At 42.9% G+C, this 72,089-nt stretch overlaps 1 protein-coding gene and 1 non-coding gene across 2 annotated transcripts; one reads left to right on the top strand and one right to left on the bottom strand.

The window, feature by feature from the left end:
• Positions 1–19,854: 19,854 nt before the first annotated feature.
• On the bottom strand, positions 19,855–50,759 carry DDX1 (DEAD-box helicase 1). Its single transcript, XM_040225022.1, has 26 exons — positions 50,647–50,759; positions 47,748–47,799; positions 47,377–47,440; positions 46,387–46,416; positions 45,501–45,597; positions 43,554–43,601; positions 41,848–41,931; positions 41,403–41,486; positions 40,949–41,025; positions 40,329–40,401; positions 39,743–39,819; positions 39,516–39,630; positions 38,444–38,582; positions 33,622–33,682; positions 30,845–30,943; positions 29,959–30,048; positions 29,050–29,238; positions 28,349–28,400; positions 26,392–26,538; positions 23,932–24,023; positions 22,291–22,363; positions 22,066–22,138; positions 21,940–21,982; positions 21,094–21,189; positions 20,711–20,831; positions 19,855–20,194 (listed from the first exon to the last, which is right to left on the bottom strand). Exons 1-26 carry the CDS (start codon positions 50,660–50,662, stop codon positions 20,064–20,066), a joined length of 2,223 nt encoding a protein of 740 aa, XP_040080956.1. The 5' UTR covers positions 50,663–50,759; the 3' UTR covers positions 19,855–20,063.
• A 6,576-nt stretch (positions 50,760–57,335) lies between these two features.
• On the top strand, positions 57,336–57,442 carry LOC120852383. The gene has a single exon (XR_005718557.1). It is a non-coding gene; the product is annotated as a U6 spliceosomal RNA (small nuclear RNA).
• Positions 57,443–72,089: the final 14,647 nt, after the last annotated feature.

A 72,089-nucleotide genomic window follows, 5' to 3' on the forward strand; every position in this document is an offset into this window, starting at 1 on the left:
CCCGGTGTGCAGCCGTGGGTGCTCCCCGGCCAGGCAGGAGACATTTGTCTTCCACCCGATCGTGTGAAGCATGGGGAGCACAGATAGTGAACATTTTCGGGGGGCTAGAGGATGACGTGTGCCAGGGAGAGGGGAGGCTGAACCATCCGGTCGTTGGTGACAAGCTGGGGGGTTTGGAGGTCAAGGGCAATCAGGCAGCACCCCCTCGGGGAGAGGGACCCCCCACGGGAGGGGGACTCCCACAAGAGAGGGACCCCCATGGGAGAGGAACGCGCTCACATTGGGTTAGGGAAGAGCACGGTGCCCGACTGGAGGCCACAGGCCCAGTCATGGAGCCTCTAGGACTGTGCACATGAGAACCTTGTCACTTAAGCCAGCGTCTGGCTGACGGCAGGCGGTCAAGACAGGAAGGGTGAAGATCCGCAGGCCGAGGGGCCGTTACAGTTCACACTGGCCCCCTCACAGCCATCCCCCAGCCCAGCCCCCTTAGCACTGCCTTAATGCTAACCACCTGGCACCTGCCATCGGGGGCCTGACGCTGGCCAGGCCCCCTTGGGCACCTTTCATGTGACACTTCTCCTTCTTTGGCTTTCACAGGACAAAGGGTTACTGCCCATGGCGCTGGGAGACAAGAAGCAGGCCCTGGGGGTGAGGAGGGGTCCACTGGGGACCCTGGCTTCCCTGGGGCAGGGGCCACAGCTCCCGTCCCCACAGGATCCAGATTGGGGGCAGAGAGTGAAGGCCAAGGGGGGGGTTATCTGTTCTGACACCCCTCCACGCCCAACCTGCAGCCACAGCGCATCACCAAAAGGCCCAGAGAAGGTGACAGCCCCCAGGCTTTTCCAAGAGACCCCAACAAGCCCTGAAGGTCATCAGGCCTGGGAGCACTGTCAGATCCCTTCCAAGGACAAGGTTCACTTCAGCAGAATGTGTCTGCAAAATCGCTGGGTCTCCAACCTCAGAACATGGAGAGAATTCAAAGTATCAGGCGCCACAACTGGTGGTGTTACTGTAGGGGAATAAAATTGGTCCACCTGTATAGTAATTTTAGGCATAAATCTTTTCCAGCCAAGGCAACCCAGGAAGCGAGGAGAAGAAGGGATGGGGGTTCGGCAGTGCTGGGTTCAAGCCCTAAGGCTGACACCTCTAGCCACGGGTGTGAGTGTGCTCAGTCGCTCAGTTGTGTCTGACTCTTTGCGATCCCACAGACTGCAGCCTGCCAGACTCCTCTGGCCATGGGATTCTCCAGGCAAGAATACTGGAGTGGGTTGCCATGTCCTCCTCCAGAGGATCTTCCTGATCCAGAATCGAACTAGCATCTCCTGCATCTCTTGCATTATCAGGCAGATTCTTTTTGCCACCGAACCACCCGGGAAGCCCCTCTGGTCAAGAGTGGGCAGTGATGTGCTTAGTCACTCAGTCATGTCCAATTCTTTGCACCCCCGTGGACTGCAGCCCGCCAGGCTCTTCTGTCCATGGGGACTCTCCAGGCAAGAATAATGGAATGGGTGTGCTAGGCCCTCCTCCAGGGATCTTCCCGACCGAGAGATCGAACCCAGGGCTCCTGCATTGCAGGAAGATCCTTTACCATCTGGGCCACCAGGGAAACCCAGACCTTGGCTTAATTATGGAACCTAATTCCTCAAGGGGCAGAGACCACCCTGCCTGTTACCTGAGGGTTGTGACATTTCAGTGAGACAGCGGCTGGGAAAATCTTCCGCAGAGAGCAGGCATGGGGAAGGGCACTGGCTTTTCCTAGGTGCTAACTATCCATCAGGGGGTTCCCAGCTCACCCCCACCACAGGTCAATGACCATCCTCTACTCCCTGTGTTACAAAGGGTGGTTACTTAACTGGTATTGTGTGGTCTCACTGCACACAGCCAGGAAGTGGCCGCAAGTTTTTGAATGTGAGGTTGGTCACTCTACACCGTTTCACAGGCTGTGCATGAGTGTTCATCACTGCAGGCCCAAAGCAGGGGCCACAGAAGATTCTACATAGGGAGAGGAGGCCTGGGAGGTCTTGATGTCTGGGTTCCCAGGCTGTGCGAAGTGCCCCCACCCCAAGGGGCTGCAGGGAGGACCCGAAGGTGGTGTTGGATGTCCGTGGGAATCTCCAGGTTCTCCAGTCACTTGGAACTGCCCCGGTGAGCAGTGATTTACGCGTGGCAGCTCTGAAGTCACCCTGTTTGATCTCTGGCCTGAGCCCTGAGTGGCCATCCCACTTCCGTCCCCTCCTGGAGGGCTCCCATGACCAGCTGGCAGACAAAGAGATGAGGTCTGACTTCGGGGCCAGTGGGCAGGCGGCAGGGCAGAGGTGGGAAGGGAGGGACGTCCTTCAGTGCTATTTCCCGGGAGGCAGAGCAGTGGGGCAGAAAACACACCACAAGCTCTGACTCAGATACCAAAATTCTAAGCCCAGGCCCATTAACAGGAGGTTCTGGGGCAATTTTTCTACCTTCCCTGAACCTCTGTGGGCTTTCCTGGTGGCTCAGACAGTAAAGACTCCACCTGCAATGTGGGAGACCCAGTGTGCAATCCCTGGGTCAGGAAGATCCCCTAGAGAAGGGCATGGCAACCCACTCCAGTATCCTTGCCTGGAGATTTCCATGGACAGAGAAGCCTGGTGGGCTACAGTCCATGGGGTCACTATCTCCTTGTAAAGTGGAGGTGGTCTGGCCTGCTTTGAAGAGACATGGGGTCAATACAAATAGTCCAAGTCTCTGGTTTAGAGAAGGCCCTCACTCTATGCTACCCGGCATTGCTGTTATTATTTAGTCAGGAAGCCTAGCCCTGAGGCAATAGCCTGATTTCCCTAATGATTGGCCCAGCTTCCCAGTTCAGTTCAGTTCAGTTCACACACTCAGTCGTGTCCGACTCTTTGCAACCCCATGGACTGCAGTATGCCGGGCCTCCCTGTCCATCACCAGCTTCTAGTTTGCATTAAATGAGAGGGAGGTGCACAGGGCCTCTTTCCAGTGGCAAATCCCTGAGTCCTTCCTTCACATCGAGGGCCCACGCAGCCCAAGCTGATTCTGGGCAAACTGACCTTGGTTCTGATGGCCTTGGATCTGAGCCTTCTGACTCGACCCTCAAGCTGGAGGGTGGCGAGGACGTGGATGAGGCTCCCCCAGCTCGGGTGCAGAGACTCCGCACATCGGGAGCGTGGGCACCATCCCTTCACCCGAGAGCCGAGAGCCAGTGAGCAGGCAAGGATGCCGCCTGGGGAGGTGGTCGTTTTCTAAAGGGAGAAGGAGCAAAGGCCGAAGACCACCACACCCTCAAATCAGGGCCTCTGGGGTGGGCTGGGAGACTCATGGGGGCATGTTCAGCCCAGAGGGTGAAGGTTGAAAGAAGGGACCCCCCTCGCTGCCACCTCTCGGGTGTGGCACATGTGTCCAGGACACAGCAGCATGCCTGGGCGCACAGTGGTCCCAAGTACCTGGGCACTGTGGCTTCATTCACGGCCCAGTTTGGTGTCGGTACCCAGGTCTGTCCTTAACTCCCTGCCAACTGGAGGTGGTGGGGCCGGACGACCCCCTCCAGCCCTTCCCAGTCGGCTATCCCAGCTTCTCCTGCTCCTTCAGGAGGTGCCACTGTGTCCTTTCTCCATGGCAGGTCCTTGGAGATGAAACAGGGAGAGAGAGAAGCCCAGCCCTCCCCTGGAGCACAGACAGGCAGGGTGCCAGGGCTGAAGGGATGCCTGGTGAGTAGCTGGGAGCAGAGATCCATGGGCTGAGCTGGGAGGGACATAGAGAGAAACGTGTGAGACCCGAATTCACATCCTCCATGGGACATCAGGCTCCAGGGGGCAGGCAGGAAGGTAAGAAGAGGTGCCCCAGGCACCTTGGGCAGCCCTGACCTCCCCTCTTCCTGGCTGGAGGCAACCAGGACAGCTCTGCAGCTCAGCGAGGCCACAGTCCACAGGCAACAAGCTGCGGCCTCTCCCAGGAAAGGTGAGCCCGAGATCTGATGGTCAGAGCAGCTGTCCTTGGGAGTTTCCTGGTGGTCCAGTCGTTAGGACTGTGGGCTTTCACTGTCTTGGCCCAGATTCAATCCCTGGTGAGGGAACTGAGATCCTGCAAGCTGTGCAGCCAAAAAAAAAAAAAAGAACCACTGTCCTTCAACAATCTACAAAGATGAGAGCCACGAGGATCCTGCTATGCCAGGACCAGCAAGATGACCTCTGAAAGGTAAGTTACAGATTTGGGCTCTAGATGCTAATTCCTGTCCAAGAAGAGGATGACCTATGGCTGAAATGGGTGGAGGATGGGGTAGAAAGGCAGCTGAGCTGCTCCTCAGATTTGACAGCTGCCCACACTTTAGGCCACCTGAGGCTACATTAATAAAGGCCCAATGTCCAGTTCTGAGGAGGTGAGGACCCTGCTTCGTGCTGCAGCCGTCAGACCCTACTTAGAGCATTGCCTTGGTCCTGGGTTCCATCTCTCATCATGTGAGCGTATTCAGAGCAAAGTGATCAGGACGAGGAGGACCTTGAAGTCTCACTAAAGGGACAGAACAGAAGGGGTTCTAGCTCTTCGGTCTGGAGAAAAGCCCAGTGGGATGTATTTTTTAAGGACTTCATGGAGTAAAGAAAGACGTATCCGGTTTGGTGGAGGTGTGATGGTATGAAGAGCAGTGGAGGGAATGGAAGGGATCCACATTTCAACAGAGTTAGAATTGGTCCAGCAGTGACACCATGGCCTCACACAGAGTGAGCCTCCCATCCTCAGAAGCATACAACAGAGATGTGCGAAGGTCACGTGGAAGGCTGGAGAGAAAGAGCCTGTGTGATGGAGGGGTGACTCCCTCTTGCGTTTCCTACATCTTTGAGCTGAGAGTCTCTGGTTCTAGGAATTCTCCCAGTGGCGAATCCATGATGCAAGATGCACCTGTTTGCATGCAGAAAAGCATCATCTGCCAGGGTCTCCCTGCAGACCATGTGGACCGTGCAAGTTCACTGAGCGCAAGGAGCTGAGCCTCAGGTCCGCACCAGGGGTGATGTCACTGTGGAAGCACGAGTGCTTGGGCCCACACCTTTCCAGGTCACTGAGCTGTCCCTGCAGCAGGAAGAAGCATTTCCTGGCCCTGGTCTCCCCTCAGGGGTCCCCGGCCGGGCATCCTGTTTCTGGTGGGGCAGGGCATCCTGTGAGGGGTCCCTGGGGCCTCTTGAGCCTCTTGGGGGGCAGGTAAGCCTGACAGAGCCCTCGGTGGTTGCCACAGACATCAGCTGGGGAATTGGGCTTCCCCAAGAGCAACCCCTGCGGGGAAGGAAATGCTATCCTGAGGGGTCTTCCAGGGAAGACCCCTCTACCATCCTGTCACTGCCCTTGCTCCTCCTCAGCTACTTTTTTATTTTTTGGCTTCTTATGGGATCTTGGTTCCCATGTCAGGGATTGAACTCATGCCCTTGGCAGTGAGAGCTCCGAGTCCTATCCATTGGACAGCCAGAGAATTCCCTCAGCAAATTCTTTTAAAAAAAACCTTCCCCAGTGTGTTCAATGCTGCCCCTAAAAGTCTTACCCAGTGCCTGCCATCTGCCAGGCCATGCAGTCACCAGGAACATCACTGCAAGGCAGCCTGGGTCTGTCCCCGAGGGGTGCTCTGGGTGGAGGGGGCTCAGGGCCCGGTGGGGCCAGAGGTGTCTGTCCCCCAGGAGTCTGAGCACAGTAGCACGAAGCCCAGAGGACTGTGCTGAGTGAGCCCTGTACACACTGGGGCCCCTTCTTGGGGCGGGGAGGGGGGTTGGAAGGCAGAGGGGAGGGTGGTCCATCAACTCTGAGCTTAGGGAATTTAGAGAGATCTGAGTATGTGAGTGTGGCTTTTTGGCTACAGGTCTTGAACAGACAGAAATCATAAAAGACAAAAAGCACTCTAGGGAAGTAGCACAGACCATCTAGATGATTTTTTTCCAGTGTGCAGATAGGGAAACTGAGGCACTGGGCAGGCTTCCCTTTTCTTCCTCTAGGTTCTAAAGCCCATTCAGTCACTTCCCTGTGGCTGTAGGTCATTCCTGTCCCAAAGGACATGTGGGCACACGACCCTGAGGTGTCACCCACCTCCCCATGACAGTAAGCTCATCCTTGACTTCCAGTGACAATAAGGTTGTCCTTGACCAGCAAATAATTCAGCTGATTGCAGGCAGGTCAGACCCAACCACGAAGCCATGGGATTGAACAGGGTCAAAGCCATGGGACCAAACCAGGTCCTGTTTTGGGAGCAGCAACCAACAAAGACCCTCGGCTTTGCCATCAGAAAAAACAGGGCTCCAATCACCACTTGCTTCTCACCAGCCACAGATGGGGCATATGTTATCTAACCTTTTTGAACCTCATCACTTTCATCCGTGAATGTTCACCCCAGTACCTTCCGTACCTACCAGTGCCCATCTGTAGTGGATATTTGGTGTTATCATCCAGTCTCCAGAGCTTCCCTGGTGGCTCAGATGGTAAAGAATCTGCCTGTGATGTGGAAGACCTCGGTTTGATCCCTGGGTTGGGAAGATCCCAGGGCATGAAAACTCACTCCAGAATTCTTGCCTGGAAAATCCCATGGACAGAGGAGCCTGGCGGGCTACAGTCTATGGGGTCATCTATGGGGTCACAAAGAATTGGACACGACTGAATGACCAAGCCCAGCATAGCACAGGACCCAGCCTTCACCCCTCTTCCTTCTAACCAGCTTCCCTCGAGGAACCATCTTCCCTCGAGGAACCATCTTCCCTCACTTCTAGTCGAGCTCTGAGCTCTATGGATATAGTGACCATATCACCTGAACCCAGCCAGTCATGCACCAAATACGCCAGCCACAGTGACGGGTCGTGGGTGGGTATAGGATCTATACTGTGCAAATCATCACAGTACATCTGGGTCTTACACAAAAGCAGCTCTCTGCTTTGGCTGGACCCAGAGTTTCTGGGCCTGGGATTGTTGGGGTCACCATGTGCAGCCTGAGAATGAAGCCAACCCAGAAAATAAGAGAGCCAAAGAGCACAGAGAAATCAAGGCTCTTTGCCATCAGATGCTCATCTGGATCAAGTCTGGTCTGCGGCCTCTCTGAGTCTGGACTTCTTGATTATGTGGACTGTTACACTCCCTTTTAGGCTTAAGCCAGTTTGAGTCGCATTTGTTACCACTTGCAACCTGATGCATATGTAAGTTACTCACTTTCTCTTCATGGTGGAGCAGGAATTGCTCAGTGAATATTCCCAAGGACTTTTTGCTGTTGTTGCTGTGGTGCATGCTGGTATAGAGGACTAGTTGGCACACACCTGCTTAAATAAGTCAACCTTCCTACCCTGAAGTCGTAACTCCTAATCATTCTTCAAATTTACCAGTCACCTCTACCTAGAAACCGTCCCTGAACTCTCCAGCTGGGGCCTGGTGCTCTGGGCCCTCTGTGTTCCCATCATACTTGCAGATCCTACTTGTATTCTGTCTATTTGTCTGTCTCCCACACAGGAGGAAGAAAAGATCTGGGTATTAATCATTTATATATAAGCAGGTAGAAGAAAAGTAAATGGCTGATGAATGACAAAATCGACGGGAAAAACTCACATGCCTGGACATCAGAGTCACACAATTTCACTACCAAATATATAAAGTGCGTGCTGCAGAGGGCGTTAGCTGTCTGCTCAACATTAACTTTTCCATTATCCCAAAATGCCCAGAGAAAGGAAGGAAGGAAGGAAGGAAAGAAAGATAAATAAAAAGAAATCTGCATGATCACACACACCATCTCCCTTGCAGAGATGTGACCGCAAGTTCTGGCTGACGAGATGTAAATAGAAGTCATTAGGTCAGGTATCTGGGAAAAGTCTTTAAAATCAAGTAGGGAGCCCCTTTTGCCCCTCCCTTTCTTCCCCCTTTTTGCTGTTCTAAGTGCACATGTGATGGCTGGAGCTCCAGCAACAAGCTCAGATTATGAGGAATCTTTGAGGATGGAAGCTGTGAATGAAGTATGACAGAGCAGAAGGAACTTGGATCTCTGATGATGGAGGACCAACTGTATCAGCTCCAGAGTGCCTGCCTCCACATCTTTTTTATATTTAAAATAAATAATAAATATTTTGCATTTTGTTGTTCAGTCGCTAAGTTGTGTCCGACTCCTTGCAACCCCACGCACTACAGCACACCAGGCTTCCTTGTCCTTCGCCATCTCTCAGAGTTTGCTCAAACTCACGTGCACTGAGTGAACGATGCTACCCAACTATCTCATCCGCTGACACCCCCTTCTCCTCTTGCCCTCAAATTTTGCATTTAGGCCACCATTATTTTGAATATGCTATTGTACATATTTGAGCCTAATCCTAACATAATAGAACAAATTCTTTTATTAATACTCATTGATAATAAGTATTTCTTTTATTCTAATCATAAAATTAAATTTTAAATCTATGTCCAACATTTGGAATAGTGCTTGTGTGCCATGTAGTCTGAAGACACAGATACACAGAAGAGGAGAAGGAGACATTTTATAACTGATTAAAATGCAAGTAACAGTTCATCACTTTCTCTGGAAAAAAAAAAAAAAAAGAACTATTTTACTGATTTTATGGTGTCGCAATAAGAGATTGTTAATTTTAAAGTTAAAGCTTATATTTCCTTATGTTAATTCCAGTTACTCTTCTTCCCCAGTGACAGCAGGTGGGAGGGCTTTGGGTGGTCAGAGTAATTCCTCCCCGACTTCCTGCCACGGAGCCTGAGTGGATCAAAAGGCCAAGAGAATGAAGAGACTTTTCTCCTTCAAAACAGCTCCTCGGCCCCTTGAAATGAATGAGCAGCTCCTTTAACAGACTTTCTCCCTTCCTCCACTCCCCCCGCCAGCTCACATTCCCCATGGTTGGTGAGGCAGAAAATTCACAAGAACAAAGCTCCTATCCTAAGAAGATCCTCTTTACACTCTAGGGTCAGGTCCACACTGGGGGCTTCCAGAGGAGTCATCTTGACATTAAGAAAAGTAAAAAAGTTGCATAGATGTCAGGGAGATCACAGACACCAAGGTGCCCAGCTTCAGCCCTCCCACCCCGCACCACGCACGTGTGCTCCATGGGAACCCATAGATAGAACTCCTCAGGTAAGCTCCCATGACTCAGGGTGTGCAAGGGATCTCCAAACCCGAGAGACCAAGGAATGGATCCTCTCCCTGCCTGGTGTGAGTCCTAGGCAACTTCTAGGGACCTCATCTTACCCTTCTAAAAAAATGGGCAAAGAGCTCGCACCCTGCCTCTCTCACACAGCAGGATGTCTGGCCAAGAGGATGTGCCATTTGTGATAGAGTTCTGCCTTCTCCCTGCCCCCCAAGGACAGGTGGCCTGTCACTCCAGCCTGACTGCGTGGGAGCCTCCTGGCATATTATCTACCCGGCGTCCCCTTCCCCATCCCCAGCCTTTTGGGACACACCAACATGCATTTGGGTTAATTAAAGTCAACATTCTTTACACTTCACCCCTTATAAAATGTCCAAAGGCTAGATTCCACATGAAGCCCGCTCTGACTCAGCTGGGGTGCCAGTGTGGCACCCTCATTCCTCATCAGTCAGTCTGGGGACAAGATTCAGCATCCGGGGCTCCCTGGGATCAGCCGCCCCCCTCGGAGCTGGGCCAGCCCCCACCCGGAGTGGTAACCAGGATGGGCTGAGGGGCGGCCAAGCACACACTCCTACTCTGTGCCCTGGGGCCAGGTCAAGGTGATCGAGTTTCCTTCTCCAGTCAGAAACCCCATCACCTCTGGCTCCAAAGTAATAAACTCAATCTTGGGGCTTGAACTGTTAACACGGTTCATTTCTGGGCCAAATCCCTAAAGCTGAAGGGTTTATTTTTAAGGACAAGCAGTTTGCTGTTTTCAGCGTTTCTCATCAGAAATAGTGCAATTCAGCCCGATCTGCATTGGAAGCATAATTTATCATCTCACACAGATGGTTGACTAAGGGTGGGGAGGAGGCTTACTTTCCATTTTAGTTCAGCAAACGCTTCCTGAGCTCCTGCGTGTGCCAGGCAGAGAGCAAGGCACTGGGGATGCACTGACCATCAGGCAGGCTCCTGGCTTTGAGATGTTCATAGTCTAGGTGGGAGACAGACCTCTAATTCCAGCTTTGGCATCAGAGAGTCTCAGGGTCTATTGGACAATAGCCATTTACTACTGGAGTCTTGTTGAGAAAATTACCTTACCTCCTTCTAGCTTTTGATGTCATTCATTTCTAAGTCATGTTTGACTCTTTTCAACCCCATAAACAACAGCACGCCAGGCTCCCCTGTCCTTCACTATTTCCTGGAGTTTGCTCAGATTCATGTCTGTTGAGTTGGTGATGCTATCTAACCATCTCATCCTCTGCTGCCCCCTTCTTTTGCCTTCAATCTTTCCTTGCATCAGGGTCTTTTCCATGAGTTGCGTCTTCATTTAAGTGTTGTCAACTTTGTTGATCTTTTCAAAAAACCAAACTTATGTTCTGTTAATTTCCCCTGTTGGTTTTCTATTTTCTGTTTCACTAATTTCCACTCTAATCTTCATTATCTCCTTCCTTCTGCTTGCTTTGGGTCTAGTTTACTCTTTTATTTTGTTTCTTCTTCTCAGTGAAGTGGATGATCAGAGTATCTATGTGAAATCTCTCTTCCCTTTGAACATAGTCACTCACAGCTATAAATTTCCCTCCAAGCACTGTTTTACCTATATCCCATACAATTTCCTACAGTATGTTTCTATTTTCATTCATCTCAAAGTATTTTCTAATTTCCTCTTTGATTTCTTCTCTGACTCATTGGTTGTTTAGTATTATGCAGTTTAATTTCCACATATTTGTTATTTATTTTGTTGATTTCTAACTTCCTCCCATTGTGACTGAAGAACACATCTTATATAATTTCAGTCTTTTTAAATGTACCGGGTCTTGTTTTATAGCCTAGTATGTGGTCTATCTTGGAGAATATTCCACATGCACTTGAGAAGAACATGTGTTGTTGTGGTTGGGTGGAGTGTTCTAGCGATATTTGTTATTTCTAGTCAGTTATTTATAGTGTTGTTAAAGTCTTCTATTTCCTTGTTCATCTTCTGTTTGTTTGTCTACCCATTGTTAAAGGTGAGGGTATTTAAGTTTCCAATTATTGTCGCTGAATCGTTACCTCCCCTCTTGGAACCTTGTTTCCTTAGAGGAAAATAACTATTCTTGCCTTGCAGAGATGTAGAGACGTCCATTCTGCTACCCGATGGATGTTACTGATGTATCTCAGAATGATTGACAGAATAGAGGACAGTGGTCGTGAGGATTTCCTTCTAGAATAACTGGGAGGTTCTGGGTTAAGCCAGCACAGCTTCAGTATGAAAACCAAAACCCTTCTTAAAGAGAAAGGTGTCTACTTCCGCGGCCTTATATTCAGGATGTGCACATCTCTTGTACAAAAAAATAAAAACTAAGTAGCTAACATACCCTAACTTCTCATCCTTCATTTGCTAGCTGAGGTCTAAAATTCCTTCGTAGAAATTTCTTGTGATCATCTATTTATCCATCCATACATAAATCTTCCCAACATCCATACATCTCTTCCTTCCTTTCTTCCACCTCTACAAATGTTTACTAAGCCATCTTCTCCGGGTCAGATTCTGGTCCAGGGACCAAGGACACTGAAATAGGACCTGCTATAAAGGATCTGTCCCATCTAGGAACCGACCCTGACGTGGAAGCAGGTAAGTAAAATATATAAATATAAATGTTACACGAAAGGAAGGAAGGAAAGGTTTGGAGGGCCCCGAAGATGAAGTGAGCTGCCCGGTGGGAGAACGAGGAGAGGAGATCGAGATGACTTCCCAGCAAATGTTAACGGAACTGAAGAGAAGTTGTCAACAGAGGCTTGAGTTTCATAACCCTCCCTGCCCCTGCCAATCCTCCCAGGTAAGAGGGGGCCCATGGGAGGAAAAGGGAGGAAAACAAGAGGATGTTACACAAAGTGAGTCATCCAGCCTCAAATAACCGAGAACTGCAAAGGCAGAAAGTTCTTGATTTGGAAGTCTGCCAGCTTCAATGCTATTACAAAAATAACCGTGATGAACTCACATATTTCTCTGCAAGGATAGGTCCACCGTAACACTGAAACCTCAGCCATAGGAAATCGGAGCTTTGGGCCCCATATGTTCAAAATCATGCTCTTATTTTGGTCAAATTTTCTTGAAGAAGTTAAAAGCTGCATTTTCCTATTGAAAGTGGTCTTGCTCTTCCATTCCTGTCGGGGCCATTCCTGCTCAGGGTTCAGAGTTGCTAGATGCCTTTTACTTGCCTCTCAGTCTCCACAGAACTGTTGTTGCCGTCAGGTAAGTGGATAGACTCTCCTCCTTAAAACATGAAAAATAAGCTAATCAATATTTGTCATATGTCCACTACATACGCTGTATAGGAAGAGGAAAAACCCTTCACCAGAACTATTGGATCCACCTGAAGACACAGAAAGAGGGAAAAGTCACGAAACAGTTGCTTTTTTTTTTTTTTTTAATTAAGAGCTATCAAAAAAAAAAAAAAAAAGAGCTATCTATGCATAAGGGCAAGACCAAGAGTCATGTACTGGAAGGCTTCCTAAAGGCAGAGCACAGAACCAAAAATCATAGATTCTGGAGCCTAACTCAGCCTGCTGGACTTGGACTTAAACTTTCTGAACCTCGGATTTCTTATCTGCAAAAAAAAAAAAAAAAGAGAGAGAGGAAAAAACTGGCTCTTACATGAGGCTGAAAATAAAATATCTGGTTTATGGTTAATATTCAAAAGTGTGGTGTCCTCTTGTCTCCACAAAGGAGGTAACAGTGACTCAGATCCCTGAAGCTGGGTGGAATCTGACAGGTGAGTAGAAGGCGGGAAGGCCTCCCAGGAGGCAACAGCAGCCGCACATCCTGGCAGAAAGAACAATAGGGTACCATGGATAAGCACCTGCATCCTAATTCTAGCTCCACTGCTCACTGGTCAGGTGATCTTGAGTAAACCACTCACCTCTTGATGTCTCAGTTTTCTCATCTGTAAAATGGGAACACTAATAGACTCTATCTTCTGAATTATGAGGGTTCATTGAGTTAAGATGAGTAAGCACTTAGAGCAAGACCTGGTACTTAGGGATGGGTCAGTTAATGTTATCTGTTGTTATACATGCAGGGGAGTGAGAAGACCAAGTTCAACGTGAATTGGGGAATAAAAGAACTAATAGGAAGACTAGAACCAAATTTTAGAGGACCTTAATTGTCCGATTTTTCTGGATACTTGATTAAAGCAATAAAGGTCCACTTCAGATTCTCGAGTGGGGGCTGATATGAATTAATTATAAATTGAAATACAGCATGGAAATAAATGGACTCCTGTTGCTCTTTTAATTATACCAAAAAAGGCTATTTCTTGAATAATGACTCAAGGCTCCTTCCTCCGTCGCCTAAGATGGCATTCTTTGGAGAAAAGTAGAAAGCAAAGGACATAGCACATAACTAGGCATTTCTTCACTCGGATCTCTTTTCACCTTCAATCCCATGAAATCGCTGGAGAGTCTGGCACTTGGGGTATCTGCTCATTGTTTTGGCCTTTCCAATGAAGGGGCGCAGCCACTTTCTGAAGTCACTAGGCTCACTGTCTGGGCTGCCTGGCTAAGCCCACCCATCCTCCCCTCTCTCCCACCCACACCCACCCACAGCCAGGCCAAGTCAATCTGGGGATATCCCACAAATCTCCACTGTCCTCTCAAAGAGCAATGCCGTAATTCCTAGGATCACCGGATAAGTGGCAAGAAGGTGAGGGGCGTGAACATGATACCCCATCCCACTGCATTCAGATCTGAGCTTTTAGAGACTGGCAGAGTCAAGGAAATGACTGGGGGAAAGCAGCCTGCCTTCTGGAAATGGTGATGAGAATGGCAATTAGCATAAATGCGATTTTGACACACGTGTGGAAGTTCTTTTGTACAGAGAAATCCCAAATGCTGGCTCTAAGAGAAAGGCCGTGCGGTGGTCCTTTAAGTGCTTTGTGGCAGAAAAAACCACTGTAGCACAAACCATATGGGGCCAACTCATGGGGATAAAAACCCTAATTCACGTTATTTTTGGCCTTCATGATCCAGAAAACAAAAAAGACTATGGACTCTGACAAATGTAATGGGAAAAAAATTCCTTTGAATCTGTGATTTGCTTAGCAGAAAAAAAAAAAAAAAAAGGAAGTCAGGTAATCCTTAAGTGACCCCAAGTGGTAAAAATATCCCAGCAGAAGTGTTTAGGTGTTGGTGGGTATTCTCGGTGTGACACTAGCGCCACCTGGTGCACCTGTCTGGGAACAACAAGCCACAGACCCCCAGGGAGCTGATGTACATAGCCGTGAGCTTTTGTACCTTTTCTCAGGGTGCTGGGTTGTGAGCCAACAGTGGGGAGATGAATTTAAAAATTTATGGACGGAAGCATATGAGGACAGAATGTGTTATTACAACCAACACCAAAATTTCAAGTGAACGGTATTTAATGATGTGGATATAATCCAATATAGCTTTTCAGAGCCAAACAAAATACCGCAAGTTTCCAGCCTGGGTGGCTACCAGTGAGCCAGTTCTCTCCCCAGAATGTCTTCAAAGTCATGGGAGTGCCTGCTCAAGCTGACTGCCCTTAGCCTGACCATCGCCTTCTGACTGAGCTTCCACTGGGACGACTGCCCCAGAGGTTTCCTTGTCCCCTCCCGTCATTACATAACAGTTTCCCACAGGGCAGGGTCCTGACCGGTTCCCTCACCCTCAGCATCTCTCTGTCCAAACACAGAGCCCTTCTTTCCCTGCACAAGTCATATGAACATTGTTGTCGCTCAGTCACATCCGACTCTTTGCGGCCCCAAGGACTGTACCCCGCTAGGCTCCTCTGTCCATGGGATTTCCCAGACAAAAATACTGGAGTGGGTTGCCATGTCCTCCTCCAGGGGAATCTTCCTGACACAGGGATCAAACCTGCATCTCCTGAATTGGCAGGCAGGTTTTTTACCACTGAGCCAACATACTTAATTGCTAACACTTGAGCAACATTGGAGGGTTTCAAGGGAACCGCAATGAAACAAAGGAAAGTTTGTTGGCAGACAGACACACCTTTGCTCCCAGGAGACTCTATTGATGCCATTCCTATTGGCCATATCTCCCCACCTCCGAAATGGCAACCCACTGCAGTATTCTTGCCTGGAGAATTCCATGGACAGAGGAGCCTGGCGGGCTGCAGTCCATGGGGTCACTGAGAGTCAAACACAACTGAGTGACTAACACACACACACACCCCACCTCCAAACTCCATGCTGGTGACTCCTGTTCAGATCAGGATTTTCATGATTCTCTTCCCTGAGACCCTGACCCACCTCCAAAGCAGAAGACCCTTGCCATCCAATCATTACCCTACAAGAGAGACAACCCCTCACTGTCTCTTCAAATCCTACTTGGCAGTAGCAAGTATTTATCCTGTGGGATTTAAGTTAGGCAACGTACAGCCCAGCACCAACTGGAGCCTTCTCTGGTGGACAGGATGTGTTAGCAAGCTGGGGAACAAGATTGAAGGTAAAATAATGAGGTGAGCCAAATACTTCCAGAGGCTCATACTGTGGTTCTGGGTCAAGCAAAGGAAATGTTTTAAATACAAACACAGTAGCAAAAAAAAAAAAAAAAAAGTTAAAAGTCAAATGGGTTTTGAAAAACTGAAGCATTTTCTTAAAAGATTTGTCTGGATCTGCAAAGCAACTATTTCAAAAGGAACCAAATTCATCTGGCTACAAATTTTATTTTTTTAAAAATAACCCTATTAGTTTCTCCAAAATGGTACCACTTTTATCAAAATTTTTTCTCAACAATAACCTCTCTGCATAGTGTAATAGAAGGGTTCCAGCCTGAGTCTAAACTGTGTTGAACTTTAAGACACGCTGGAGCATGTGTGGAGGTCACACAATGATTTGCAGCAGGACCAAGAAACATCTAGTCAGGTCATTTAAAGCAGCAACTCTCAACCTTGGCAGCACATAAGCATCACCTGGGTACCTGGCTCCACTCCAGAACAATAAAATCAGAATTTCTGGAGGTGAAGGACAGATACTCGTATTATTATTATTATTATTATTTTTTTAAGTTTCCCTAAGGTGGTCCCAATGCACATCCAGGACTGAAAACCACTTAACTACAGAAATGATCTGCTTTAAAGGCAGTGGACCTGCCCCGGAAGACAAGCAATTCTGATGCTGCAAGCATCTCTCCCTCAAGTGTCCCTTTCAGTCATCTCGCTTGAGTCCTGGAGTAAAAGATTGCAGTGAGGGTACTTCCCTGGTGGTCCAGTGGTTAAGACTTCACCTTTCAGTGCAAGGGGTGTGGGTTCAATTCCTGGTCAGGGAAATGGGATCGATCTCACATGCCTCATGGCCAAAAAGTTGAAATATAAAACAGAAGTGATGTTGCAACAAGTTTTATAAAGACTTGAAAATTGGTCCAAACTTCTAAGAGCCATTTCTCCGTAACTGTGTTTCTTGATGTGTGGTTGAAGACTCATCTGCGTCACAATCTTAGGAATTTGTTATAGATTCTGTCCAACTCTTTGTGACCCCATGAACTGCAGCCCACCAGGCTCCTCCATCCACAGGATTTCCCAGGTAAGAATATTGGAATGAGTTGCCATTTCCTTCTCCAGAGTATCTTCAAGACCCAAGGAAAACAAGCATCTCCTGCATTGGCAGGGGGATTCTTTACCACTGTGCCAGCTGGGAAGCCCATTTCAGGCCCCACTTTAATCCCAAAGATCTCTTCCTGTGACTTACACCTAGGAATTGGTAGCATTGCTGGGATCAGGTCCAGGCCTATCTGACTCCAGGTTCTTTCCAACTCCCCATCAACACTTCTGACCAGTAAAACTGGAATCTCCATGAGAAAAACTAGCGCTTTAGATGGTTTTAATGAAAGAAAATTCTTTAAATCCACAAAATGGAAAACAACAGTAAAAATTCCCCTCTTACTCCTCCCACCAAAGGAATCCTCCATCAATTACTCTGTAGCAGCAAAATATTATCCCTCCCTTTCCTTCCTGTTCCACTACATTTTTTCCCTTCTAACAAATATTCCTTTTTCCCCCAAATAAGTTCACTTGGAAAAAAAAATTCCTGACAGATGTCAACATCATAGGGAAATAATAAAATAATTATACAAGGAAAACTACCCCAGATCTCACTTTATATTCACCTACACATTTTCATATTTGTCAAGATACAAGAAAGTGCAAAAGTTGGAAGAATAAGGTGAAAAGTTTGACTACATAGTTTTGCCCATTTAGAATTGACTGAGAATTTTTTTTTTTTTAATCTGGACCATTTTCAGTCACTGCCACATATTTCTACCTTAAAAAGAAAAGCGAAGCCTTGCACCTTATTTACAGCAAGTCTGGATCTCTGTCTGTAGTATAATGATGGCAGTGGAGCAGGAGTTGGGGAGGGCGGGGGGATAGAGTCACGTGCAAAGAGGCTGCAGGTCAGACTTAAGAGGACTTCTACTCACTGGCCCCAATTCACACAGCACATGAAGAGACAGGGTGAAAACAGACTTTCAATGCAACAAGTACTATTTCAGTGTAAAATAAGTTGCCCAGAATTCTTCCCATATTGTTAGTGTGAATGCCAACCGGAACAACCCTTTCAGAAAGCCACCTGAAGATGATCCTGAAAAATGTTCATAAAATTTCTTTGCTTCAATAATCCAGCTTCTAGGAATCCAAGAGAAGGAAAACAATCCAGAAGACACAACAAAGATGTTCACAGGACAACTGTAAACAGTGTGCGCGCATGCTGAGCCGCTTTAGTTGTGTGCGACCTTATGGACCATACCCCGCCAGGCTCCTCCGTCCATGGGGTTCTCCAGGCAAGAATACTGGAGGGGGCTGCCATGCCCTCCTCCAGGGGATCCTTCCAACGCAGGGATCAAACCCAGGTCTTTCACGTCTCCTGCACTGGCAGGCGAGCTCTTTACCACTCATGCCACCGGGGAAGCCCATCAAATGTGGTCCAAGTGCCTCTCATCTGCTGACTTTTGCTGAATGTTTAACTTAATCCTGAGTGATGAGAATTACTTTCACCATTTTTATGAACAAAGAAACGGAAGCATAGAGAGCCCATTCACATCTAGGTCTGACACCTGAGGTTCACAGCCTCCTCAGTTTCCCTCAAAGCTCAGTTACACAGACCACCGCACTTCTAATGGATCATGCAGCCATTAAAGTCTTTATAACAAGAAAATTACTTACACTGAATGAAGATATAAAATTTTAATACTGTAAGAATTAAACTGTATACCAAAACATTTACAGGAAAAAAAAAAGAAATGCACAAATGTTACCTACTGACTTTCTCTGCAAGTGGGAATATAAGTAAAAAATAGGGAAATGGGATTACTCTAACCTGAAGTTCCCAGTTCTGTTTACAATAGGAAAATGTTTATTAAAAACAAGGTAGAGAAACAATTCTTCACATCTGTAGTATTAATCAGAGGCCTGAACAATGGGCACCTAGAAGCAGGGACCCGGCATAAACGGAAGGACTGATGGAGATGTGAGTGGGAAATCAGGTCTCCAGGCAACCCCTCTGATAGTCTGGCTATATGTCGCTTCCTCTTTTAAGAACTCTGTTGCCTGAGTAATTGCAATTGAACAGTACTTTGCAGAGGAAAAATCAAATAGTTCCTTCCACAGTCTCCCAGCTCTATCCTGCATTCCTCTCTATCTCCCCATTTGGACCTGCGAATCATCTTCTGAAGGGAGACCCAAGATTAAGAGCTGAAACTAAGAAACCCAGGTTCTGGTTCCGGTTCTACACACAGGACCATGTGAACATGTATTCCTAGAAACAGCTTCTGCCCCTACAAGACAAGAACATGAGCAAGACCAGGAAGCTCCCCTCCAGCTCCAGTGTGAAATGGTCTAGGTCTCAAGTGTCTTCTTCGCCATTTGTCAATTAAAAACTCATCTCTAAAGCAGTGATTTCCGGGCACGCACGCAGCGAGCAGCTGCCACTGCACAGTTCGAGACGGGCTACGGTGGTTGCAGGAGATCCCACGGCAGTGGTCTAGGTTCAAGTGGAAGAATGGAATCCTCACACTCACCGCCCCTCAAGTGTAACCCAACATGCCCAGTCATGGTTTCCCACTGTTTACATAATGAATTTCACTCAAGAGTTTCTTTGAAGGAAATATTTGGGGGCTAAAATATTTGAAAACCATCATGTAAGAAATGACAGTAGTGTGTGCTCTTACGGAATCTCTAGGGCAAGAATAATCCTCCCAAAGAGACTACTTTGTGAGCTAAGAGTGAAAAGGCACAAAAGAACAATTCAGTTGTGTCTATGTGAATGTTCTCTTTTTCTTCTGGTATTTTAAAAGGTAAGACGGTTTAAGGAAATTTCAAAAAATTGCTTTTAAGACCTTGAGGGACATCAGAATAGTTTCATCTTTACAGAATGTATCATCTGGAAAGAAAGGTTCTTAAAAAGAAGATGGGCCTTCAAGGATACCATCATCAGATTAGTCGTCAGTCCTTAAAATGCATAACCTCTCCTAACTCATGATAAAAACTTCAGGCTTCCAAACTAACCCAGCTGTCCTTCCACCTTGGGATCCTCCACTTCTCTTTCATGACTCTTTCCAAGCTTCCCCATACACCGAGGCAACCAGAAGCATCTCAAGGCTGTCTCCATTTAGGACCACTTCTTGCAAAAATCCTCAATACCAACACTAATGGTTCCACACAGTCCTCTACCAAACACACACACACACACACACACACACACACACACTTGATTTCCTAAACTCAGAGCTTTCTTGAAAAGAAACATTTATAAAATAACTGTAAAATAAGACACAAATGTTCACAAAAACACAGTCATCAAATTTATTCTTTTCATTAGGTCTGGCATTCTATGAAGATTTTCTAAGACTGATGTTTCTTGACATGCAAGAGTTAGCACTCATAGCTTAAGTTACTATAAATACTGCTGCCTGGAAGCAGTACAACTATTTTAGAGTTTTAAGACCACAGACTTTTATTACTCAAATCTTATTCTGTGTATGTTAAAATCAGAAGGTTCTGAACAGCTGGTTAGGAAGGTAGCCAAGATGCAGGAAAGATGTCTGGGCCTCCTTTTCAAGGGCAGCCAACTCTTGAACCGTAGGAGCCAAAATATCCACGTGGCCTTTATAGCTTCCACCTGGATCACACACACGAATCACAAAGAAATGCAAATGACACGCTTGAAATAACTTGTCAGCAATACTTTGCCTCAATTATATCAATTTAAACATTGCTCCCAGCAATAAAGATGTACTTACTACTAGGCAAGTTACCTCCCAAACAGTGAGTTTTAAAAATGTTAAATTAAATCGATTAAAATCAATGGTTAGGCCTTACTAACAGCTGTGCCAATATCCAATACCCCTCCCAACCTCTCCCCCATCATCTTCTCCTTGATTTAGAAACCATCAGTTTAGCCTGAATCTTTTCTGTCCTTTACTCACATACAGATCACAAAATAAAAATGCTGCAAGACAAGTATGAACAAAGTGCTATGAGAGGAACACGAGGGAATGATTAATATGCTAAAAATATACAATTAACATAAGGAAATGAAACACTCTCTTCTTAAACTAACGCTCAAAAAAGGATACATTCTCAAAAAAGGATACATTCACATGTAAAATAGAATTAAAAGTAATTCACAGCTTACCACCAAGAGTTCTTTTCTGGCCGTAAGTAACTTTCCCATCAAATTCATCTACTGGTACTTTTATATCTGGCTCAACCTGAGAAATGGTACAGTTCAGGTGTTCCTCTATCTCGGACAGCAACTGAGAAAAGGAGAGGAAATTCAAGTATTTTCATACAAAAATTTCATTTTGACAAACCCAAGCTGCATTTTAATAGCATTAAAACCAGGAAGGCTAAAGGGAAGTAAGATTTCTGAAGAGATGAACTCACAAGTTACAATTTATAAACTGTAATAACAACCACCCGTTATGTCTTGTAAACTCACAGACAAGAGCTGATATATAACCTCCATAGGTAAATGCAGTCTATTCTTACCAACTTTAATGACACTTTGTGCATTACCTGCATCTCATTGTACCATATGGTGCAGCCACCATCTTCCTTGAGTCTTGTGTTATAACACCCTTTCCCACGGCTGCTACATACATGATACCAAACCTATATTAAAGAAGGAAAAACAGATTAAACATGTACAGCGACTGACATACTAGATATCTTTGTTCTTAACTAGTCTGCAGCTATGGTATGTCATCCAATCACTACCACCATCAGTAGCTCACTAACTAGGTCTTCTGAAAGAGTTCTTTTTGAGAGGAATCCAAAAGATTTTCTAAAACAGACTTCCATTAGATGTCAATAGAAAGGAATTCTCAGATTAAAAAACAATAACAAAAAATGTAAAGTATTAGAGAATGCTATCTCAAGATCAGTATCAAAAATAAAAAGTTCAAAGGTTTTCCATAAGAATGAAATATAGCAAAAAGCAAAAATGCACAATATCTAGTTTGGGCAATGAGTTTGTAGGCGTTTCTGATGCCTGCAACTATTCTGTAAATCTGAATCAATTTATATCAAAATAATAAGCTAACTCTCTCTCTCATAAAAAGTCTACCATAGCAAAAAAAAACAGTCTACCATGGCATGATGCTAAACAGGGTTTAAATACCTTTCAGTGAAAACAATTCCATGAAAGCTTTTAGGGAAAATTACATTTTGTATTGTTCGTTTCTGAACTTAATCCTACTAGTTGTCTATTCAATGAATAAAGAGAAAAAGATGCCATAAAAAGTTCTTTTATATTCCATATGCACCTGAATTCAACATAAATGAAAACTCAAACTGCTTTTATTTCTAGTATCTAAAATGACAATGCAAACAATGAATATAATAGGGCACTAAAAAGATCACCTTCTCTTTTTCTGTTGCCACCAGGGAAATGGCCAGACCCATCCTGAAAGATTTTAAAAGTCTTCATTAGACTTTATTCCAGAAGCAAAGAAGCTTAAAAAGGAAAAAACAAAATTACAGCCATACCTTTCAGCTCTTCCTACTCTGCCAATGCGATGGACATAGTTTTGCTTTTCATCAGGCAAGGTGACATTTATGACTGTAAATAAAAAGTTATTACCAATTGACATAAGGTCCTAAAATTTTCAAATATATCTGATGTTTTTTGTTCTAAATATCTGAATCATATTAAAACAGTTTCCTTTGCATTCCTTAAAATTCAAAATGCAAGCATAAAAGATTTATTTTTACCATAAGGAACACCGTGGATATCAATTCCTCTGGCAGCTACATCTGTGCAAATCAAGAATCTGACATCGCCTTTCTAAAAAGAGCAGACAGGAGAGAGAGAGATTTATTAGTACGTACACTAAAAAAATAAACATAAATGCCATCTTTCTACTAAATGAGACCTCTAATCATGAATGTATTACTATCAGATTAGAGGTCCAGTCATTCATTATTCACTAGAACAAGTTTTTCATTTTTAAGTTTACAATTTGCCAAAATATGATATTCAAGGTGAATAAATCAATGACTGGATTCATTTCTGCTTTTTTTCACAGAAAGGTTATTAAACCACTGCTAAAAATTTGGCTTTATCTTTAGATATCCTAACTGGTAATTCACAAGATAAGACAGAACAAAACGTAAAAACATAAGTATTACCTTTACCCTTATACTAAAATAATTCAGAATCCTAGGTATTTTACCTTGAGGTTACACTTTTGAGGACAACAGATAAAAGTCCCAAACAGAGTGGGCCCCTACTCTCACTAAGAATATACAACTGGCCTTCAGTTGTCATTTGTGCCACAAGGTACAGCAATTAGAGACTGGAGTGGGTGAAGAGCACACTGACTTCCGGCCCAGGACAAGGCCAGGATAGAGAGGTGGCAGAGATGCTGAAATAAGGCCAGGTGATCTGTCGTAACATCCACACCAACCACACTCCGCGTAGAATCATGATCGAAAACTCCTAGGCCCAGTAACTTGCCACTTTTTTCATATTAGGGGTCTGAGAGAAATGATATTTATACTATATGCTGGGATAAACACACTGTGATAAATGATGAGAGAGCCTGTGGATGGAGATTACTGACTCTGAATTCCAAATGGCTCAAGTCCCACTATCGATACCAAGAGGTATACAGCCTGTCATGGGCTGCAATCAAGTAACTGGGACACTCTTCCGCAAATCATTAAAAATATATTTAATTCTACAAAACCATATTCTGATACTCGGACAAGGCAATGGCACCCCACTCCAGTACTCTTGCCTGGAAAATCCCATGGACGGAGGAGCCTGGTAGGCTGCAGTCCATGGGGTCGCTGAGAGTTGGACATGACTCAGTGACTTCACTTTTACTTTTCACTTTCACGCACTGGAGAAGGAAATGGCAACCCACTCCAGTGTTCTTGCTTGGAGAATCCCAGGGACGGTGGAGCCTAGTGGGCTGCCGTCTATGGGGTCGCACAGAATTGGACAGGACTGAAGCAACTTAGCAGTAGCATTCTGATACTGGCCTTAAATTAATCTACAAATTATGTTCCCGATGGATATTAGTACAATTAAAAAACAAAAAAGATCACAGACATGATTCATCTAGTGATACTTCTCCTAAAAATACCTATGAAAAAATTTAGCTAAAATTTTCTTAAGTTGAAAATTCTTACCATAGAAGCGCTGTGCCAGTAGAGAACATGTAATCTACCATCTGACTGTTAAAGATAACGAGGCCCTGCCGTGATGAGGATATACCAACAGGGCAGAAATATTTTGAAATTTCTAGGACAAGAATTGCTTTAAGAATATTAACTGGGATTGATTTAAAACTAGGTACAACTCCCCTCTTAAGTATTAAGGAAATGCAGTCAACTAAGTATCAGTACCTTGAATCTTTCCAAGTTTTGCTTCCTCTCATGAGGCTTTCTGTCACCATGAAGACAAACACAGGAGAACTGATGTCCCTTTTTATCAGGTCCTAGTGAAAAGCACATTAAAGAGTCAATCTTGGAAAACATTATGCCTAGGAGTATATCCAAAAACCAGTAACATTTAGACTACAATGGTGCATATAATTCCCTGGAAATCTAAACTCCAACTTGTCATAAACCATGGTTGACACAATTTCTGTCCGAGGTGAAATGCCATTAAAATGAACTCCATGAGCATTAAAACTGATTCGCTTTGCTTTAAAGGACATTTTAAGTAACCTCTCCCAATCTGCAGCAGTGGTTCCTGTGTACACCAGGACCTCATCTAACCCATGTAAAGAACCAAAAAGTAAACAAAAGAGATCCTTCTTGAAAGAAGCAGAACAGTCATCATGAAGTTCATGTCCTTACTAAATGGCCACGCCCACACGCCAAACTTCCTCAAGGTATTCTAAGCAATTTAGTTACCTGCTTTCCTGGCCAAAGCAGATTAGAAGTACCAAACCAGGAGGGAGCAGTGGAATTTTAGAGCCAGGTACAGTGGCAGCAAGTCCTTAAAAAGAAACTCTTCAAGTAGACACAGTCACAAAAACCAGTGCATCCAGACCAGAGTAGAAACGGTCACCAAGTCTTTCAATTTTGCAATATGTTTGAAAATATAGTAAGTGTTGGGAAAAGACATAAAGTAAAAATTACCATTAACACTTACATATTTGCTTCACCACATACCTATCCCTCTATTCTTCTATCAACTCACTTTTACATTTTTGATGCATTTCAATGTAAACTGCAGTTATCAGGACCCAGTTCAGCATGCATATCATTAACCAGAGCACAGTATTCATTTAGGTTTCTTTGTTTTCTCTTGGAGGTTAAAGTTACATACAAGGAAATGTACAAATCTTAAGTGTACACTTGCTGAGTTCGTGACAACTGTGTAACTTACACAGCCCAAAGCCCTATCAAGGTACAGAACGTGAATATCATCCACAAAGAACCTTCTTGCCCTTTCCCACCTATCCACACTCACACCTTCCTGGGAACAACCACTGTTCTGGACTTTTTCCCATCAGATATTAGTTTTGACTCTTCTAGAAAGTCATACAAATGGAATCACACAGCACAAACTCATGTTTAAGAATTCTTTCATTCGGCATAATGCTTCCAAGATGCCACCCACCGCTGTCTCTATCGGCAGCCTATGCCACTTCAGCACTGAGTTATCAGCTATTTCACTGAATAAATATCTTGCATTTTGTTTAGCCATTCTCCTATTAATGACCACCTGGTATACAGTCTGAGGCCATCATGAATAAAGTTGCTGTGGCCATCTTGCACACATCTTTCGTCAATACATGTTTTCACTTATCTTGTCAATATTTGGGAGCTGAACTGAGAGGCCATAAGATAGCAATGCAAAATTTTATAAAAAGCTGTAAGACCCTTTACATAAGTGCCTGTGCATAACAGTGTATGAGAATTCCCGTTTCTCCATATCCTCACCCAGATTCGGTGTTTTAAGTATTTTTAATCTAGTCATTCTAGTGAGTGTGCTATCTAGTCATCCTAATGAGTGTACGGTGGTATTACAATGTGATTTTATTTTGCATTTCTCTAATGATTGATTATACTGAACATTTTTTCAGGTTGGTTTATATATTTAACATTAATTATAAGGAACATAAAATTACAATCATTATATCTTCATCATAGAGCAAGTATTTTATTATATAGTGACCTTTTTAATTTCAGTAATTTTTGTCTTAAAGTCTATGGCATCCCTATTAATATTTAAATTCCTGTTTTAGCTGACAGATATGTTTTTTCATTCCCCTTCCTTCCAATCTTCCTATGTCCTTGGTTTTAGTTTTGTTTCCTGTAAACACCATACAGCTATATATTATGCAGTCTAACAATCTATGCTCTTCATCAAAAGACTTCAATCCACTGACAAATACTACAGTTTACTCATAGGCTCAGATTTTTTTCACCAGTTCTATTACTCTGTAATTTCTAACTGCTCTGTTTTTTCTCATTTCTCCCCCTTCCTTTCTTACCTTTTTTTTAAATTAAGGTTTTTCCTCATTTATTGGTTTAGGAGATATATATCTTATTATATAATGATTACACTTGAAATTTTAACATTAATCAAAACTTCACCATTCCTCTAAATAACATAAGGGCCTTAGAATGCTGTGATTCATCTTCACTGCAATGAAACTACCTATGTGGAAAATCATCTCATTGTTTTTCCTGGGGCTGATCATATGGGAAGTACTGGATAAGCACAGATGCTTACAGTGCAACATCACTGCTTTAAATCCTGGGCATGAACACTACACTGCTTCAACGTAGGACTAACAGTCTATTAAGTGAGGAAATGAACACAGTTTATTTCAAGGGAGGAACTATTACCTCCTCCTTGCTGCATAAAATACTGCTCCAAGTTGTCACAGTCGATCTTGGTTCTACAGAAAATAATTGCTTGATCCATCTTGTGTTCCTTGATGGCCCGGACAGCATACTCCCCCTTCAGGATTTTAATAGCTTCAGACCACATTTCTTGAATAACACAACAACAAAAAACACAGAATTTCTATCTGAAATTGTCAGGAACACACATAATCACACAGACCTATGGCTTAACTCACCTAAAAATCTCTTTTTTAATGCAATTATTATAGACAAAACCAAGCAATAAAAAGATAGGATAAAATGGTGGGAGAATCCACTTGCTCATTTATTTTTGTTTTTCTTTTTTATGCCAGTTTATGGGATACCGAAACACCTATAACCATTCCTCAAATAAAAATGTGCATGTACACACACATTAACAAATAAACAGAAATACCCACAACAAAGCTTTGTTCTTACAAAGACCAAAGAACTAATCATATTCTGCCTTGCATTAGTTTTCCTAAATGCTCAGTAAATGTTTACTCAATTACTTCAACCCCCTTTAAAAACTAATAAATGGTACTTCCTAAATCAATCTAAACAACAGAAAGTTCATTTTTCACTCTATGAAATAAAAACTTTACATCAAATCTAGTTACTGACTTCTAAGTTGCCATCCTGCAAGTATATTTTTCAGTGTGAAGCTGGGCTATAGTTACTCCACAACTGTAACCCAGTGTATTTCTAAGGTAGCTCTGATTATCTCTAATTGTAGTAAAAACTAAGTAAAACTTTAACAAGGAAAAATATATGAAGCAGTAAAAATTTCATTTTATAAAATGCATTCTCAAACAGTGGGATGGTACATTATTTTGACTATCCGTGTGCTCCTCTCCAACTGTACCAGCTGAGCATACATCTTATAAATTTGGAGCTGCACATAAAAATGAGTTCAAAGGAACCCTCTTTAATCAAAATTTCAGATAACTGACCTTTTAGATACCTGCCAAAAATCTACCATTGAATCCAACCATGAACAAAATGCAATCTAACCCTTGCCAATGATCCACCTGAGACATGGGACACCAGACATGTGGCCTAATGGGTTTCAGATCTCTTCTAGGTTCTGTTCTTGAAGCACTAGGCTTCTATCATCGACTCAATAGACATGAATTTAAGCAAACTTCGGGAGACAGTGGAGGATGGAAGAGCCTGGTGTGTTGCAGTCCATGGGGCCACAAAGAGCTGGACACAAGTTAGTGACTGAACAACAATCCTCAGTTTCATGCTGTTATCTTCATGTATCCTTGATTATACACCTCTTACAAACTATCTCAATTCCGCATGGAAGTATCTTTATTAAATCAAAATTTTAATTTTAGGCTTTTTAAAAATTGATAAGTGTTGAATGATATGGAGTTTCAGTATGGGAAGATGAAAAAGTACTGGAGATGGATGGTGGCGATGGCTGCAGAGTAGGAATGGACTCAATGCTACTGAACTGTACACTTTAAAGTGATTAAAATGGTAAATTTTCTGCTATGCCTATTTTACCACACACACAAAAGAATAACAAACCCATTTGAGGATCATTTCTGTGTCTTTCACAGGGTCGTACCTAACAACATCACTTTGTTACTCAATTGCCAGACAGGAAGAATCAACGTGTAATTTCTCTTGGAATTCAGGGCTAAAATACAATCTGTAGCCAGAGAAGTTCACTGGTTTCCTGGAAAAATTAGACTTCTATAATCCAAAATATTTGTATTTTATATGCCAGGAGACTAATATCTTAAATTCAGTGATTAATACTTCTACAAATTGACTGGTATGAGCTTTCCCCCATTTTTAAGTTATTTCTGTTTTTTATTTTCCTATTTCCTGTTCCTTCATGAGAGCAGACACAGCAGAAATTCAGCAAAGCAGATCAGTTCAAATCTTCCCCCACACATTTTTATTGATTCTTCTAACTCACCTGGACTGTTAGCACCAGGTCTTGTGTTATCTTTCGCATGAACTTCATCAGTCTATCAAAAGAAAAGGATGAAAAAGAAGTGGGGAAGGGTTAAGTGATGATTCAGAACAGGTGTCCTTTTTTAAAGGGTGAACTGGATCTAACTTTAGATTCCATTTCAGACATATATCTTTATCATCTATAGGCAAAACCGTTCTTCAGATTCAGAAAAACTCTTATTAATTATAGGTCTAAGGCTAATCAATTTTAAATGTAATAATAAAAATACAAAGGTGGTTTTTAGAACTCTGTGTATTTACAGTAAGCATACCCTTATTATATTAATATAAATCTAACAACAGTGAAATAAGTGAGAAGATGGACTCAGGAAATTGGTATTTAGGAAAATAAGCCATATCAAGAAGAATAAAAATACTACTAAAAAAGGAAACTACTGTGTAAGAAGTTACACAGGCAATCCTATGTATTTATAAAAATTGTAACAAGGAAGACGGCTCACAGAAGTAACTTTATATGTAGAAAAAAGTAAAGCATAAGCCCATGATTTATTCCATACCTGATAGACCTGACCTTTTCTGGCAACATGCCAAACTTCTCAAAGGTCCAATGTCTGGTTGCTTTAAGCATCACAGGGGGCTCACGGTTTAACTTGTTGATGAATGCTTTATGCTATACAAATGTGCACGTTGCAGAGTACTTACCCTAATGTGGCCTTTCCCAAGCCTTTCCCAGAGCCTGTCAGTTTTGGGGTTCACTGGGACAACAACGTGGTGTACAGTATCTGGAACAGAATCCTCTCCTTTCAGATCGACCCACGTGGGAAAGTGCATGATCTTCTCAGACAGTTTCTTCACATCAAAAGAATGCAAAGTGGCTGAGCACACAATCACCTAAGACAGAAAAAATAGTATTTAGATAAACTTTTCCTTTAGAGTGACGAGAATGAATCCAGCGTATGAAGACAGACGTGGGGCACGAGGTCGACTAGGCCTGGAATCTAACACAAGCTCAATACCTGACTCTGTAGCGACAACTAGGGATGCGACTCTGGGTGGGTTAATCTCTGAGCTCCAGTCCCCTCTCTGCCACAGAACTCACACCACCTAGTCCTCAAGGCCCTATAAAACTAAGATAAATGAAAAGGTTTTTAAAAATCTAAAATCATAAGGTACTATTTATCTCCTCCTAAAAGTTTCTACCTCTAGAATTCTTCCTAGGAAAACAATGAGAAAGAGTACTATTTTAAGAAATAATTACTAAGGAAGCAACTGTTTTGCAACAGCTCAAGACATTTTTCCTTCAAAAAGGAAGGAGTGCTCAGAATCTTGAATATAAACCCTACACTCTCTGTAGAAAAAGGAAAAAAAAAAACTAAGAATTTTTTACTAGAGTCTTCTGTTACACTTAAGTAATGTCCTCAAACCTTATTTCTAAAAGCAGCTCATAAGACTGTTCCTTTGTGCATACTATTTAATCAGGTAAGAAAGAAAATGTTTTATGTAGCAGTTAACTTAACCAGAAGACACAAAAATGTGAATGTAACAAAAAAGTAAGCATTAGTACATAACAAATGTCTACATGTATTTGAAAATGCAATGGTTATTGTATACCTGAAGTCTTTTTCCATCGGAGGTAATCTGAGGAATCTGATTGTGAATCCTATTGATAAAATCAGAGTAACCTTGAGAAAGAAGCCCATCCTATAGCAGAAGCAAAAAAAAAAAAATCAGGTTTTAAACCAGTATCTAAATCTTTTCTAAATCAATCGCAAAACAAAAGACATGGAAACTAATTCATACATATCTCCATACTTTCAAAATAATTTTCTATTGAATACTGAAAGAGTTAAATAAATTCAACTTTAAAGCCCATGTGACTATAATATGAAAAAACCCTGGTAATTTATAATTGCAAAATCATACTCTGGTACTCTGAAATGAACGTGAGAGTTAATAGCTCCCACCACATCTCCTTAAGAATATGACTTTAACATGAAAAAACAAAACCTTCAATGTTGAAAAGCTACTTCATCTTGAAAATAATTTGGAAATATATCTCAAGAGCCCCAAACACATAAATGCAATTTGAAATGTTAAAAAAAGGAAATGTACAAACAAGATAATTATTTGGAGTAGAAAACAAACTTACGTATCTAATAATGAGGGTGGTTAGATAAACCGTGAAGTATGCACGTAAGAGACCACTAGGCAGCCTTTAAAAACTGTTCACGAATAATGACATGAAATACTTATGTACCATATTAAAAAAAAAAAGATTTCCTAGATTCCACATAGCCTGACTACAACTGCATAAAATAGTCTTTACTATAAATATAACGAGTGAATGGAAATACACCAAACTGGTAACAATATTTCTCTCTCAGTATTAGGATCATGATTGAATTGTATTTTTTCTTCAAGTCACACATTTTATCTCCAAAAACATAAGCAAAAAAAAATTTTTTTTCTTTTAAAGCATGAGTAGATTTTAACGTACAGCTTCATCCAGGACCAGGAATCTAACTTGGGATAAGTTCAGCTTTCCTGTAGACACCAAATCATCCAGTCTTCCTGGAGTGCCAACGACAATATCCACCTAAAAAATACACCAAAACAGCACCTTACGAAACTTAAAGGACTATTGCAATCACCTTAGAATAGCAACCAACAATGGCCTACTAACAATAAAAACATGCATAGTGAAGTAGTCACAGTCAACTACAAATCTGATGGGAGTTCTAGATACTGCTGAAATGTTAAATTTGTATCTGGTTTGAAATTAGTGTGATGACTTTGGCAACTGATTTTAACATTTTTAACTGTTATACACAGTCTAATTATAGCAACTCTGAAATTAAACCAGGATCCAAACCCCAATTCCACTATGATCCACTGTGTAACCTTATCTAATTTAATCTTTTCTAGTTTCCATTTTCTCATTCCCAGGTGGTGCTAGTGGTCAAAAACCCAACTGTCAATTCAACTAAGGACAAGTTTCATTTAGATTTTTATTAAAAAAATTTTCAAGCATCCACAAAGAGAACAGTATAATGAGCCCCTACACCAGTACAAACGATTAACGTTTTACATTTTCACACACACAAACACACTTTTTAATCAAGTCCATGGTACAGTGAACAGAAACATGGGCTTTGAAGTAAGCTCTACCTATAAGTTGTAAGATCTGGGGCAAATTACTTAATATTTGGTATAAGTTCTTTTCCTAATCTGTAAAAATGGAGAAAAGAACCATCACAAGGCCTACTGTTGGAACTGCATAAGAAAATGTGTAGAATGCATTTAACAGAGCCTGGCCCATTTCTAGAAAGTACTCAAAAGGGGATAAATATTTTTAAAGTGTGTACAGAATGTATGTGTGTGAACACAATAAGTTATTATATAGAATCATTCAATAAAGTAAGACAATTCAAAACTTCTTCTCTTTACCAACAGGGATAAAAAATCATTTCTATTGTTTTTCACTTGTTTTCTCCACTCCAGATTAAAATCGTAACCATCTCCAAACAAATTTATCACTGTAGTCTCATTACTTCAATATTTCACCCCATGAAAAACTGAGAGTACTGTGCTGAAAAGACTTTTAGTTTGATCCAGTAGAAGGCATTTATAGCCGCATAAAAAACGAAAGTCATTGCTGAAGCTACTGTTTCAACTGTGTTGATAACTATAATCAAGTCTTAGTTCAATCTAGAAAATACTGTCTGAAAATATAGAGATAAAACCATTCAACGTATTAAAACAATGCACTATATGCAAGTACTGTGCTATATACACAGCCGTGAATACAATACCACTCTGCTTCCGTGTGTACTGTCTCTTTACAAAGGATGCTAACCCACCACGAAAGTTTCCTCCCTCCTCAATTTCAGTAGGTAGTCAGCATGAAAACAGACACCAGGTCTCTCAGGTTCAAAATAAAAAAAGTCAAATTGGAAAAGCCTGCAAGAAATATTTATATAACTTGGATAACAGCACCAAGCACTTCTTCAAGCCTAACTGCATATGTTGCATAATTCTGCAACTTTAAGAAATTTTATAAATTAAGTAGTTCTATTCTCTGATTCCAGAGCTGACTTCTGGCCCCAGCGTAAGACAGAACACAGGGTTGAGGGCGAGCCAGAGGGCAGTGGGAGATAATAGAGGCCAAGAAGGTAAGATGGAAAGAAGAGCAGAAAGAGAATATATTACAAATTCTCTAAGTAGAAAGGACCTGAGTCCTAACAAGAAAGCTGTGGAATAACACTGCCTTTATTTTGCCATCAGCTGCAGTCAGTACCAAATTTTAGATCTAACTGGCAAAAGCAGATATAATTCCCTAAAAGCTCTGTAGCTGGAAAATATAAGAAAATCACTTATGGGGAAAATAAATTTGGATGTGAGGAACCAAGATAGGGAATGAACATATTAAATCTTTCTTATAACCACTAAAACATGACCCATCAAGTAAGAACATATCAAAGCAACATTACTATCTTAGAACAATATTAAGTACAGTAATATGATTCCTTGCCTCTAATATGCCATTACCAGGTCAAATCAAAACCATTCAGCATAAAATTTCATTTGACAGCAACACCAAGGAATTAGAGGGAGAGCATATTTGCTCACCATGACTCAGTATCAGGCTGTTTAAGTGATAAAAGATTTAGGAAAGGAATGGAAGAGAACTTTGTAAGGAGAAAGTTACCTCATACATACAAAATATTTTATGAAGTTCTACCTGTATTTGAATGGATGAACAATTCAAGTTCGCAAACGTCCTCCCCAGTAAGGAGATTCACGGTCCTAGCTTCATCCTTGGTAACTGCGCAGCCTTTAAGACAGACCTGAATTCATCTCCCTCCCACTGGAACCACCACCTCACCACCCCTCAGCCTCCAAGGATCACTGCTAATACTTCTACCTTCTCTGCAATCCACCTTATCTCCATTTCTATTTTTCACTCCAGTTTCCTCTTTCTCAGCTATCCCCAGAGGAAATGACTCTTTAATGCATGAAAATGGGAAGCAATTTTCAGGTGTTCAAAAGATAAACCAAAAAGAATTCATGTATGTTGTTTTTGTCTGAGGTGTTTGGAAGAGACTGCTGCGCTGTATACTTTTGGGAAAAGGAAAGGTACACTTGTAAGATGGTTTTGAACACACATATACTCTTGTGATCTTGTTTTCATTTCAGTCTCATTTTTCTTGAAACACAACAGAACTATACTGTCAAAATAACAACACATAATGTCATTTTAAAAGTACAACTTACCCCATTATCCAAAACAGAGAGCTGATCCCGTGCTGCGACACCTCCAATTATCAGAAGCTCCCTGAAATGAATGAATACCAGAATAATAATAGAGAAAGATTAAAGCCTGCTTTTTTTTCCCCCCAATTTTGAGGAGGTACATATTCAAATTGAATAACTGAGAAATAATCTGTAATAAAAGTCTAGAGAAGGAAAGAAACAAGGCCTTTCATTTTCAGAAGCTAATAAAATGTTAATGAATGGTAAAGTGAGGAGAATGTGAAACCTTGGAACCTAGAAAACAGCAGCCCTCATCTATGCATCTTCCTATATTAGGATAACTCCAGGTGTCCCAAAATCAGATTTCAATGAACCTTTATAGACACATGTGGTTGTATGTGTATAAAATATATACTCATATAGATTCTTAAAAGTTGCCTCCAGGTCAGTAACCAAAAACTGGGGGATGGGGTGAAAAGGGACTTTTCACAGAATATCCTTTTGTGTTTTAATTTCCCTCATTCCAGATAATACTACTTCCAAAAATATGTTTAGATCAAAAGATTGCCTTATGCCAAGATTATTAATTCAATGCGGGGAAAGAATAGACTTTTCAACAAATGGAGCCAGAACAAATGGATATGCACGAGCGAAAGAATGAAGTTAAACCTCGTTCTCAGGCCACACACAAAAATTAATGCAGAATGAATTACAGAGCTAAACACGGATATAAGATCTAAAACTATAAAATCCTTGGGGAAAAAAACGCAAATTTTCATGATCTTAGGTTAGGCACAGTTCCTTACAACACCAAAAAAATAAACAAGCAAACAAGCTACAAATGAAAAAATAAACTTGACTTCATCAATATTAAACACTTTTATACTTCAAAGGACACTACCCAGAGAGTGAAAAAGCCCACAGAATGAGAGAAAATACATGCAAATTATATATATCTAACCATAATACCACATATATCTTATATATATATATATGTATCTTATATATATCTTACAACTCAATAATAAAAAGACAAATAACCCAACTGAAAAATGGGCAAAGGATCTGAACGGACACTACAAATGGCTGGTAAGTACATGAAAAGATGTTCAACAAGATTAGCTATTAGGGGAACAGAAACCAAAACCACGGTTAGGTACCACTGCACACCCATTAGGAAGGCTGTAACTGTAAAGACAGACAATAAGGAGAGGATGTGGAGAAACTGGAACGCTCACACGTTACTCGTAGGAGTGCAGAATAGTGCTGTACCTTCGAAAAACAGTCAGGAGCACCTGAAGATGTTAAACAAGAAGCTACTACATGAGCCAGCAGTCCAACTGCTGGCCATATACCCAGGAGAAACGGAAATGTGTGTCCACACAAGACTGTACACTAATGCTCACAGCACAGTAACCAAGAAGTGGAAACAACACAAACATCCATGAAGCAATGAATGGATTAATTAAAAATGTGGTGTATGCATACAATGGAATACTTCCTGAAAATAAAAAGGAATTAAGTACTAATACACACGGTAACGCTGATGAACCTTACAGACATTACGGTACGTGAGAGCAGCCAATCCAAAAAAAACACATATTATTTGATTCCATTTATATATAATAAGATGTCCAAAAAAGGCAATCGATAGATGGAAATCAGTGGCTGCCCAAGGACAGGAAGCTTAGAGGGAAATGGGAGTGACTGCTAATAGGCAGCATTTCTTTTGAGGGTGATGAAAATGCCCTAAAGTTGGCTTTGATGGTTGCACAACTGTGTGAATATAAGAGAAGTTAAAATAATCTGTGCGTTTTAAAAAGTGAGTTGTATGATATGTTGATTATATCTCATCATGTGCACGCTCAGTAGCTCTGCTGTGTCCAACCACATGGACTGTAACCCACCAGGCTCCTCTGTCCTTGGGATTTCCCAGGCAAGAACACTGGAGTGTGTTGCCATTTCCTCCTCCAGGGGATCTTCCCAACCAGGGACCGAACCTGCGTCTCCTGCACTGGCAGGCGATTCTTTACCACGGAGACACCTGGGAAGCCCATATCTCACTACAGCTATTCACAAAAAGATTGTCTCTTTTTTATAAGTAGCCTACAAAATTACTTCCTGAGTCGGCCAGACAACTTTTAATCATTCATTTAAAAAATACCAGAAAATACAGAGAAGGTGTCAACACTAGAGTCTCATAAATTCGATGACAGATTACAAAAATGGCTTTATGGTTGCCTTCTGCCATCTTAAGCGATTCAGATAGGAAAAACGAAAAACCAAAAAGCCTTCTATTCTGTGCAAGTCTATTACCCTGGCATGTCCCTAACCACCTACCACTCTAGAGCCATTATGTCTCCTAAATCTGGTAACACCAGATGCCAAACTGGCTACTTAAGGATCACCTGGAAGACATGCCATTCTTCCTTAAAAACCAAACAAAAAGAGCTCTAATTCTTATTTTCTGGAAGTCTGATTCTGTATACCCAGAGAAGAGATCAATAAATCTGTAGTTTCAAATAACGTCCTTAACTTCTGGGTTTGGTAACTACGGTTCTAAATCTATCATTTCTTTTACAAAACTTTACTCTTACCTACCTTTCTTGAAAATCAGATATATTTATGTCTACAAATTTAGCAGAAGAAAACAACACATAACGTAACAATCTATGCTTGTGAGCAGAGCACTGCAGGGCTGAGGAACGTAGAGACCAGCCCCTGCCTTAAGGAGTGTAAAACTGAGCTGGGATGAGTAAAATTATGCACATTTAAGACCAGGAACGCTAACATGACGGTGTGTATGGATTACAGAGAAGCAAATGCAGTCAGTCGTCTCCGAGGAGGGAGAAAGGACTGGGCTGGTACTGATACATTAGCTTCCCTCAGAAAGAACCAGGAGTTGAGCTGGGTCTTCAAACAAGGGAAAGGTTCAATAGCACTGAGCCTCTCATTTCAATAAATACTGAAATGAGAAACACACCACTTGATCATCTTAACAAATAAACTGATCTTATCATCCATCTTCCCTTCCAGGCTTTGTCCAGATGCACGTTAATCTTTACCCATAATTAGAGCACAAAAATCAACCTATATGAGCATGTTACATTCTTTCAAAAACATTCCCTGGGAAGAGTTCCGAACCCCTGATACTAGGCAGGTGCTCTGGAAATGTACTCTTGTGTGACACCCTCTGTGGTGGCCTCAAGGCATTTTATCACATTACTGTTGTGTTGCTTCTCTCCCTACCACTCTGTCTCCACTTCTGCACACAATTCTATAAAAGCAAAGATGAATGAATTATCAATTATACCCTAATCCCTAACCTAAGTCTTCACACCTTAGGTAGGTATTCAGAGAGTTCCTAAAAGAATGAAATGCCTCAATCCTCAAGACAAAATTACAAATTATTTTACTGAAAAAGTTTTACTAAGTATAAATTTATCCCTGAATAAATTTAACTTATAAGACAGATTAATATTTAAAAGATGCGCCTACGGGACATCAATAATTCAAAGTTTCTGAAGTTAGATCATGGGGATGGTTGCACAACCTCGTGACCATATACTAAAAACCACTGAATTGTATACTTTAAATAGTGAATTTTAACGGTGAATGTGAATTATATTTCAGTAAGAAAAGGTAATAAAAGCAAAATTAATAAAAATTAACTGACAGATGTTATGTATGGCATGACTTTCCTGGTATTGAGAAGGTATGGTATGGCTTTTCTGGGATTGAAAGGGATTGTTACTGAGCCAGAAGCTCCCCAAGCTCACTAGACTTGTGGTCTTCCCGCCAGTGGCAGAAAGAACCCCCCAACTAGAGCGACCGGCCTGATGCCCACAGGCAAGGTGGTCACCACTGTGAGACAGGCAAGAGTTAACCTCACCAAGTCAGGTTTAACAACACGTGAGACACAGTGATACATTATCTATGCAAGTGAAGTGATGAAGCTAAAATTAATGAAAAGGACCCTTTAATGAGTTTTTACTCTGATTCTATTTTGCAAATTATGACTCTATGTAAGAGACACAGGAAAAATCTCAATTTACTTTTTGGACTCTAAAATCACTGTGGAAGGGGACTGTAGACATGAAATTAAGAGACACCTGCTCCTTGGAAGAAAAGCAATGACAAACCTAGACAGCATATTAAAAAGCAGAGATATTACTTTGCCTACAAAGGCCCGTATGGTCAAAGCTATGGTTTTTCCAGTAGTCATGTACAGATGTGAAAGCTGGACAATAAAAAAGGCTAAGCACCGAAGAACTGAACCCTTCGAATTGTGGTGTTGCAGAAGACTCGAGAGTCCCTTGGACTGCAAGGAGAACCAACCAGTCAAATCCTAAAGGAAATCTCATTGGAAGGACTGATGCTGAAGCTGAAGCTCCAATACTCTGGCCCCCTGATGTGAAGAACTGACTCACTGGAATAGACCCTGACGCCTGGAAAGATTGAAGGCGGGAGGAGAAGGGGACGACAGAGGATGAAATGGTTGGATGGCATCACCAACTCAACAGACATGAGTGTGAATAAACTCCGGGAGATGGTGAAGGACAGGGAAGCCTGGCGTGCTGCAGTCCCTGGGGTTGCAAAGAGATGGACATGAATGAGAGATTGAACGACACCACCACTTTTTTTAAATTGAACTCTTCTCACTTAAACAGGACTTTTATATGGAAACTGTTACTATATATCAAAATCAAATATATTTACACACGCATCCACATGCATATGTACACGCCCTTCATTTCTCCCTTGATTTTTCCTACTTTACTCTTCTTCCGAAACGTCTCAGGTCTAAAGACAACAGGCGTTTGAGTACAAGAGGACTCCTTACCTTAACTTAGGATTATCGATGTATTTCTTAAACTGCTTGACGTTATTCAGAGTTTGTTCGGCCAACTCCCGGGAAGGCTCGACGATGAGAGCTTTTGGAGCATTGGGGAGAAACTTTGTTTGTGCCACCTGCGCGTTACCTAAACAGAATGAAGAAGATTGGGGTACATCTCAGGATATTTCTGTTTTTAAGATGACAAGCGCAAATATTAAACCATCAAAATCTCAGAAACAACTGTCAGGCAATATAGATGGTAGTTGAACAAAACAAAGATTCCTAAAATGAACTACAGCTTCTTTAAAACTAGCCGCAGTAATTTTAATTGATCATATGCTTTGTAATAAATAGGCTTCCCTGGGGGCTCAGACAGTAAAGCATCTGCCTGCAATGTGAGAGACCTGGGTTCGATCCCTGGGTCAGGAAGATCCTCTGGAGAAAGAAATGGCAACCCACTCCAGTACCCTTGCCTGGAAAACCCCATGGACGGAGGAGCCTGGTATGCTACAGTCCATGGGGTCGCAAAGAGTCAGACACAACTGAGTGACTTCACTTTTCTTTCCTTTCACTTTCCTTTGTGATAAATGAACTTTGAAATGTACTGAGCTTAAGTAACTGAGGCAGACTAGGCAGCACAATGGTTAGAGTGTGCGCTCTGGAGTCAGACGGCTTGTATTTGAATTTAGTTCTACCGCTTACTTATCCTATGACCTCAGTCAAGTCCCCAGTCCTCAAGTTCTCTGTCTGTAAAACTACCTTGCAAGGTTGTTGCAAAGACTAAATAATGGAGATGACACCTAGCACAGCACCGTGGCATTTAATAAGCACACACCCTGTAAATCCGAGATACCATCGTCATCATTACAATCAGTTTCCCCCAAATGCCAGGCCTGAAACCAGTACTTGGGAGTTTATGAATTGGGTTCTGACCCTGGATTTTACTGATGTGTTCAATAAACAAGAGAGACTAAACCAGCCGAGGAGAACCTGGACCTCACTGCGAGAAGCCTCGGTCACTGGAGTTCTCACCACACCCCCTTCTTGAAACCCTCACCCACTGGGGTGCAGTACCTACCTGTGTGCTGCGACTTGACAACGAAACTCTCTGGCGCCTTGGAAAGGGCAACAAAACCGTCTTTTGGTGGAAACTTGAATTCTTCTTCCCCGAAGTTAAATTTGAGTTCCGCATTCTAGCATTGAATAAAGGAGAAAATGGTAACTTGGAACCTAAGAGCAAACTAACCACGATGAAATGATGAAGATCAAATTAGCTTATAGTCACAGCAACATATCTCTAATTACCTTCAAAACACAGGCAGGAAACAGGGCTTGGTTCTTCATATGTGGTGGTATTTCAAATGCCAGACCAAGATCTTTGCCTTTAAAAAAAGAGAGAGAGAGAGAGATACAGAAAATGAATCGAAACAAGCAGAAAAGGACCGTCACATGCTCACACTGTCAAATCTATCAGCCTATCTGTGCTGACGCTCCCCCTCCTGGTTCTGGCATTAACTGTGCTGCCTAATACCACCTTCTCAGAGAAGCCTCCTCTGACCAACCCCAGACCATCACCTTCCACTCCCTCACCCAGACTTACATACCCTGTCAGTGCCCACTGCTCCCTCCTAACATGTCACAGATTTGTCTGCCTCCCCCTCTAGTAGGTAAAGCCCACAGAACTGTACACAAATGTCTCCTCCCTTTTCTGCTGCATCTCCAGAAGCTACCAGGCTGCCTCACACATGGCCAATGTTCAGTAAGCATTTGCCTAAAAGGAGGGTAAGGAGGAAGGGAAAGGGGACTGAAGACAGTGAGGGGATTCCAAAAATCCCGAACACTGACTATCATATTATATATTCTCCAACAAAACAAACCGTAGAAAGCTTACCGTTTTTGGAGAATTTGACATGCCCTTTGTCTATATCTAGGTAACATCCAATGGTATCATGCATAGTGAATTCCTAGAAAACCAGAAAGTCAAGTACTATGAATAAAAAGCAAAATTGAAAATAAGGTTAAAAGTTCAAATATAGTTGCATCCAAAGTAAGTGCTAGTATTTCAGAATAATTACTTAAAATTCTAATGCAGGTGTTAAAAATGCCTACTCTAGTACACCACATATAATAATAGACGCATCAGACACACTTCTTAGAATCCACGATATTAAAGCTCATCCACATTACTACAGACACAGGTTACCAGAACAAGTGATATAACAAGTCACAAGAAGAAATGAACACCCCAAGTATTAAAGCCCAAATCAAAACGGGGTGAACACAAAGAAACTATGGAGGGGCTAATGAATGGTAGAAAGGAAAAGTAGTTTTTTTTCATTTTGTATCATTTCTTCACCGCAGTCCAAAACTGAACTTTTTTCCATCTGTGGAAAATGTTCAGAAAATTCACTTGAACTTGACAATCGTTTCTATACCCTCAGTCATGTCATGAGTGATCAAGTATGCAAGAAAACATACTAAGCTACAATTGAGTCATTAAAGACAACTTACCTCTCCATAATTATCAAACTGCTTGTTGTGGGATTTCTTCCCTGTTCCACCAAAGCCAAATCCAAACTTGTCAGTACCTAGATTTTAAAAATATTTCATAAATGTGGGAAGAAAAAGTATAAAGTGAAAAACACCATAAAAGCAGCTTAAAAGCTGAAGATAATTTGAAGCATCTACAAGCATTGTGTGGTATGTATTAATGCAGACTAACTTTACTGACTTTACTCTTACCCTCAAAGTTATTCCTTCTGATTTTATGATGTTACAATATCTATTTTTGGGGGACTTCAAATCTTTCTTGGAATGAGGTAGGGAATAGATAAATAATATTATTTCTATGTCTCTAAATATAAACTCTGTATGGTGAAGTTTATTATTTCACTCCCCATTAAAACAAAACATTAAAAATTCACCAATGGAAATCAATAAACTCAGTTTATTTAGAAACACTTACCGAGGTCTAGGCACGCTTGCATGGAAGACCACCCAACTCTGCACAACCCTTGGTCATGACAGGATACCTCATAGTAGTGCTTCCCTACAGGGGCAAAATACTTTTGAGATTTACATAAATCATACACATATGATTCATTTACCACGCAGCCACTTTTCCATTTAGACATGAATCTGAGCAAACTCCAGGAGAGAGTGAAGGGCAAGGGAGACTGGCGTACTGTAGTCCATGGGGTCACAGAGACTCAGATGCTACTGAGCAGCTGAACAACAACACTTTTCCACTGTTTCTGAATTATATTTTATATGTTCCAGATGAAGACTTGTAGATCTTTTTGCAACATTAAAAATCTTTTCCGATCCTCACTTTAAAGCTACTTTAAAGAAAGTTCACATACTAATACATCTCCCCAAAAGTTTGTAGGAGCACAAATGTTGTTTAATACCTTTCGTTAAGCCTTTGGTCGCTCTGCATCCATGCCATTCCTTTACTTCTCTGCTCTGACAACAAAGACCATCTGACCCAATTGCTGGATTTGAGAAAAACACAGAAAACCATGTCAATACAGATGATATAAATCATGCACTCTGAAATAAGTATCGTTCAGTCTCACTAATAAGATAAATTTTCATTTGTTGCAATGTTCCAGGGACTAAGAGCCTCTGATTGCTGAAGGACAGCAGCATCTTCTGTGTGAGTAACTACCCCCATTCAGCTCCTGGAGGACCATGCCAAAGGTCGGGGACTAGTTTCTTTACTGTGCCCTGTTGACCTGGACAGCATTTTACCACAACAAAAAGGAATCAACATAGTACTTAACCCGACTTGCACTAAAGCCAGCTGCACCACCAACACTTATTTAGACAACTATTCTCTAGAGTCCCTTAAAGAAACGGATACTAAGGATGACACTGGTTGCTCTGATTTTATGCTGAATATAGAGACTGAATGAGTGCTATACTAAAAGGAAAAGAGAAACTCTCCCTGGCTTGTTCCCTAATCTGTGGATCCAGCAATCACAAAGAGAAAGCAAGAAAAGTCTGAATAAATAACCCTGTGGCTGTTATTTACTAATACAGGACTCTCAAACATGAAGTTCCATATTATATATCACAGTCAGTCATAGCACTAACTGGTGCTTTTCGGCTTTAAGTAAAGCATTTGGACTTTATCTGTACTAGAAACGGCAACTTTTGTCCTGGTTTGAGCTTGCAAATTATACCTGGCACCTGACCCAGAAGAAATTTTTTGAAAAAGCACCTCATCACACATTTTCCTTCACTTATCAGAAACTACATTATCTATTCAAAGTATAAATTCTCATGAGTACATCATATAAACCTCTGAATTTTTCAAAAGTTCTCTGACAATGGTAAATCTTAAAAATTTTTGTATTTAAAATTCTTTATGCCTACATACATAGTTAAACTAGATACCACATGGTGAAGAGCAGCACTGGGGTTGCTTGTTTTTGTCATGATTCCTCAGGCCCCCTCTACCTTTCTCTGTATCCTGATTTTCTTCCTCATTGACACCTGGGGAAAATTCTTCCAAGTCAACTCTACAGTTCTGACTTGTTCTTCTTCCTAATGGCTACACAGCAGTCCATGGATACACCCTAACCTTTGTTTACTATTCTGGCAGAAGCATTTACTTTGCTGGTAGTTTTTATCATTACAAATAATGTTGCATCCAACAGCTCTGAATGTATATCCTTGCATACGGGAAATTTTTTCCCAATGAGCTTGATCTTCCAGGAATATACATTCTTTAAGTACTAACAGATAATGCAGAACTGCTTCTTAGGGGCAGCCAATTTGTACATTTGTATCACTCTTCTGGATTCTTGCTAATCAGACGGTATAAAACAGTCACTGTAACTTTTACATTCCACTTCCCTACTGCCTGTAAACTTGACCTCTGCATGTTAACTGCCATTTGGATCTGCTCTTCTGTGAACTGCCTATTCACATACTTTGCCCATTTTCCTTATTGGCTGTTTACCTCTTTCTCACTAAAATAAGTAACCCTTTATCAGCCATCAACACAAGAACCCCTTATCAGTTTATAAAGATTCTTTATCTTTCCTCAGCATTGCATTAAAAACAAGTTTTTGAATTATAAATATGTTGCTAAAATCTCTCCACTTACCGAAAGCAGATCCTCTGTCATATGGGTTCATTTGCCATTTGTTCAGCACTAAGCAAATTAAAAGAAGAAAAGTTAACCCTAAATAAACATAATTTAAAGCATACTACAGAAAATAAAGTGAATATTTTATATTTTATATCATACCTTAACTCCTCTAGATTCAATATAGTTTTACACACCATTTGGAATGTACAATTAAATGTGTTGCTGTTTTGATTAAAGGCAAAACTGAAACATGTCAAAGTTATAGTCACTGACCCACCAAGGGCTCAAACCTTTTCTGCTCTCTTGTTTCAGTGCCTTTTTATAGGATGGCACTGATCTGTGTCCTAACTATGACAGCATTAATAAAATGAAGTTCTGGTGACTTTAGTCATAGTGAAAACAACCTACCAATGTATCAGAGTCTAATTATCACTTTATCATAACTAAAAGAAAGGCCAGTCCTTTATCTTAAATAATTCAAAAGTCACAAAGTATTTTCCTCCTACGTCTATGGAATCAGCATTTTCCTTTTCTAAAGTATCTTAAGAATCTGGATAACCAAAGAATCACAATAGCTAAAGAGAACTTGATGTGTTTTCAAGCCCAATTTCGGCCCAAACTAGAAATCTTTTCTGGACTATTTCTGGTCAAATGGTATCTACCATCTGCTTAAACATTCTGAATGTTCTCTGAGGGTCTCCATTCACTGTGGGCTCAAGTGAGCTACTAGGAATTAAGTTAAACTGTACTTTTGAGAACAATATTCTCTCTCCAAATCCCTTCAGTGATTTAACAATTACACCATCTCTCTTTGTTTCTCTGTGTTTCAGTACCTAGCTTCTTTATCTGTAATAGGACATGGTTTTTAGAACCACAACCATTCAGGTTATCTTCTGTGGAGTGTTCCCTTTCATCATCATCTCTCATAAATGATGGCTGATAGCCATTACAAGCTCTGAGACTATTTCTAAATAGACTAATAGTCTAGTGTTCACATCCATTATCTCACAATTCATTTACAAGTAAGTTCATTCTACAAACTCTGTGACAGTTACTTTCAAACTCCTGAGAAGAAATCAGTTGGTATGCCAGCTCATGCCACTTAAGCTTGCAATTGTGTCACAACCGAGTTTTGTTTCATGAAACCAAAGTGACTTAATAAAATCACAGATTACTCAAGATAGAATGGAATTCAGAAACCATTTAATAAAAGCAACAAAATTTGAAGATGAGGAAATTGATGTAAGATTGTTGACGGCACCAACAGAACCAATCTTCATGGAGACAGGACTGAAAATAAGACACTGAGTTTAAAACGTACACTTTACATTCTAACTGCTTGGGCTCCTTCCTTCTTATCTTAAAGAACAATGCATGCCTCTTTCCCTGTAGGAGGCAGTATTTTCTACCACTGGGGGTTTTCACTCTACCAATTATTTGTAAAATCCTTCCTCAATGCCTTTGTAAAACATCGTACCAATTTATCTTCGATGAAAGTGAAAGTCGCTCAGTCGTGTCTCTTTGCGACCCCATGGACAATCCAGTCCATGGAATTCTCCCAGGGTAGCCTTTCCCTTCTCCAGGGGATCTTCCCAAACCAGGGATCGAACCCAGGTCTCCTGCACTGCAGGCAAATTCTTTACCAGCTGAGCCACAAGGAAGCCCTTTATCTTCAATATTATGCATAAAAGCTATCAAGTTAAGAAAAACATTAAAATAACTATAATTTCCAAAATGCCAGTATTTTCTCAAAGGAATTAATACTAATGTTAGTATTTTAGAAGGGATCGTCTTTCAATGTTTATGCTCTGACTTTTAGCATTGATAGGTTCCACAACACCAAGTGACAATACCATCCCCCGTATATCAACAATAAAAGTGCACACTCAAACCTGTCTTTAAATATCCAGCATGAAAATTACTAATTTATACAAAAGGAAATTAATAATATGCAAAAATCACCTGAAGCACCAGTTTTAATTGTCGCTTTTCCTTTTTTGCCTTCTTGTTGGTCTTTCAGAGTTTCATACACTATCTGAATAACCGGAATACTGAAAGCCTAGTGAAGAAACGAGTGCTCTATGTTAGTAATGAGATATCAGCAACAGTTTAATAATCAATATAAATTGTGAGAATTATGCATGCACCTTAAATAACTAAATACACATATTCCTGACTGCTGCTCTAATTTGCCCAAAGCCAAAATATCAGTAAGATAACAAGAGTTGACTGAATGAAAGAAATAGGAGCCAGCCAACAGCCCAAAATAATAAGCAATAGGCACCTACAGAATGAACTAAACTGAAAAGGATAAATATTACTCTCGAGTCTAGACCAATAGGAGATCAACCTCTAATAGCAACCTCTTTATTTCTGGAGCCACTACACTAAAATTCAGAAGTAAGTATAAATATTAAAGATACTGTAACTTTTCCCAAGACCAGTTTAAAACTATATTCTTAAAGCCATATTCTTGTAAATCTTTTTCAGAATTAGCTGGCATGGCAACAAAAATATCACTTGCAGTGGCAAGCAACGAATTTTTTACATTTTGGAAGGAGATTATTTGATTAAATATTTCAAAGCAAAAACCACTGTTTAAAGACCCTGATGCTGGGAAAGATGGAAGGCAGGAGAAGGGGTGACGACAGAGGATGAGATGGTTGGATGGCATCACTGACTCAATGGACAGGAGTTTGAGCAGACTTCAGGAGATGGTGACAGACAGGGAAGCCTGGTGTGCTACAGTCCACAGGGTCACAAAGAGTCAGACACAACTTAGGTGACTGAACAACAAAAGCTGCTTTAAAAATCAACTCTTACAAAGTCAACTTAGAAGTCTACTTACCCCAGTTTTTCCACTTCCTGTTTCTGCAGCCTAAATGAAAAAAATAACTAAAGCTTAAATTGCCAGCTAAAGAAATCAAATTAACGTGATAGCATGTAGAAATCTCTAACGATACACAAGCTAGCCAGATTATTCTGATTTCCTCATTCTTTTGACTACTGCCAATCTTGCCATTTCTTTTCCATTCCCTCTGTAATCTATTCGCTTTCCCCATTGCTAACAGTCAAATCTAAATCCTGACTATGCTAACACCCTAACGCATCTCACCTCTCAGAGCTATACTACAAGCTGCTACCAAATTAGTCTTCATAAAAAAAACACACTTCTAACCATGCAAGGCATCTCTAGTTAAACATGTCCAATGATCGCCAATGCCAACAGACACCCCAATTCTTTACCATGATCCTTAAGAAAGGGCTCAGATAATCTGACCCACCATATACTCCCATCTTATCTCAAGTTACATCTCCCCACCCCCGCACCGCAGACACATGTATGTCATGCTACCACTGAGTGAACTACTCCGGGATCATATCCTGCATTCTCCTATTCCCCGTTTTTGCCGATGTGCTCTCTACCTGGCGGGCACTTCTCCTTATTGTCCCTTGTCCATACTCTACTTCCTCCGAGTCCCTTACAATTCCTCAAGCAGAAGAGTAACTGCACCCCCACTTGAATCTTGTCACACGCTGCATTTCTAAGGCAAATCCTCCCTTATATGACATTTATCTGTGTACCTGTCTTACTGAGCTACTGGGTTTAAGCTTCTGAAGGACAAGGACTGCATCGTATCCACCTCTGTGTTCCCCACAACTCCTACCTCCTTATTTTGAATGGAGCATATAGATCTTCAATGTTGGTGAATAAACAAAATTAATTTGGTGATAATATCATTTTTAAGCCTATGGGGCCTCTTTAAGTGTGCGGTTACAAACAGCCCCAGAATTGTGTTTCCCTGGCTTCTGACTACCCCACTATGTTTAAACATACCATAAGGACATCACCTCCTCCTAGGATCAGGGGGATCGATTCAGCCTGGATATCAGTTGGGAGACTAGAAGAATCATTTTGAAGAATTTTAGTTAGTGAAAAAAAAGAAAAAAATCACCTAAGCTCATTAAGTCATGTTAAACAATAAACCTAGATGAGAATTTTATTTGGTACACACTAACAATCTTTTTTCAGCTAAAAATATATCAACGTTTAAAAAGGAAATTCTACAATTTAAAGAATCACAAGAAAAAAACTGAATTTCACTTACCCAACTGGGCCCAACAATCTTTGATAAAATGGCTGTTATTTAAATTGTAAAACTCTGCTGTCACGGGAACATACAAATTTTTAAAGACAGAGGTACTTACAGCCAATCCATCTCTTCCACGGCTTGTGCAATCTCAGGCATAACACCCATCTCTGGAAATAAAAATTAAAGATTACACATAGTACTAAACAAAATTATATTGCTCTTAAAATTACTGTTCAGTGGTGAAACAGGTTTGAGGCAACATTCAGTTACAAAGTGTCTACTGAGTATAAACTTTGGAGAAAGACCTTGAAAGTCAAATTCAAGCTCTCACTACCAATGTGACCTTAAGCAAGCTACACACCTATTTCCCCACAGAAAATGGAGCTAAAATACTGCCTACATTGTAGGGATATGGGATGATTACAGATCCTCATATGTAATACACCTGGAACACAGCTGCCACTTAGTCATGATACACAGCAGCAAACAGTGACAGTTTCCTTTCTACCACTAGTGAGAAATCTGCCAGAATTGGAGAGAGTGTTCCAGACCAGTACTTTGGTGTTTCATTTAGAGATAATGTGGAAATCATGTGTCCTGCCTCTGTGAGGACCATGTGAATACCCTCAGCGATCTGAGACAAATGAACAGGTAAGAAGAGGGAGCCCACATTCACAGGTAGCCATAATCAAAACTATGATGAACTGAAAGGGAGGGGCTGGTGGTGAGAACTTGGGTTAACTGGAAATGTCAGCTGAAGAACTTCTCTGTTCTTACCTGTTCACACGTTTTAAGTAATTTACATCAAAGAGAATCCTAAATAAATAGGCCAGGTTATTTCTCATTGGATTTTGAAATTTCATCACTTCTCAAATGAACTGTAGAGTTGTATGGAATAGTCAGTTGTATTTCTTTCCAAATAAGAAGTGATCTTTCAAGTCTGCATTTTAAAACTGTAGCTTTTATTACTGTTATCTATACAACAGTATATATTTCTATTAAAAAACGAACAATACTCAAATACATCCAACCCCAAAGATAAACTATTTGGATATTTTGTATTTCTTATAATTGTTTGTAAAAAGGCATAAAATAAATCTATAATCCACTGCAAAAGTAGCTCCCACACGCCCCCCTCTACCACATCAGGTGAGAACACTCATAGTAGCAGTCAACAGTAGATACAATACTAACATTTTATATGTGTGCTCAGTAGCGCCTGACTCTTTGTGGCCCAATGGACTGCAGCCAGCCAGGCTCCCTTGCTATGGAATTTTCCAGGCAAGAATATTGGAGTGGGTTGCCATTTCCTTCTCCAGGGATCTTCCTGACCCAGGGATGGAATCTGAACTAGTGGGCAGATTCTTTACCACTAATGCCAGCTGGAAAGCCCCAGCATTTTATATAGTGACCTAGTTAATATAAACATTGATGACATAAGAAAGCATAAAAAATCTCTTCCAAAAAGGTAGGCTCTCCTACCCCTCAATCTCTTTGACGAAACCCACAGATTGAAAAACTAATCCAGGTCAAAAGTACAGCCAAGCTGACCTTTTTAAAAAGTGACCCCATGAGAGTCTAGGTGTATTCTCTCTCCTAAAATGCAAACTGCTTGAAAAAAGAGTGAAGGTCTTCAACAGGCTGCATCCATATTAAGTTGCTTGTGGAACTATTACATTGTGAGCAGCAACTAAAGACGGCTTTCAGCAAATTCCAGGCAATTTCTTGTTCCACGCTGGTCATACTCTTTGCAGATTTGCTTTGAAACCATGTTTTCTTTAAACAGAACATTTTTAATACTCAAAAGAAAAATAGCAATAGTCATGCTCTTTAATTCCACTATTGTCTTTATTTAACATCACAGACTCTTCCAGCCCTTTACCCTAATATTGCTGAAATCTGTGCATGACTCCCAAAGAAGCGACCCTACGAAATGACAACCTGGAGCTAGCTGCTCTGCACACCTAAGCTCTGAAATCTTGTTTTAGAAGAGCTGGTCAAAGAAAAACAGCTCCCAGTCTGGGCAGATTTCCTCCTGTCTCCTATGAAACCCAACTAAAAACATCAGAAATCCTCCTCACAACTAAAAATATGGAATTCCTAATGTTCTAATAGTAGAAAAATGAAGAAAGTAACAATACTAGGTTATATCTGAAGTCATCTTAATAGGTTAACAAACATTAAAGATGGTTGGCCTAATTGCATACATTTATTGCTAGGTAAATAAATGTACATCTTTCAGTATGTAAGGCTGACTGCAACCTGTGGACTTATAAAGGAAGAATGATAAAGAAAAAGAAAAAAAAAACAACTGTCCAGGTACGTAAGCCATCTCAAATTCCTTTTCGGAACGAAAGAGGGTATCGCCAGAAAACAACGATTTTGAAAAGTGTGCGCTAAGCTCATGTTTACTTGGCTGAAAAGGCTTTCCCTATAGCTTAGACATATGTAACGTTACGGTTGATGTTAACAGCGCTTAACAACGAAGAAGGATCAGGTTTGTGCCTAGGACTTTTCGTTTTGGAAGGGGCTGGGGAAAACTCTAGATGCAGGATGGTCACTTCCAAGGAAGCCTTCTCTGCGCGCCCCGCTGCCTCCCGGCCCGGCCCGCCCCTCCCCGGGCGCGGGCAGAAGACGATTCCCTGCACCACCCGCCACGTCAAAGCGCAGGAGGCCCGGGGCTGCGAGCGCAGCTGCAGCATTGCCGCCGCAGCGGGCGGGACAGCGGGGTGAAGGGCGGCTGGAAGGAGAGACAGACGGAAGCAAGCACCGGGGAGGCCCGGCCAGACGGCGGGCAGCCAGACGGAAAAAGGCTGTCTCCCTGCAACAGCGAGGCGCACCGATCGGGCCTCCCGCGCTGCCACTGGTCCTCCCGAACCCGCCCCGGGCGCGGGCAAAAAAGAGATCGGCCTAGACAGTTCCCTCCTGAACCGCTCGGCCCCTCTCCGCCCCTCGGCCCAAGTCGAGGCGCCGATCAGGCCGCCCGCTCCGGCCCCCCTGCTCCGCGGACGCACCGGAGAAGGCCGCCATCTTCGCCCGGTCCTCCGCCGCTCGGCTCGCGCTCCCTCCCTCCGCCCGGACACGCTGCGCGCTGGCCGCGGGCGCTTCCGCCCTCCGGCCCTCGCCCGGGTCTGCTGCTTTCCAATTCCGGGCAGGCACACAGCCTCGACAGAACGGTTCCGGGCACAGAAAGACCTGCCCCTGGACCTCACAGCACAGACCCAGTTCAGCTGCGCCTTGCTTTTCCTGAGGAGCCAGGACCCGTCATCATTAGAGGAACTCAGAGTTACCTTTTACGTCAAATATGCTGTGTGTCATCAGGACCTCTTTCTCTCGTATAAGGAAGCAGGCCTTTCGTAATGAGGCTCACACAAGCGTCCAGGATGATCCGACAGCAAAACTGTGTTATCTCTGCTGTCTCCCTCAGACCCCGCAATTTCTCAAAGATAATAAGCAGGGCTTTCTGGTGTGTGAATGACCTGGAGAGAATGTACTGAACTCAATGTCAAAAAAAAAAAAAATACTAGGGAGAGAAGAGCCTGGCACCCAATAGCCATGTATTAAATATTTTTGACTGATCTCAGCCTCCCAGCCTCCCATCCTCAGTGTTTGGTGGAGTATTTAAAATTTCAAATCTGTTGGATGTCCATGCAGTTTTGACTCTTCTTTTTGCAGAAAGATAGGAAAAGTAAACGAATATTTAATTCTCCTATCAGCTCTGCCAGGGAGTATTAACATTTTTAGATGAAGACACTTTCAGTTCAGTTCAGTTCAGTCGCTCAGTCGTGTCCGACTCTTTCCTACCCCATGAATCGCAGCACACCAGGCCTCCCTGTCCATCACCATCTCCCGGAGTTCACTCAGACTCACGTCCATCGAGTCAGTGATGCCATCCAGCCATCTCATCCTCGGTGGTCCCCTTCTCCTCCTGCCCCCAATCCCTCCCAGCAGCAGAGTGTTTCCCAATGAGTCAACTCTTCGCATGAGGTGGCCAAAGTACTGGAGCTTCAGCTTTAGCATCATTCCTTCCAAAGAAATCCCAGGGCTGATCTCCTTCAGAATGGACTGGTTGGATATCCTTGTGGTCCAAGGGACTCTCAAGAGTCTTCTCCAACACCACAGTTCAAAAGCATCAATTCTTCGGTGTTCAGCCTTCTTCACAGTCCAACTCTCACATCCATACATGACCACAGGAAAAACCATAGCCTTGACTAGATGGGCCTTAGTTGGCAAAGTAATGTCTCTGCTTTTGAATATACTATCTAGGTTGGTCATAACTTTTCTTCCAAGGAGTAAGTGTCTTTTAATTTCATGGCTGCAGTCACCATCTGCAGTGATTTTGGAGCCCAAAAAATAAAGTCTGACACTGTTTCCCCATCTATTTCCCATGAAGTGATGGGACCAGATGCCATGATCTTCGTTTTCTGAATATTGAGCTTTAAGCCAACTTTTTCGCTCTCCTCTTTCACTTTCATCAAGAGGCTTTTTAGTTCCTCTTCAGTTTCTGCCATAAGGGTGGTGTCATCTGCATATCTGAGGTTATTGATATTTCTGCCAGCAATCTTGATTCCAGCTTGTGCTTCTTCCAGTCCAGCATTTCTCATGATGTGCTCTGCATAGAAGTTAAATAAGCAGGGTGACAATATACAGCCTTGACGTACTCCTTTTCCTATTTGGAACCAGTCTGTTGTTCCATCTCCAGTTCTAACTGTTGCTTCCTGACCTGCATACAAATTTCTCAAGAGGCAGGTAGGTGGTCTGGTATTCCCATCTCTTTCAGAATTTTCCACAGTTTATTGTGATCCACAGTCAAAGGCTTTGGCATAGTCAATAAAGCAGAAATAGATGTTTTTTTGGAACTCTCTTGCTTTTTCCATGATCCAGCGGATGTTGGCAATTTGATCTCTGGTTCCTCTGCCTTTTCTAAAACCAGCTTGAACATTAGGGAGTTCATAGTTCGCATACTGCTGAAGCCTGGCTTGGAGAATTGTGAGCATTACTTTGCTAGCGTGTGAGATGAGTGCTATTGTGCAGTAGTTTGAGCATTCTTTGGCATTGCCTTTCTTTGGGATTGGAATGAAAAGTGACCTTTTCCAGTCCTGTGGCCACTGCTGAGTTTTCCAAATTAGCTGGCATATTGAGTGCAGCACTTTCACAGCATCATCTTTCAGGATTTGAAATAGCTCTACCAGAATTCCATCACCTCCACTAGCTTTGCTCGTAGTGCTGCTTTCTAAGGCCCACTTGACTTCACATTCCAAGATGTCTGGCTCGAGATTAGTGATCACATCATCATGATTATCTGGGTTGTGAAGATCTTTTTTGTACAGTTCTTCTATGTATTCTTGCCACCTCTTCTTAATATCTTCTGCTTCTGTTAGGTCCATACCATTTCTGTCCTTTATCGAGCCCATCTTTGCATGAAATGTTCCCTTGGTATCTCTAATTTTCTTGAAGAGATCTCTAGTCTTTCCCATTCTGTTCTTTTCCTCTGTTTCTTTGCATTGATCGCTGAAGAAGGCTTTCTTATCTCTTCTTGCTATTCTTTGGAACTCTGCATTCAGATGCTTATACCTTTCCTTTTCTCCTTTGCTTTTCACCTCTCTTCTTTTCACAGCTATTTGTAAGGCCTCCCCAGACAGCCATTTTGCTTTTTTGCATTTCTTTTCCATGGGGATGGTCTTGATCCCTGTCTCCTGTACAATGTCACGAACCTCACTCCATAGTTCATCAGGCACTCGATCTATCAGATCTAGGCCCTTAAATCTATTTCTCACTTCCACTGTATAATCATAAGGGATTTGATTGAGGTCATACCTGAATGGTCTAGCGGTTTTCCCTACTTTCTTCAATTTGAGTCTGAATTTGGCAATAAGGAGTTCATGATCTGAGCCACAGTCAGCTCCTGGTCTTGTTTTTGTTGACTGTATAGAGTTTCTCCATCTTTGGCTCCAAAGAATATAATCAATCTGATTTCGGTGTTGACCATCTGGTGATGTCCATATGTAGAGTCTTCTCTTGTGTTGTTGGAAGAGGGTGTTTGCTATGACCAGTGCATTTTCTTGGCAAAACTCTATTAGTCTTTATCCTGCTTCGTTCCTCATTCCAAGGCCAAATTTGCCTATTACTCCAGATGTTTCTTGACTTCCTACATTTGCATTCCAGTCCCCTATAATGAAAAGGACATCTTTTTTGGGTGTTAGTTCTAAAAGGTCTTGTAGGTCTTCATAAAACCATTCAACTTCAGTTTCTTCAGCGTTACTGGTTGGGGCATAGACTTGGATAACTGTGATATTGAATGGTTTGCCTCGGAGATGAACAGAGATCATTCCGTCGTTTTTGAGATTGCATCCAAGTACTGCATTTCAGACTCTTTTGTTGACCATGATGGCTACTCCATTTCTTCTGAGGGATTCCTGCCCGCAGTAGTAGATATAATGGTCATCTGAGTTAAATTCACCCATTCCAGTCCATTTGAGTTCGCTGATTTCTAGAATGTCGACGTTCACCCTTGCCATCTCTTGTTTGACCACTTCCAATTTACCTTGATTCATGGACCTGACATTCCAGGTTCCTATGCAATATTGCTCTTTACAGCATCAGATCTTGCTTCTATCACCAGTCACATCCACAACTGGGTATTGTTTTTGCTTTGGCTCCATCCCTTCATTCTTTCTGGAGTTATTTCTCCACTGATCTCCAGTAGCATATTGGGCACCTAATGACCTGGGGAGTTCCTCTTTCAGTATCCTATCATTTTGCCTTTTCATACTGTTCATGGGGTTCTCAAGGCAAGAATACTGAAGTGGCTTGCCATTCCCTTCTCCAGTGGACCACATTCTGTCAGACCTCTCCACCATGACCTGCCCATCTTGGGTAGCCCTCAGGCATGGCTTGGTTTCATTGAGTTAGACAAGGCTGTGGTCCTAGTGTGATTAGATTGACTAGTTTTCAGTGAGTATGGTTTCAGTGTGTCTGCCCTCTGATGCCCTCTTGCCACACCGACCATCTTACTTGGTTTCTCTTACCTTGGGCATGGAGCATCTCTTCACGCCTGGTCCAGCAAAGCATAGCCGCTGCTCCTTACCTTGGACGAGTGGTATCTCCTTACCGCTGCTGTTCCTGACCTTCAACGTGGGATTGCTCCTCTAGGCCCTCCTGTGCCTGCGCAGCCACCACTCCTCGGGTTGCTCCTCCCAGCCACTGGCCCTGGCCTCGGGCGTGGGTGGCTCCTCCCAGCTGCCTCCCCTGGCCTCGGGCGCGAGGTGGCTTCTCCCGCCACCCCCTGACCTCGGATGCGGGGTGTCTCCTCCAGGCCACAACTGACCTCGGTCGCAAGGTAGCTCCTCTCAGCCGCCCCGACTTCGGACGCAAGATAGCTCCTCCCGGCCGCCACTGACCTCGGACGCAGGGTAGCTCCTCTCGGCCGTTCCTGCTCGGTCGCAGGCTGGCACTCTAGGCCGCTGCCCCTGACCTCGGACGTGGGGTAGCTCCTCTCGGCTGCGCTTAGATGAAGATACTAAGTGTCAAGAGATTAACTCATCTAAAGCCACGTAGAAGAACTATACAAAAAAGATCTTCATGACCCAGAGAACCAGGGTGGTGTGATCACTCACCTAAAGCCAGACATCCTGATTGTGAAGTCAAGTGGGCCTTATGAAGTATCACTACAAACAAAGCTAGTGGAAGTGATGGAATTCCACCTGAACTATTTCAAATCCTAAAAGATGATGCTGTGAAAGTGCTGCACTCAATATGCCAGCAAATCTGGAAAACTCAGCAGTGGTCACAGGACTGGAAAAGTTCAGTTTTCATTCCAATCCCAAAGAAAGGCAATGCCAAAGAATGCTCAAACTACTGCACAATAGCACTCATCTCACACGCTAGCAAAGTAATGCTCAAAATTCTCCAAGCCAGGCTAAAGCAATATGTGAACCGTGAACTTCCAGATGTTCAAGCTGGTTTTAGGCAGAGGAACCAGAGATCAAATTGCCAACATCTGCTGGATCATTGAAAAAGCAAGAGAGTTCCAAAAAATATCTATTTCTGCTTTATTGACTATGCCAAAGCCTTTGACTGTGTGGATCACAATAAACTGTGGAAAATCCTGAAAGAGATGGGAATACCAGACCACCTGACCTGCCTCCTGAGAAATCTATATGCAGCTCAGGAAGCAACAGTTAGAACTGGAGATGGAACAACAGACTGGTTCCAAATAGGAAAAGGAGTACATCAAGGCTGTATATTGTCACCCTGCTTATTTAACTCATATGCAGAGTACATGACGAGAAATGCTGGGATAGATGAAGGCACAAGCTGGAATCAAGATTGCCAGGAGAAATATCAATAACCTCAGATATGCAGATGACACCAGCCTTGTGGCAGAAAGTGAAGAATTAAAGAGCCTCTTGATGAAAGTGAAAGAGGAGAGCGCAAAAGTTGGCTTAAAACTCAACATTCAGAAAACTAAAATCATGGCATCTGGTTCCATCACTTCATGGCAAATAGATGGAGAAACAGTGTCAGACTTTATTTTTGGGGGCTCCAAAATCACTGCAGATGGTTAGTGCAGACATGAAATTAAAAGACACTTACTCCTTGGAAGAAAAATTATGATCAACCTAGATAGCATATTAAAAAGCAGAGACATACTTTGCCAACAAATGTCTGTCTAGTCAAGGCTATGCTTTTTCCAGTAGTTATGTATGAATGTGAGAGTTGGACTATAACAAAGCTGAGCACCAGAGAATTGATGCTTTTGAACTGTGGTGTTGGAGAAGACTCTTGAGAGTCACTTGGACTGCAAGGAGATCCAACCAGTCAATCCTAAAGGAGATCAGTCCTGAATATTCATTGGAAGAACTGATGCTAAAGCTGAAACTCCAATACTTTGTCCACCTGATGCAAAGAACTGACTCATTGGAAAAGACCCTGATGCTGGAAAAGATTGAAGGCAAGAGAAGGGGACAACAGAGGATGAGATGGTTGGATGGCATCACCGACTCGGTGGGCATGAGTTTGAGCAAGCTCCCGGTGTTGGTGTTGGACGGGGAGGCCTGGTGTGCTGCAGTCCATGGGATCACAAAGAGTCGGACACGACTGAGGGACTGAAATGAACTGAACCGAAAGCCACATAGCTACTGAACAGCAGTGGTAGCTGACCCACATCTGCGTAACCTCAAGTTGCTTGCTGTACCATGAGTAGCTGGCCCAGAAGGACAGGAGAAAAGTGAAACCTCAGGCAAAATGTTTCAGATGGACTTAGAACAACAGCTTTGGGAGCTGTACTCTCTGGGTTTGAATTCTAGCCCTGCCTCTGGCTAGGTGTGTGTTAGTGTTAGTCACTCAGTTATGTCCGACTCTTTGTGACCCCGTGGACTACAGCCTTCCAGGCTCCTCTGTCCATGGAATTATCCAGGCAAGAGTACTGGAGTGGGTTGCCATGCCCTTTTCCAGGGGATCTTTCCGACCCAAGGATAGAACCTGGGACTACCACATTGGCAGGCAAATTTTTTACAGTCTCAGCCACCAGGGAAGCCAAAGTTACGTAGGGTAGTAATATTAAATCTTGTTTTAATCAACATAAATGTCTATTTTACTTATCGCATTTTAAATAACCATCCAAAGAACTTTTAAAAAATTCATTCGCGGTAATTCCTTTTTTTAAAAGAAACAGATCTTTACCTCTTTGAAACAATAGCTAGTGCTCGCTTCGGAAGCACATATACTAAAATTGGAATGATACAGACAAGATTAGCATGGCCCCCGCCCAAGGATGACACGCAAATTCGTGAAGCGTTCCATATTTTTATGGAACAAAATAGAAAGCCCAGAGATAAATCCACACACATATGGACACCTTATCTTTGACAAAGGAGGCAAGAATATACAATGGAGTAAAGACAATCTTTTTAACAAGTGGTGCTGGGAAAACTGGTCAACCACTTGTAAAAGAATGAAACTAGATCACTTTCTAACATCACACACAAAAATAAACTCAAAATGGATTAAAGATCTAAATGTAAGACCAGAAACTATAAAACTCCTAGAGGAGAACATAGGCAAAACACTCTCTGACATAAATCACAGCAGGATCCTCTATGATCCACCTCCCAGAATACTGGAAATAAAAGCAAAAATAAACAAATGGGATCTAATTAAAATTAAAAGCTTCTGTACAACAAAGGAAACTATAAGCAAGGTGAAAAGACAGCCTTCAGAATGGGAGAAAATAATAGCAAATGAAGCAACTGACAAACATCTCAAAAATATACAAGCAACTTATGCAGCTCAATTCCAGAAAAATAAACGACCCAATCAAAAAATGGGCCAAAGAACTAAATAGACATTTTTCCAAAGAAGACATATGGATGGCTAACAAACACATGAAAAGATGCTCAACGTCACTCATTATTAGAGAAATGCAAATCAAGACCACAATGAGGTACCACTTCACACCAGTCAGAATGGCTGCGATCCACAAGTCTGTAGGCAATGGATGCTGGAGAGGGTGTGGAGAAAAGGGAACCCTCTTGCACTGTTGGTGGGAATGCAAACTAGTACAGGCACTATGGAGAACAGTGTGGAGATTCCTTAAAAAATTGCAAATAGAACTGCCTTATGACCCAGCAATCCCACTGCTGGGCATACACACTGAGGAAACCAGAACTGAAAGAGACATGTGTACCCCAATGTTCATCGCAGCACTGTTTATAATAGCCAGGACATGGAAACAACCTAGATGTCCATCAGCAGATGAATGGATAAGAAAGCTGTGATACATATACACAATGGAGTATTACTCAGCTATTAAAAAGAATACATTTGAATCAGTTCTAATAAGATGGATGAAACTGGAGCCAATTATACAGAGTGAAGTAAGCCAGAAAGAAAAACACCAATACAGTATACTAACACATATATATGGCATTTAGAAAGATGGTAATGATGACCCTGTAGCAAGACAGCAAAAGAGACACAGATGTGTAGAGCGGACTTTTGGACTCTGAGGGAGAGGGAGAGGGTGGGATGATTTGGGAGAATGGCATTGAAACATGTATACTATCATGTAAGAAACGAATTGCCAGTCTATGTTCGATGCAGGATGCAGGATGCTTGGGGCTGGTGCACGGGGATGATCCGGAGGGATGATGTGGGGTGGGAGGTGGGAGGGGGGTTCATGTTTGGGAGTTCATGTACACCCGTGGCAGATTCATGTCAATGTATGCCAAAACCAATACAGTATTGTAAAGTAAAATAAAGTAAAAATAAAAATTTAAATAAATTAAAAAAGAGATAAGCCAAAAAAAGAAACAATAGCTAGATATTTTTTTGTGTTTTTTCAAGTTTTTTGCTGATATTCTTAATTGCTCTTATAAGCATTTGTGATGGAGAAGGCGATGGCACCTCACTCCAGTACTCTTGCCTGGAAAATCTCATGGATGGAGGAACCTGGTGGGCTGCAGTCCATGGGGTCTCGAAGAGTCGGACACGACTGAGCGACTTCACTTTCACTTTTCACTTTCATGCATTGGAGAAGGAAATGGCAACCCACTCCAGTGTTCTTGCCTGGAGAATCCCAGGGACGGGGGAGCCTGGTGGGCTGCCGTCTATGGGGTTGCACAGAGTCAGACACAACTGAAGCAATTTAACAGCAGCAGCAGCAGCATCTGTGAAGCCATTGAGAAGACCTCAAGGAAGCTTTCTAAACTGGTTTTTCTTGTTTAAAAAAGTTTTTAAGTTAATTTGACTTTTTTTTAATAGATGTCAATAAAACAGTTGTTTACAATGATAGCACTCAGCTGTGTAACCTTGAACAAATCTGGGCTCCAGTTCACTCTTTTGTGAAATAACCATGAATAATGTTGATCTTGAAGGATTGATATGAAGATTGAATAAAATAGGTAAAGGATCTACAACAGTGCACAGCACTGTCGTAACTCTATGTGTGTTAGCTCTCTTATTATACTAGGACCTGTAACAGGATCCACCGTCTGAAGTTCCAAAGGTAATACAATCTGGCCGAGCTGCAGCCTCCCTCCTCCAGGGGGCACCATTCACAGTATATTCTATATTCTCATTCTATTTTGTATCAATTTATAGAAGTGGTACACCTGAGAGTTATGCAGTGTAGCAGTTCTGAATAGATACTATATACCCCATATTTTTCCTCTCTCAAGGGATGAAGCATTTTCCGGGGGACTACTCAGAACTTTTGATCTCAGGAGTTTGGGAAGCAGAAGGCATACTCTGAGAAGCTGTGATTAGAGGGCACCAAGGCAGCAGGGCAGAAAAAGAGCCGGAGGGAAGAGAAGGCAGCTGTGTAAGCAGAGGACAGTTCCAGCAGCTGCGGGGGAATATGTGTGACCTTCGCCCTCAGGGCTAACTGCACCTGTGGAGAGTGGACTTGAAGCTCTCTTCGAAGGGAATGTCCCCAAGAGAGCTGCCTGGAGAAGCTGAAGGATGCAGAGACAGACCCCCAAAGGACCCCATTTTATTCATGCTTTAAATAAAGATGGGGGCCTCCCTGGTGGCTCTGACGGTAAAGAATCTGCCTGCAATGCAGGAGACGCAGGTTCAATCCTTGGGTCAGGAAGGTCCCATAGAGGAAGCAATGACTACCCACTCTGGTATTCTTGCCTGGAAAATTCCATGGACAGAAGAGCCTGGCAGGCTACAGTCCACGGGGCTGCAAAGAGTCGGACCCGGCTGAGGGACTAACACTTTAACCCGAGGACAGACGTCACCTGCATCATGTGAGCTATGTTTGGCGAATACCAGCACAAGAATCTCCCAAGGAACCAACAAAAAGTAACTCTGAGCTAAAAAAAAAAAAATCAACCTTGGGCATGATTGAGCCCAAGAGCACCAGATTCAGATCACAAAGGGACCCACCAACCAAAGGTGAGTCTCCTTTCTGCCAGATGTTATCCCTCCCCAAGGGTCGGAAACAATAGCTAATGGGAGACAGGAGAGCAGAAATGAGAGTGACTGCACCCTTCATAGTATTGCTAAGCTGGGGAGAAGGAAGCTGTCCTTTCAAGTTGTGAATTTTGATCATAATACTGGACCTGATAATTTAATTACAGAAATGAGACTATAGTTGTGAAGAAAATAACCAGGCAGCTTTTCTTTATCTGTGCGTGCTTAGTCGCTCAGTCGTGTCCAACTCTTTGCAGCCCCATGCACTGCGGCCCACCAGAAGCCTCTGTCCGTGCGATTTTACAGACAAGAATACTGGATTGGATTGCCATTCCCTTATTGCCTGGAAAATCCCATGGACAGAGGAGCCTGGTAGACTACAGTCCATGGGGTCGCAAAGAGTCGGACACGACTGAGCGACGTTCCTTCCTTCACCTAATCCCGGAAACTCTGCATAAATCATTAGGTGGGAAGACAGCCACCACTAGGTGGCGCCAAATTGTAGCTGAGCTGACGGCACCAATCTAGGAACTGCAGCCATGCTGGGTAAAGCTGCAAACATAATTAAAACTCCCAGCTGGGACTTTTCCACCAACATTTATTTCCATAACTTCACAATAACCCAGAATTTTATGTAATTGAACATTTTGGGCCCATAGCCAATCGTGTTTGGTGGAATTTTCCTGTAATATCCGTACACCCAAGAGAGACTGTGATATGTATTTTCAGGTAAGGTGTACCATAGGTCACTGCAGACCAGATGGATTTTAGCTGCAAAGGCAGCCCTAAGAAATACATCCTTGGGTTACCCAGGCCCTTGAGAGTGTAGAGAGGATGGGCCCCCTGAAGGAGTCCGTGGACTGGCCACACACATTCCCCTTTCCCCTTGAAAGTGAAGCAAAAGTGTGAGATGCTGAGTCATTTCTTTGTGACCCCATGAGCAGGGGCCCTAGAGGCTCCTCTGTCCATGGAATTCTCCAGGCAAGAATACTGGAGTGGGTAACCATTCTCTTCTCCAGGACATCTTCCTGACCCAGGAATTGAACCAGGGTCTCCTGTATTGCAGGCGGATTCTTTACTGTCTGAGCCAACAGCGAAGCCATCACCCTTTCCCCTTGCCCTTCTCTGTAGTGAAAATGAAAGTGAAGTCACTCAGTCAAGTGTGACTCTTTGCGACCCCCTGGACTATAGCCCGCCAGGCTCCTCTGTCCATAGGAATCTCCAGGCAAGAATACTGGACTGGGTTGCCATTTCCTTCTCCAGGGGATCTTCCCAACCCAGGGATCCAACCCAGGTCTCCCACATTGCAGGCAGACACTTTAACCTCTGAGCCACCAGGGAAGCACTGTTATACAGCCTGGGAAAAGAAAAAAAGAAAAGGTTGCCTTTCCAGACTCCCTTGTAAAGAGACAGCATGAGATCCACTTCTGCCTAGATGAAAATGAAAGTTCCTTTTTAAAAAGGAAAGATCTGAACAGCAGATACTCTTTGTCTTCTGGACATGATCCCTGGAAAGGCAGAGATGAGCCACAAAGATGTCTTCATGCTAAGGCTTTTGAAGCAGAAATCAGGAGACTGGATCCTTGATGAATGGTGGTGAGCTACGTTACCAGCCCAGGTCTGTCTGCCGCTAGATGTCTTGTAGCTGGAAAATGTCTTATATATTTGAGCTACTGTTAATACCCTCTGGCTTGCCACCCAACACATTCCTAACAGATATGAAGGAAGAAGATGAAACATTCATCCATATAGATATTGCATTATGATCACTCAGATCATTTCTTCAAATGTTCTAGAATGGAACAGTAAGAAACTTACTGTGGCTCTAAAGTCATGGCCCCAGTCGTGAAGGCACTATCAAAAACTACCCGTGAATATATGTTCATTTTCTCACAACCAAAAATGAAGATGAAATGAATGTGCCATATGCAATGGAGGAAAAGACCCTAAATTTCCTGAGCCCTCCTTCCTAGGTTTTAAGGATCTAGCCATCACCAAGAAGGAAACAGCAAGAAAGAGTTGTTTTGATGTGGAGGAAGTCAATTAGAAAACGCAATGCTTTCATTATATAACCCATCCCCCAAGTCCTTCCTCCCAATACATAATACAAACGTATTCATCATTCCACCCAGGTAATGTCTCACTCCTCAAAGCTTCCCCAGGAAGTTTGCCCACAGATCTACGTCTTATGAGAAGAGAGAACTTAGCAGCAATGCTCTGGATCCTGAATCCTGCTGTGAGTTGTTGCTGTTGCTGTTTTTCAGTTGTGAAGTCATGTCCGACTCTTTGCAACCTCATGGACTACAGCAGGCCAGGCTTCCCTGTCCTTCACTATCTCCCGGAGTTTGGTCAGACTCCTGTCCATTGAGTGAGTGATGCCATTCAACTCTCATCCTCGGTTGCCCACTTCTCCTGCCTTCAATCTTTCCCAGCATCAGGATCTTTTCCAATGAGTCAGCTCTTCACATCAGGTCAAAGTATTGGATCTTCAGCATCATTCTTTCCAGTGAATATTCAAGATTATTTCCTTTAGGATTGACTAGTTTGATCTCATTGCGGTCCAAGGGACTGGACTCTCAGGAGGCTTCTCCAGCACCACAGTTGAAAAGCATTAATTCTTCGGTGCTCAGCCTTCTTTATGGTCCCACTCTCACATCCGTATGCTGTGAGTGGATGTGGCCAACCTTCCATGAGGACACCCTCTCCACTTTGAAAGCTCTTGGTAGAAGACTCCTGACTCCACCCTCCAGAGGGTGGCACACACCAGACCTTCCTATCAGCAGGTACCCTAAGGCCACTGTACCCTTCAACACATCAGACCATGGAGAATTCCTTGCATAGAGCAGATTGCCTCTCAGCACTATATGTTTGCTTATGCTGTTTCCTCTCCCTAGAAGAGCCGCCCTCTTTTAGTTTCAGTTATCTATTGCTAAGTAATACCTCCAAACAAGTACAATAGCTGACTTACTGGTCATGATTCTGTGAGCCTGGAATTAGGCAGGGCTTACCTGACTGGTACTTCTGTTCCACGCAATATGAGCTGGGGTCATTCCCTTGGGTGCATTCAGCTGGTAGGCCAGACTGGACGGTCTGAGAAGGCTTCACTCTCATGCCTGGTACTGCAGGGCCCCCACCTATGGGCTTGCTCTCTTCAGATGGCCATCTTGGGCTTTCCCACAGCAGGATTAATCCAGGGAAGACAGACTTCTTACACGGTAGCTGGGTTTCAAGGGGAGAGGGCCCCAAAACAGAAAGCCAAGGCTGCGTATCTTTTAAGTCAGCTGTGGAAGTAGCTCCGTGTCTCTTCTGCTAAGTTCCATTTGTCATTACAGGTCACATGACCAGCACAGCCCAGATTCATAAGAAAGAGAAATAGGCTCCACCTCTAGATCCAAGAAGTCTTCCCAGGTGGCTCAGTGGTAAAGAATCTGCCTGCCAATGCAGGAGACACAGGTTCCATCCCTGGGTTGGGAAGATCCCTTAGAGAAGGAAATGGCAACCTACTCCAGTACTGTTGCCTGGGAAATCCTATGGACAGAGGAGCCCAGTGGGCTACAGTCCATGGGGTTGCAAAGAGTTGGACATGACTTATCCACTTAACAACAGCAACAATTTAATGCAAGGAATGGCAGATAGTCTGCAGTCATATGTAGGACACCGTGCCTCTCTCCTTGACAAACTCCTAATTATTATTCAGATTTAGCGAAGCTAGCAACTTGCAGCAAATCCTGCTTAATGCCAATCCCCAGCTCACAGATATTGCTAGTTTACCCCAGTGTTTATTTGTTTTTCCTTAAATTTCTGACAATAAGACAGATATATGGCATCCCAGAATAAAGAGTCTCTTCCTAACCCTCCATGGTAGCAGGGTTGTATGCTTGTGTTCTGACCATATAAACAGAAGTGCCATTAATGGAGTTGCTGCATCCTTCTTACTCTTGTTCTTCCTCTTGCTGGAATAGGGATGCAATGGCTAGGGCTTGAGCAGCTATTTTGGGCTTGAGCAGCTATTTTGAGCCATATACTGAGGATGGCAGAACAAGAGAGAACTAGCTTGAGTTCCTGGCTCCAAGGAGCACCATACCAGCCAGCACTGACTCTAGATTTCTTACAAGAGAGAAATAAACACTTATCTTCTTTGTTTTGGATTTTCTTTTCCAAATGACCAAACCAAATCCTAATTTATATACCCCCATTTTTTATCTAATGGGCTTCCCTGGTGACCCAGAGGGTAAAGCGTCTGCCTGCAGTGCAGGAGACCCAGGTTTGATCCCTAGGTCAGGAAGATCCCCTGGAGAAGGAAATGGCAACCCACTCCAGTATTCTTGCCTGGAGAATCCCATGGACGGAGGAGCCTGGTGGGCTACAACCCACGGGGTTGCAAAGAGTCGGACATGACTGAACATTTTCACTTTCTTTTCTTTCTTTCTTCAGTTCAGTTCAGTCACTCAGTCGTTTCCAACTCTTTGTGACCCCATGAACTGCAGCACTCCAGGCCTCCCTGTCCATCACCAACTCCCAAAGTTCACTCAAACTCACGTCCATCGAGTCGGTGATGCCATCCAGCCATCTCATCCTCGGTCGTCCCCTTCTCCTCCTGCCCCCAATCCCTCCCAGCATTAGAGTCTTTTTCCAATGAGTCAACTCTTCGCATGAGGTGGCCAAAGTATTGGAGTTTCAGCTTTAGCATCATTCCTTCCAAAGAACACTAAGGACAGATCTCCTTTAGAACAGACTGGGTGGATCTCCTTGCAGTCCAAGGAACTCTCAAGAGTCTTCTCCAACACCACAGTTCAAAAGCATCAATTCCTTGGGGCTCAGTTTTCTTCACAGTCCACCTCTCACATCCATACATTACTATTGGAAAAGCCATAGCCTTTGCTGGCAAAGTAATGTCTCTGCTTTTCAATATGCTATCTAGATTGGTCATAACTTTTCTTCCAAGGAGTAAGCATCTTTTAATTTCATGGTTGTAGTCACCATCTGCAGTGATTTTGGAGCCCAAAAAAATAAAGTCTGACACTGTTTCCACTATTTCCCCATCTATTTCCCATGAAGTGATGGGACCAGATGCCATGATCTTCGTTTTCTGAATGTTGAGCTTTAAGCCAACTTTTTCACTCTCCTCTTTCATTTTCATCAAGAGGCTTTTTAGTTCCTCTTCAGTTTCTGCCATAAGGGTGGTGTCATCTGCATATCTGAGGTTATTGATATTTCTCCCGGCAATCTTGATTCCCGCTTGTGCTTCTTCTAGTCCAGCGTTTCTCATGATGTACTCTGCATATAAGTTAAATAAGCAGGGTGACAATATACAGCCTTACTAGTCATCTATTGCTACAAAACAAGTGACCCCAAAATCTAGTGACTTAAAACAAGAACATTTATTATTGCTCACAGCTTCTGGGGAGTAGGAATTCGGGAGCAGCTAGGCTGGGGACATCCACACAAAGCCGTTCTTGCTGTTGTAGTAAAGCTGCGGGCCTGGTTTGCAGTCATCTGAAGTCTGGGTGGGGGAGTGGGGGAGGGCAGGCAGGGATCAGCTTGTAGAGGTCGCCAGCTCTTGTGACTCTGGAGCAATTGGCAGGAGGCCTCTGTTCTCCACTTGGACCTCTTCCAGGGGGAGCTTGAAGGCTCTCATTATATGGCTGCTGGTGCCCCCTAAACTCCTCCCCGCTTGCCACTGAAACCAGGGATCCTAGAAAGCAAAGCAGAGGGAGTGATAGCTTCTACAGCCTAGCCATCAAAGTCACACTATCACTACTGCCATATCTCATGGCCACAGAGGCCTACTCAGTTGGAAACATGGGGACAAGTGGACAAGGGTCATTTGGGGACCCAGTTCAGAGGCTGCCTTCCATATCCCTCTGGTTCCCTAACAGACCCCTTGTCTGTTCAAGTAGCAGGTGGCCATCCCTTAACATCAGGAAAATTCCTGTTTGTACAGCATCCTGTGGGATAAATCATATTCCTTCTAGACCAGCCTTTGTTGTCATTTGTTGGCTTAGCTTACCCTGTTATTCACAGTTTACCTGACTCAGAAAGCGGTTTGGAGACAGGGAAGGCTCATGTTTAAACATTCTGTTTTTCTCCCTTTGAATTTCCTACGGCTTCTGAGCTAAGCAACAATCATTGAATTTTATGCTTTTGTCAAAATAAGCTATCAGAAATGGGTCCAGATCTATTAGAAGGCAACATCATTCTTGCTGCCCCAGCATTCACCTTATGATGCCAGGACCAGAGGGGGCCCAGCAAACAGACATAAATCCAGAGATCTATAATTCTGTATCCCCCGAAGAAGTGGCCATAAAGTCCATCACTCCAGATATATGGAAAGAAGAAGACAAAGGGCAACTCGGATGAATTTCAGAGGGACTGTAAAATAGAAAAAGAGATCACACTAACTGGGTCGGTCTCATTATAAGCAAGGCAGGCAGGGACATGATTTATGCCTGGGTGCTGACTGGCCAGCAGGCATGAGCGTCTGCCTCCCTCCCACTCTACCCCAACCCCCTCCTGCACACCTCTACCCCCAGAACCATCACCTGTGCTTGCTCATCATCTCCTGTCGGGAATGCTGATGGCTCTTGGGGAAATGGTGCCCCACTTAGAGTCTGAGCAAGAGAACACAGCCTGGAAGGTTGTGGGTGTTTAAGAACAGACTGTGCAGCAGACAAATGTCCTGAATCCAGCCGCCCAGAATCTGCCAGGACGGGAGTTTCATTCCCTGCAAAAGACGCCCATGTTGCATCTGCAGCCAGGGGGCAGGCTTGCCTTCTCAGCCCCGCTCCCAGAGTCCTTGCTTCACTTCACTTTCTTCCCATCTGTGAAACTGATCACTTGTTAACAAGGTCTGTGATTTTTATTTGAAGTGGACTGAATTGAGACCGCTTGCTATTTTTAAAGAGAGGGGGTTGATATTATGGATGGTCAAGAATTCTTCAAAACACCTGGAGAAAATAATTCTGAATATGGAAATGTATCCTGCCTGGTCAAAAGTTCCCATGATGCTACAATAATAAGACTGGGAATTCTTGAGGGCTGCTTCAGGTGTCGCTCTGAGTAGTGATGTTCCAGTTACTGTGACTGCATAACAAATAACCCCCAAAGGTAGTGGCATAAGAGCTCCATTTATTATGCTTGTAGATTCTGTGAGTGAGGAGCTTGCATGGGCACAAAAGGGATGGCTTTTCTCTGTTCCTCAGTAACTAGCACCTCAGGTGAATGACTCCAAGGCTGGGGGTTGGAATCATTTGAAGGTTCCTTCACTCACACGACATACCTGATCTTGATAGCTTACGATGTTGGATTCGTGATCTCCGAAGAAGATTTAGCTTCAGGACCAGGGACCAGTCTTGATCACTCAAGAGCTTTTATGTAGCAGAGTTATATTAAAGTAAGAGAAAGGACAGAGAAAGCTCCTGACATAGACATCAGCAGGGGGTCAGAGAGTGCCCCCCCCCCCGCAAGTGTTAGCAAGGGAGTTATATACGTTAATTAGTTATTACAATAAGTCAAAAGGATGTCTCAAGGTTGTAAAGATCTGACTAGACCCACTCCCATAATTTACATTTTAAGATAACAGGATTAGCCAGAAGGTTTTTCAGCAAGGAGAAACTATCCACAAGCAGCATACATTGTTTTTATTTAATCCCTAGTACAGAGTTTAAACTGAGTTAGGCCTTTCCTGAGGAGAAGACAATGGCAACCCACTCCAGTACTCTTGCCTGGAAAATCCCATGGACGGAAGAGCCTGGTAGGCTACAGTCCATGGGATCGCAAAGAGTCAGACATGACTGAGCAATTTTCTTTCACTTTCTTTCTTTCACAGAGTTTAAACTGAGTTGTGTAATCATCAGTTGCAGGCTTGAAGAAAAAAAAAAAAAAAACATTTTCTGTGACTAAGACCAAGGAAGGTAGAGGAAAAAAAAAAAAAAAGTTTGTCCTTTCCCCCTCCTTGAGAATTCCACACTCCTATCTCCTCCTCGAGAACCCCAACCCCTCTCTCCTCGGGGACTCCCGGGCTTCTTACCAACCTGCCTACGAAGCAACCCTCTCAATGCTTATATCACAACAGCTCCAGCCGGGGCCGTTGGCCAGTGGTGGCCCCTCCACGTGGCCTGGGCTTTCTCACAACATGCTGGTTGTATTCCAAAGGCAGCATTCCATGGACCATGTGGTTTTTATTGACCAAGCTTCAGAGGCTAAGCAGCATCACTTCCTCCTCATTGTACTAACTGAGTCAGTTACAAAGGCTTGTCAGGTTCAAGGAGATCATAGACCCCACCCCTTAAAGGGAGAAGGTCAGCATCTCTTTGTCAGCCCAGCACGTAGACAAGGCACACAATTGTGTGGCAGTGTATCAGAGTGCTTCAGAGAAACAGAACCAATAGGAGGCGTGCATGTGGAGAAAGAGATTTATTTTAAGACGCTCCTCACGCCATTAGGCGGGTTGGCAAGGTCAGAATCTACAGAGTGGGCTTTCAGACAGGAGAATCAGGAGTTGCCAGTAACGTAGTTCAAGTCCAAAGCCTGTCTGCCAGCAGAGTTTCCTCTTGTTCGAGGGAGGTCTGCCTTTTGTTCTATCAAGGCCTTCAACTGCTTTGATGAGTCTCAACTTTATCCAGACGTGCTGACACCTGGAATTAACCATCACAATTCCATCCTTTGTCAATTTGGCACCCATCCATGTGCATGCTAAGTATCTGCAGTTGTGTCCAACTCACCCACAGTTCAGTTCAGTCGCTCAGTCGTGTCCAACTCTCTGTGACCCCATGAATCGCAGCACACCAGGCCTCCCTGTCCATCACCATCTCCCGGAGTTCACTCAAACTCATGTCCATCGAGTCAGTGATGCCATCCAGCCATCTCATCCTCTGTTGTCCCCTTCTCCTCCTGCCCCCAATCCCTCCCAGCAGCAGAGTCTTTTTCAATGAGTCAACTCTTCGCATGAGGTGGCCGAAGTACTGGAGCTTCAGCTTTAGTTTCATTCCTTCCAAAGAAATCCCAGGGTTGATCTCCTTCAGAATGGACTGGTTGGATCTCCTTGCAGTCCAAGGGACTCTCAAGAGTCTTCTCCAACACCATAGTTCAAAAGCATCAATTCTTTGGCGCTCAGCCTTCTTCAGAGTCCAACTCTCACATCCATACATGACCACAGGAAAAACCATAGCCTTGACTAGATAGACCTTAGTTGGCAAAGTAATGTCTCTGCTTTTGAATATACTGTCTAGGTTGGTCATAACTTTTCTTCCAAGGAGTAAGCGTCTTTTAATTTCATGGCTGCAATCACCATCTGCAGTGATTTTGGAGCCCCCTAAAATAAAGTCTGACACTGTTTCCACTGTTTCCCCATCTATTTCCCATGAAGTGATGGGACCGGATGCCATGATCTTCGTTTTCTGAATGTTGAGCTTTAAGCCAACTTTTTTGCTCTCCTCTTTCACTTTCATCAAGAGGCTTTTTAGCTCCTCTTCAGAGGCATCTCCCTAAATCACACTTAATTGCAAAATAAAGATGACAACAAGGTCATACATCTATGTAACATGATACAACTGTCCTGTGTACAACTGAAATACTTTCCTCAGGGGATGGTGCAGGGTCCTTGCATGAAGTTTATTCTTCTTGATATCTTGTTACTTGAATACCATGATATAAAGTTATCAATACTTGAATACTATGACATAAAATAAAAACATCTTACATGATAAAGGGATAAGAAAGGGGATGAAACAAAGCTATTTGGTTTTTGTGTGTGTGTGTGTGTATGTAAATATATACATGTATATGTATGTTTATGAACCACATATTCATAACAGAATAGGAAAGGAATACTCATGACAATTGTAGTCCACATTTCTGAAAGTGGACACGTAACCAAGCAGGACCTGTGAGACCTTCCCCGGAGCAAGCTCTTTCCCCAGATTCTATCTGGTAGTTCCTCTCTGAAATAGCCAGATAATAGTATCTCATGCCTGTTTCCTGGGGTTTCCCTAGTGGCTCAGCTGGTAAAGAATCTGCCTGCAGTGCCTCATCTTTGACATCATCAATCCTTAGGTGCCAGTAGGTCTGGGGGCAGCATGCTCATGACTGTCAATTTATTACTTTCTTCCATTTGGTGGGAGCTTTTAGCAGCTGAAAAACTCAGGAAAGTGAAAGTGTTAGTCACTCAATTCTGTCCAACTCTTTGAGACCCCATGAACCGTAGCCCACCAGGCTTCTCCCTCCATGGGATTCTCCAGGCAAGCATACTGGAGTGGGTTGCCAATTCCTCCTCCAGGCAGCATCCCATGGACCAACAGAAGGATCAAACCTGTTCCTCCTGCACTGGGAGGGGGATTATTTACCACTGGGCTGGCTGGGAAGCCTGCCCTCACCTGGAGGGCTTGTTAAAATGCAGACATGGGGCCATCCTCCCCAGAGTTTCTGATTACTTACTGCTAAGTCACTTCGGTCGTGCCTGACTCTGTGAGACCCCATAGACCGCAGCCCACCAGGCTCCGCCGTCCCTGGGACTCTCCAGGCAAGAACACTGGAGTGCGTTGCCATTTCCTTCTCCAATGCATGAAAGTGAAAAGTGAAAGTGAAGTCTCTCAGTCGTCTGTGACTCTCAGCGACCCCATGGATTGCAGCCTTCCAGGCCCTCCGTCCATGGGATTTTCCAGGCAAGAGTACTGGAGTGGGGTACCATTGCCTTCTGCTTACTTAGGCCTGGGGTTAAACCTATCTCTTGCATTTCTGACAAGTTCCCAGGCAGATGCTGCTGCTGCTGACGGGGGACTATGGTCTGAGAACAACTGTTGTGGATAAAACAGATTTTAAGCAAGACAGTGATGTGACCAGATTTTTGTGTAACTCTTTCAGTGATTTTGTAAAGTCTAGGTCCAATGTTCTTGCCTGGAAAATCCCAGGGACGGGGGAGCCTGGTGGGCTGTTGTCTGTGGGGTCGCACAGAGTCGGACACGACTGAAGCGACTTAGCAGCAGCAGCAGGTTTGTGTAGGCTCCATTAACAGGCTTTCAGTCATATACATAAAATGTAACTGAAAGTTGAATGAGGACAAAGAAAGTATGCCTGACCAGAAATGACAGGTAAGAGAAATGTCTTTAAACTCTCCAAGCTTGATGGCGCATTGGATTTGATTGGGGTGGAGGAGGAGGGGAGAGTGGAAGAGGAGTAAATGAGAGAGAGAACTTCTGTGTTTGTTTGTTTTTAATTTTATTAATTTCTGTTTTCCCTGATAGAGAGGAGAAAGGGACTCTTTTGCAAATGTTTGTCCTGCTGCTGGGCAAATAGAAGGAGGCAGGGAACTTCTCTTATATTTCCTTCTTCTCAGTTGCTTTTATCTCAAAATAATCCTTATGCCAATGTGGCATATTTTGGGGTATATTCTGGTCTCTTGTAAATGCTTGGACAGCTTAGAAGAGGGTGGAATTAGAAGCCAGTTTGCAGTAGGTTAAGGGCTAAATGGGAAGTGAGCGTTTGCTGTGGGCATAGTCAGAGGCTGCGATGAAGCGAAGTTGAGCAAAATTTAGGTGTG

This window comes from Oryx dammah, unplaced genomic scaffold (assembly GCF_014754425.2).
Source record: "Oryx dammah isolate SB20612 unplaced genomic scaffold, SCBI_Odam_1.1 HiC_scaffold_25, whole genome shotgun sequence".
NCBI classification, from domain to species: Eukaryota; Metazoa; Chordata; class Mammalia; order Artiodactyla; family Bovidae; genus Oryx; species Oryx dammah.

Excerpts from the sequence above, each read along its gene's own strand:
- DDX1 (XM_040225022.1), bottom strand. Across the intron at positions 40,402-40,948 it reads AGTTTGATAATTATGGAGAG|GAATTCACTATGCATGATAC; the intron begins GTAAGTTGTCTT and ends CTGGTTTTCTAG. Across the intron at positions 30,049-30,844 it reads TCCTGGTCCTGGATGAAGCT|GATGGGCTTCTTTCTCAAGG; the intron begins GTACGTTAAAAT and ends CTTCTGCTATAG.